This window comes from Ixodes scapularis, unplaced genomic scaffold (assembly GCF_016920785.2).
Source record: "Ixodes scapularis isolate PalLabHiFi unplaced genomic scaffold, ASM1692078v2 PGA_scaffold1__304_contigs__length_218370807, whole genome shotgun sequence".
NCBI lineage: Eukaryota > Metazoa > Arthropoda > Arachnida > Ixodida > Ixodidae > Ixodes > Ixodes scapularis.
Genome location: NW_024609846.1, coordinates 19,579,662 through 19,651,750, shown reverse-complemented (window position 1 = coordinate 19,651,750; position 72,089 = coordinate 19,579,662). Strand labels below are relative to the sequence as shown.

The 72,089-nt window shown below is 44.9% G+C and overlaps 2 pseudogenes; both read right to left on the bottom strand.

Annotated features, from left to right (window-relative positions):
• Nucleotides 1-15,532: 15,532 nt before the first annotated feature.
• On the bottom strand, nucleotides 15,533-16,119 carry LOC120836677 (annotated as a pseudogene).
• Nucleotides 16,120-17,256: 1,137 nt separating this feature from the next.
• On the bottom strand, nucleotides 17,257-56,437 carry LOC115323485 (annotated as a pseudogene).
• Nucleotides 56,438-72,089: the final 15,652 nt, after the last annotated feature.

Sequence of the window (72,089 nt, the reverse complement as noted above, 5' to 3'; positions counted from 1 at the left end):
CTGAAAAACAAAAACAAAAAAGCGGAATGTGGTTAGGTTCTGAATAGAATGCAATAACAAACTAAACCTCCTGATATCTGCAAACTATGAGTTACACGTAAGTGCACTGCAGGTGCCAGTGTGATTTAAGAAAGCTGTAGACCCCAAATGAAATTACTTGAAAGGGGCATGGGCACAGAAATTAGGCAAGTTAGAGTGTTTGTTACATGACAAAACCTATTGGGCATACACGAAACATTTCAGAATATTTAACACTCCAATAATTACGAAATTATTTCTTTAATGTTCATCATTTTTATCTGGTGACCAGGATACCTTGACACAACTCCTACTGTGGCGACGGCAGCTCGTCGATAAACCACGTGACTCTGAGTGAGACGTTGATCAATCTCTCTTTCGTTGTTCTCTACTCTCGTTCGCCACGCCACGCCGGTCCGTTACTCAGGCTCTGTACCTGTTTCTTCTTCTTCCGTCTCCCTCCATAAGTGACGTTGAATTCGAAGGAGCAAGCTGTGCCAGATATTAAAACTTCCCAAAATTTGGGAGGGAAAAGTGGGACAAAGGAGCTTAGTTGAGGCGAGGGACGCCTGGGCGCCTTCTGACCCATTCCTGGAAGTGCATACAAGAGATCTACGAGTGGCACCGCCTCACCGCTTGGGGCTGACTAGGGACTCTAAAGGGACAAGGCAGATGTCGTCGCCGACGCTTGCAAACATGGCTGGCTCGCTGAGTAGGTGGACCCGAGGGTCCCGCAACTAATTAGAATTTTTGTGTGAAACTAATGCACCCTTTGATAAACAAATTTGGCAGTTTTATAGTAACATGTAATGGGCTTCGGTGACATAATTAGATTTCATTTTTTACATTCCTAAAAGTCTAGAACCATTTGAATGCTAAAATAATATCAACAGCTGTTGTTTTGTTTTACACGTACACATAAACAATTGTTTATGTGTACGTGAAATTAATGCTTAATCTATTTAGAATGCTGTTATTGCCGCTACAAATTCTTGTTCGCCCCCTATAATGCATTCCACCAGAATGCCCTTAAGGTAATGAGCATGAACTTGAGCTGAAGTGACTCCCATGAAACATAGTGTGGATTTTTATGGTGCTCCAACAACCAAAAGAGCCACAAATGATCCTACTCGTCAATATAATTAGGATAAGAATCCATGGTGACTAAAATTGTAGACTGGCTTGTTGATACGTCACAAAGGAAACATAAAAAACAGGTACGTATAAAGTGACTCGGCAAACAAAAGGATCTCTCAGTCGAGGTGGCTACCACGAATTAAAGATAAGACAAAACATAGAAGACAACTTAAATCATATACAATACAATACAATACAAAAACCATCTTTATTTACTTGGTTTGAAAATAATACAATATAAAGCCCACATAAGCCAATGATAGCTTGTGTGTGGGACGCGACAGGAGCCTCTGCATTTTTATTGCACACATAACTAAAAATAACAAAACATACCAATATTAGTACCTATTACTGCAGTTCCACCTCCTTCTACAGCTTATATTAGTTCGCCTACTTTGATGAGTACATGTGTAAACCCATCGAATCATATTGAATTAGCATTTACATACCGTAAAGAAAAACAGAATTCACGACTTACGAGACAATTCTAATAATAGAACACAATAACAACCTTTTATATCCTGCGTTTCGGGGATACTCATCGGTTATACCTATTACCGTTTAAGAATCTTTTTTTCCCTGTTCAATTATCCACTTTTTTGCTATCTTTTTTTATTCTAGGGGATTTTATTTCTAGTAGCTCATTGGGTAATGTATTATAAAGCTTAGGTATGTAGTATTTCCTTGTGGCCCCTCCATATCTTGTTCTTACAAATGGTTCAACAAATTTTTTTATTAGGTCTTAATGTCCTTTCTTTTTTTAATTTCGCGCCTATATTTACTGGTGAAAAATGCTTTATAATAATATCATACTTCATTTGATCTCTGAAACGTAATATTCCTAATTCTTTATGCATATAATCTGAGAAATTAGTTTCTTTGCTTCGGTACCCAATATTCCTAACTATCCTTTTTTGAATCGATTTTATCTTTAGTTGTAAATATTTGGCACAGTGCCCGTAAACTGTTATTCCATACTGAAGTACGGATTTACCTAGTGAATTGTATATCATTTTAAGTATGGATCGCGGTACTAGTTCTTGGATGTGGTACATATGGGCCATTAATTCCCTTAATTTTTTGCAAACCTGGTCTATGTGAATATCCCATTTAACATATTTGTCTATGTGCATACTCAGGTATTTTACATTATCAGCGTATTTTAGCGGGATGCACGAGCAGTTGTCGCAGTTCTCATCATGCGTTTTTATTGGAAATTCATTTATGATTTTTTTCTTGGATCTCTAAAGCATATTACTTGAGTTTTAGGAACATTTACAATTATTTGGTCTTTACGGTACCATTGAATAATTTTATGTCTATCATCTTGTATAGTCATTGCCGCTATTTCGTAATTTCTATGTGCGTATACAATTACCGTGTCATCTGCAAATTGAAGGAGCTTACTTTTTAAGCTAACCTGCGCTATCTCGTTAATATATATATTAAAGAGTAGTGGACCGAGGACTGTACCTTGTGGTACTCCTTGTTTTACCTTAATTTCTTTGCTATATTTTGAGCCTAAACGTACTACCTGAAATCGATCAGCAAGATAATTCCGAAATAAATCATATGTTTTCCCTCGAATTCCAATACTATATAGTTTATCCATTAAGATATCATGATTGATTGTTTCGAAAGCCCTCGTAAAATCTATGAATAAGGCTAGAACATAATTACTGGCGTCGATGTTTTCATTTACATAGTCAAAAAAGTCTTCTAGAAGGTCACTGGTTCGTATATGTTCCCTGAATCCATATTGTGTGTTAGTAGGTTATATTTAGCGCTATAGCACCTAAGAACTTTATTAATATATTTTTCCATTATCTAGTTTATCACAGAAAGGATACAAACTGGTCTATAATTTAGGAATTTATTTTTCTCACCTTTCTTGTATATAGGCCGAACAACGGATGCTTTAAGCTTTGTTGGGATGATGCCGCTAGAAAATATACGATTGTACAACTGTAATAGGACAGGTTTCATTATAGTGATATGGTATTTAATATCTCTAGCACTAATTTGATCAAACCCTGTTGCCTTATTAGTCTTTTTTTGCTTTACAATTTCAATTAGATCATTGTCATCCATATCGGGGGAAAATATTGAATCCTTATTTCTTATTTGATTTGGTGGTCTTTCCGTTGTCGTACAACATAAAGTTTCAATTGACTGCACATATTCTGTATTAAAACTATTTGCTAGTATCCCTAAGTCATGTTCAGGACCGAAATTGGTTTGAATAGTGTCTTCAATCTTTTTTTTCTTTTTTCGTTGTAACAGTTGGTTTACCAAGGACCAGCATTTTGCTGTATCTTTTGTCTCAGAGAATTTGTTCCAGTAATAATTTCTTTTTGTTAATCTTATTAATGCTGTAACTTTATTCCTAATTATTCTGTTATTTTCTTTGTACTTCTTATTATTAGGAAATTTTTTCAGTAGTTGCCAAGCTTTCTTTTTTTCTTTGATCAGGTCATCAATTTCTTTAGTTATCCATTGGTTCTGTTGTTTACGTTTTTTCGTACTGCATCTTTGAGTTGACTTTGTATAAATATCATTGAATATTTTAGCAATATTATCGTATACTTTTTCTGGGTTTTGTTCTTCGGCGAGAACGTTCCAGTCGATTTCTTGGATACGTTTATCGACTATTTTATTATTTATAAATGAGCCTTCAACAATTTTATTACTGTTTTGAATAAGATCTGGAATAGTTACTGCCACAAAATAATGGTCAGCCACTTTTTCAGAAATTACTTGTCCTTCGGGTTTCCCTTCCTTCGACCGCACGTGCATATGATCTATACATGACTGTGTTAGTTTCTCGCCTAATATCTCTTTTTTTGTGAATTCATATATCATTGATTCCAGTCCCGCTTGTGCCATATCATCTAGGTAATTATTTACCATTAAACTAGGTTTTGTGATGTCAAGATTAATATCCCCTACAACTATTAAGTCTGTGTCTTTGTTGTTGTTTAGCCATTTATTGATATCATCTAAAAATGTGTTTACATTACCCTGAGGTGCTCGATATAATCCTAATATAGAAGTTTTTTTTTTGTGGTATTCTATTTCAATGTGTAGTGCCTCCGTTGAGCAAAAGTTTACTTTTTCGTATTTGGTTATTTTCCATTTTTGATTTATCATGATCATGACACCTCCTCCTCTCTTCCCGTCTCTATTGTGCGAAAATGTTTCAAAGTTATCTAGAGAGAACAAGGCTTCTTCATCAGATGAAATATTTGTTTCTGATAATACAATTACGTCTAAATTGTCCAGATAAGGGTCTACCATACTGCTTATTTCATTAAAATGTTTTTTAAGACTGCGTACATTGGTGTGTAGAAGAACAAAGCAAAACTCGTTAACAGTAGCGTTTATTCTATCCCACCATTTTTCAAAAGAAAGACAGATTTGTTTCCTTTCCATGTCTAATATGGTGAATGTACTTCCCTATTTAATTTTTGCAAGCTCACTTTCATTCTCGATTGTTAGAGTCGGGTCGCCTTCTCGTTTTCGCACATACGAGCATCCTTCTTTATGCCAGATAAACTTGTACCCGAGGTGTTTTGCTTTTGTTCTGACATCAAAGAACAACTTTCGGTTTGAAGCGGTCAAGTTTTCTTCTATACTCGGCGACCACTTTGCTTGGCAATGCAGTGGAAGGTACGTCCCGCGTCCCCTCTCCCATTTTGAGTGTACGCAGGCTCTCCTCCTCTCCCCATTTCCGGGGAGAGGAGGAGAGCCTGCGTACACTGAAAATGGGAGAGGGGACGCGGGACGTACCTTCCACTGGATTGCCAAGAAAAGTTGTCGCCGAGTATAGATAGGCGTTATCTACCTCTGCTCCACTCCTCAGTTTCTGTTTATTTTTAAGCCGCGCATCTCAATCGTTTCGGTTGATAAAGCGTACTATCACCATGGGTGTTTTCTTTGTTTTAGTGGGGATGCGGTGAACTGCTTCTACGTTATCTGTGGTTAGTCTGGGCACTTCTATCTGGTCGGCGATTTTGTTCAGCATTTCTAGTAGGTTTTCGTTCAGAGATTCGGCCAGTCCATGTACTTCGAGGTTATTTCTACGTCAGTATTGTTCCAGCTTGTTTATCTCTTTTTTCAGTTGATTCGTTTCGTCATTCTTTTTTTCGTTTTCAAGTTCACTGACTCTCTTTCTTAGATCTTTGATCTCACTGTCATGGTCTTTTACTTTCTTAAGTAGCTCATCATAGCTGTCCGACATTGATTGCACAGACTTCTCTATGTCCATCACAGTTTGTTTCATTGTAACTAACTCATCGACTTGCTGTTTGAGTGGTGCGAGCACGCTCAACACGCTAATTATCTGAGTCAGCTGTTGCTGCACATCCAGCTTTTCGTGACTGGGCTGTCCGCCTTCAGGTGTGCTCTGGAGTCTTAATCTTGCCCCCTTACAAGTTTGACACTTCCATAATTCTTTAAATCCCAGTCTCTTCCCTCGGAGGGCGATTTCGGTTACTCCTGAGCAAGGTCCTAGGTGGTACTTGGAGTGACATTCGTTACAATCTAATACACTGTCTTCTTTTCTTATGGAAGTTTTACAGTGCAAGCATAAGTCTTCGGTATCGTCGTCTTTCGGCATTTCTGTGACTCCTCAATCGGTAATCAGTAATAGGCAATCAACAGTCGGCAGTCGGCGACGGGAGTTGAGTGTTTAATTCAGGTAATGAAGAAGTTCCTACCTGCAGAGTCAGGTTGTTATTGTCTGCAGATAACTCCGTCGCCGACTGCCCCTGCCGATGCCGTGTCTGCCTCTTTTGTAAACGGGTCCTTGGTGCCGCCTCTGTCGTTGGCGTGGGTGCTGTCGCTGTCACTTGCTGTGACCAGTTGCTTCCCTCCTCGTTCTGCAGCAGACGATGGCTTGTCCGAGGGAGGCTTGTCCTTGTAGGCGTACTTTCCTCGGCCGTGGCACCACCTACCCCACATGGATATCAGTTTGTGTATTGACCAGAGAAGGGGAGCAAAAAAAAAAACGTTGGAAGAGGAGACACCTCAACGTGCATTGTATGGTGGGAACAATATGTGATCCACATTTGCATAGCCTATGCAGGTCAAGCAAAGCTCTATATCAAAGACAGCCCTCGGTGTCAAGTAAACATTTGGCAGTACAGTTACCAGATGCGGTTGCACGACAGAGTTCAATACGATCAGATAACAGCATGCTATCAGGATAAAATCGCAAGAATATGTGGAAGCTGGTGAAATTTTGGCTCGTGACAACCACAACTGCTTCCTCATCCGGTCCATCCCTTTGTTAAAAAAGTATCTTGATCACCTTCAACCAATAAACAAAAGCAAGCATCCTCAGCATTCAGATAAGGTAGGTGGCACAGGGTGATTACTGGTTGTGTAGTATGTACCATAGAAATAAACCAGAGATGCAAATGGTGAACTGTGAACTTAGAAATAATGTGTCACTTCAGTCTTTTTTTTTTGTTGGTTTTTTTGGGAATCAAATTATTTACAATCTTTCTTATCTGAGCCGCCTCTATAGAATTGAAAATGGAGGGAACCAGATTTGTGAACATATGAAGAAAAACAGTTTTCCTTGTACCGAACCAGACTCCAAGTATAACTCTTAGCTAATACAGTAGCCTACAATTGAAATAAAGTAGTGTTGTATCCTGCATGCCAAAATATGCACAAAGGCCTGCCCAGTGTGATGCAGATGGACGCTGCGGGAAGCTCTTTGAGTGGAACATTGAAGATGCTTGTTGCATTCTAAAAGTAGACAATGAACCCCCCCCCCCCCCCCTCCAGTTCAACTTCAAACCATATCATTATCTGAGCATGTTTGAAAGGCACGACAGCACAAGTGGCTAATGTTTCCATGCATTAACAGACGAAATGTAATCATCAGTGGTGAAGCTTACAAAAGAACTGCTTGTAGCAGCTTTTGCAGCAAAACGTGGCTTTTGTAGCACATATTTCATTTAAATTATTTCACACTGCAAACTTAAGGACATGACGTCCCGAAACCAGGACCACACGCAACGAAAACAGCACAACAAAGCACCGGGGCAGGATACCACTAGCAGACAATAGTTGCTTGAACGACGGCAAGTTAAAGTATTCAAATAACAAACCTGCAGCAAAAAGATGTCCGAGCGTTCCTTCATGGCTGTGGTAGCGGGCCTCAAATGACTGTCGTGAGATAGCGGCTTCTGTAGAGGCATCGTAGCTGAAGACCAGTGCTGGCAGGCTCCTAATGCTCCTAACTTGAAATCCACCTAGATGGGTCCCAGGAGCCACTATTTTCCCGTGGTTGGCTCGAGAACAATCAATTTCGTGGCGTCCTGTGGTTCGTCCAGCATATGGGCCCGTCATTGCTGGCGATGCTCAGAAGTATAATCTGGAGCAAAAAGATGCGTGAGTGCTTCATCACGGCTGTGGTAGCGTGTCCCCCACATTTTAGCTTGTGGAGCAGGCGATTCCGGTTTATCACATCGTAAAAGGCGATGCAAGTACTATAGAAATTCCCGCAGTTCCTCACAGTGCCATAAAAACTATTATAACTGCAATTATGACACACAATTATTCGCAGCAAAAAGATTGCTGTTGGAAAAGGGGATAGAAAGCAAAAACACAGAACTTTGGCAATGACCTCATTGCGTTTAAGTCTTGATGCAATTACTAAATCAGTCCCATCTTCGACAACTGCAAAGCAACAAAACTATTTAAACATAGCGAATAAACCACACATGTCACAACAAGCATTTTTCCAAAAAATGAAAATAATGGGAGGAAGATTCATACGAGTGATCCTCAAGTAATCGGTGCCACCGGAACAATGATTGACACCGATCTTCCTCCCACGCGAGGCATCAATAATCGTTCCAGCCAAGGAGAAGCTACTATAAAAGGAAAACTAAGGATTGGACACTCTTCTCGTAAAGTGGCCACTTTTTGCTTGAGCATATATTTTAATAGTCGCTTTTACGTAGGAAAATATAAGCGAGTAACTCGGGGTTCCTCAATTTCATGAAAGAAAAAAATTGTTTACATCTATCGAAGCTCACCGTGGGACGGAAGTGGTTTGTGTACCTCAGTCCTATTTATTATCGAGCGGTAATCCATCATATCTGCTGAAAGTATTTAATGAATCATAGCGGCCAAAGCAGGTGGCATGTCGTCATCTGCTTCCAGCCAGCATCTAATTAAGAGCCTCAAGTAAGAGTGTGTTCAACTGCTAGATCAAGGCCTGTGTTTATGGCCGCCATTAAATTGCAAAATTTTGCTGTTGATTACGGGGCTACGGGTAGTTTTTCAACGTAAATCCGGTTATAAGCAGATGCTTCAAGATTTTACGCGAAGAATAAAATAACACTTTTCTATAGACACCATTTTTGTTCCAATAGGTTAAGCATTTTTTACAAGCAGAAAACTCTATAATCCGCCATCTTTAACGCCGCCATTAAATTGCAAACACACTCCATGGTTTAAGTTGAACGCACTCTTACTTGAGGCTTTCTAGCATCTAATGACGTCGGTGGTGCCATCCCGTGGTATGTTATGCAAGCACGGCCGTCGTTCGCGCTTAGCCTAGCTCGGAGTCGGGCACGAGTGAAGCCATCGCAAGTTCGATGCTTGTCCCAGAAGTCGAGTGTTTGCTGGGTTTTATAGTGAATTTAGTTAATGTTTTGGTTCATGCTTTCTTGCATTTTTGCGTGGGTTTTAATAATACCTTTTAGTAATCAATCTTGAGAATGAGGCACTTGAACTTGGGGAGTGTACACTTAATCAACTAAATCTCGAAATTCTCAGACATGAAATAGCTTCCAAGAAGACTTCTCGGGCCTGCATGAACTGTTATTGTGCGACAAGCAGGCTCTCTTGCTATAACAAAAGCAAATCAAGCGCCTTGGACACTGTTTGGACCACCGCTAGTAAGAGTGGCAAAGCCTGTCAAGCGCTCACTTCCGGGACAAGCCGCTTACTTCCGGTGGCTACGTACCTGTCCGCTCAATAAGCCATCCAGCCCTAGTGGAGATTAGTGGCCCACCTCAAAACAAACTGCCATAGACAATAACTTTTTTTATACATAAACTCACTGATCTCTATGACAATTGTTCGATCGCGCATCCCCGCTCCGCGAGTCCGGCCACCAGACGGCTATCTGCAGGTCGAACAATCGCGTTTTTGTAGAGTTGCGGAGGCCGCAGCCTGCTGCAGACACGTTTTCTACTCGTTCGCCGTCATTCGCCAAAAAACGTTTTTTTTTAAACACTGCGTAAGCCGGATACTTGCCGATGAGAACATGTGTGAATTTTCACGGAAACGCAGTGCCGCAAGAAAAAGGCACAACTCGTCGGAAGCAAGTTTCGACGGTCTTGCTGCATGATCAAAGCTTCCTTGGCATGCCAAAGCGCTGAGTCTCTGTGCCTTCGCACGCTTGGATACCGATCAAGAATTGGTTCCGCGAAAAAAGTATTTGCATCTTATATTGGCTAAAGAGTTCTGGAGTATCCAGATGTTCAAGAGTGTTGCTATCAATAAAGGGGGGAAGCAATCTGTACAGTTGCTCTTATGCACTATTAACCACGGCTGTGTTCCGAATCTACTGTAATAGATCACATAGCAGCACAAATAGAGAAACGCTGTAGAGCAAGGAGGGTTTTCGAAGGCAAAAGTACAAGACGGCGAGAATGAAGATCTTTTAAGCGCGGTTCATATGGTCGCGTGCAGTCTGTTGAACAATCACAATTAGGCGAGCCGTGCTCAAACGTCAAGTGAAATTAAGTAGGTTAATAATGAGACACCGCTGATCACTGATGAGGAGCTGTTGTGCGCGGTATTCTCTGAACTGCCTAATAACAAAAAAAAAGTAGTACCTTCCCCCCCCCCCCCTCTTCCGTCGCCACTTAGTTACAAATACAGTCGTCAGAGGAAAGTAAACCGCTGATCCAGAAGGTACATACGGCTACAGGCACATTGCACGCGCAAAACACATTCACACTGTGTCGATTCTTGACCGGCATCCAAGCGTACGAAGGCATAGAGACGCAGCGCTTCGGGGTGCCAAGGAAGCTTTGAACATGCCGCGAGACCGGCGAAACTTGCTTTCGACGAGTTGTGCCCTTTTTTCGTAGCACTGCGCTTCCGTAAAAATTGTCACGTGTTCTCAACGGCAAGTTTCACGTCTTAAATAGAGTTTTAAAGAACTTCTTCGGTGAATGACGACGAACGAGTAGAAACCGTGTCTTCAGCACGCTTCCGCCAGCTTCCGCAACGCTCCAAAAGCGCGCTTTCTAAACATGCAAGATTGCCGTCCGGTGGCGGCACTCGGGCTGCAGCGATCAAGCCGGGGTACGCGATCCAGCAATTGTCCTGCACATCAGTGTATAAACTACAGAAAACACGACATGCTCTTAAATTCAGTACGCGACAGCGCTCATTATGATTATTCAACGAGCGCGGCTCAGTCTTTCATGTCATAATCAGATTTCTCCGGTTCTTACCGCGCCCGAAAGCAAAAAAGGTACGAACAGGAGGAGTTCGGGAGAGCCCACTCAGCCCAGAGCAAACCAAACACCCATGGCGATGAGCCCTGCGCCTGCACACGTCCATCGAGTAGAGTCTGATGCGTGGATAGGTTTCCCTCGCGCAAATGAGTCGGGAAGCTAAAGCAAAAATAATGGCGCGTTTTCTGACTCACCCCGCGCTATTGCGTTAAGTTATGCGTCTTTGATTCCTTTGCACTTCGGTCATCTCGCAAGGCGCTTGCGAAAATGAGCTAGCTTACCTTCTTAGTCCGGTTGAATGGTGACAGATGATCGCCGCGACAACGAAGAGAGCTGCCGCCCTCCCCGCCCGTGGCGGTTCACGCGCGAACGAGCGGACATAACGGCGCACAGCAAGTAAACATCACGTGACAGACAGTCGCTCCTCCAGCTCCTCTTGCTCGGATGTCTTCGTCTGCGAGCTGAGTTCGCCGGCTTTCGGGTGGGTCTCCCTCCGCCGTTCAAAGAGGTTTTCGCATTCGCACGAATGGCACGTAATATGAAACATCTGTCAACGAGAAAACTATACCTAGAGCAAACGTGGCGTGTGTTATGTGCTTTTACTTGAAAGAAAAGGGAACACAGACCTGAACTAAGAAATATGTGAAGACGTTGAAGATGTACATTTACCGACTCGTGCCGTCATGTCGCCTCTGCGGCGTTTTGCCCGTGCGCGCCTCTCACGGCGCTTTCCAGTTTTGAAAAAAGCTGTTAACTTACGTTTTTTTTTTTTTTTTTTACAGTGTGTGTACAGAGAGAGAGGACGAACGCTTCGACTACGATGTCGTCTGAACCTTATAACGGCTGAGGCGCGCGATTGCGAAAATACGCTTCCTGCAGACAGATGTTGGGACCTTTGCTCCAGCTTCAACGGTAACATGAGCGGACCGCTGATATGGCACAAATTTCGCAATTGGCAGGGAAAAGCCAAGAGAAGCACGGCGGCGCAGCCCACAGCTCTACGCACGCGAAACTCGGAGAAGCAGCTGGCGCTCTTGGCTGGAGGAGCTGTGTTCTTTCCGCAGCCTGCGGCTTCACCGAATCCCAGCATATACTCCCGAGATTCCACGACACCGACTCAAATGATCGGAGATTTTCAGGCATTGGATCTCCAAGCAACGGAGCAGGTCGACATGGAACAACCATTTTAAATGGCCGAACTTCACGCAGCTTTAGCAAGGGCGAACGCCCGCAGCGCACCCAGTGGCGGATCCAAGGGGGGGGGGGGGGGGGCGGTGGGGGCGATCGCCCCCCCCCCCCCCCCCCAAACGCCTCGCCAGGCAACCCCCCCGGGGTTCTTCGTCAGCTCGAAGAAAAAACGTAAGGAATCTACGCGAGGGACAACAGATTAAAACAATGGTGGGTGGACGCGCCTGCTGGGCGCTTCCGAAGTGGGGCTTATCTCCGTCAAGGTCACGGTGCGTCTTCGGACGGCGCCAGGAGTTTCGAAGTGGAGAGACAGTGGGGAGGCGCACCAAATATCAGGGTCCTCGACTGCAGGCACACTTCCAAACAAGGCCAGCACGTCGAGCACGGGGGGAAAACGCCTTCAACATATCTATTCCCCTTTCTCTCTCTCTCTCTCTGTCTCCCTCTCTCTCTTTGGAGGTTGTCTGAGAAAAATTTGTGCCCTGAAAGCTCCCGAACGCAGACGCCAAGCAGCCTTCCTCAAGGGTACGGGTTTTCCTTCCTCTCTAGCGGCCGCCTTTTCATCACTTTTCGTTTGGTGGTTTCTTCGTGGTTCTGGGCTTGTCTTTTGGCATGTCTTTTTTGGCTTGCTTTCAGATGCTGTCGCCCACGGGCTCACTGAAGGTATCTTATTGGCGCGTGTGCTCATTGCCAAGGGATGTGCGGAGGGGACGTACAGGGAGGAGACGTTCCAGGGGGGGGGGGGGGGGGGATGCAGCTTGTACAACCAGGTTACCAATTGCTTTTCTACTCAACTGAGAGAGGAAGCAAATGCTCTGGGTACAGTGTAGTCTGGGTCTGAACTTCTGAAGACGTTCCGGACTTCCCCACGACCTTGGCTTAAACATAAGCCCGCTTTCGTCCTCGCCTCCATCCCTCACTGAGGATCAGCGCCGCAGCGCGGAATACAGAAAGAAGCCGACGAGCGCCAGAAGGGGGAGATGTTTCCTCTAATGGGCTTCATACTGCCTGCGGTACGACTTCTCGTGGCGGGAAGCCAATAAAAGAAAGATAAACGGTACGAGCACACTAAAGGCTGGAGGCTGCTTACACGGGGTCCTCAAGCCGACGCCGTAGGCATTTATTTGTATACAATGCCGTTTCAATTTAGGGTGGCGGGACATATTTTAGGAAAGGCGACCGCTACCCCTTGTCTCCCTTTGGCGCCGTCTTTACTTTTCGAGTTAAACGCGGCTTCTGTGGATTGACGGCAGAGCTTTCGCGCGGCTTTGCAGGAGCGAGTACGTGTGTGTCAAACGGAACAGAAGCGCGGCTTGCTGCTTTGCAACTGCGGCTTTGAATTCCCTATCTAGGGACTTGGGGAAAACGAGCCCTTTCGAAGATGCGACTATACATAAATTAAATAAACAGTGCCTGTGCCCGTTCGAGTGAACACCGACTTCCAAACATCCATGCTGCAGTCGTGATCGGCCTTTAGCCCATTTGAGATTCGCCGACCGGAAAACCGCTCTGCCCCATCATATCTCTGCACCTGTCCTCTCGACCCTGACGAATGAGCTAACTGCCCAGAAACAAGTAAGTGTTCCTTTCATACAGAAAATATCCAGACGAAGTGCAATTGAATATAATTTAGAAGGATCCACTGCTGGTTTAAGGTATTGTCTAAGTTTAAAAGTATAGTTGCCGAACTGCAACATGCTTTCAAAAATATTCAACAATTATTCGCTTTCGTTCTCTCGAGTTGCATCCAGAACACGTGAAAACACGAGTTTGGGTTGGCAATGCCGCATGTGTTGCGCTCTGGATATTCCAAATATACGGCGAACAACCGACAAACTTGCCTGGCAGTGTTCGTTTCGCTCGCTGCGTCAACAGTGTTTTGACGCTGCGAGCAGCGTCGAAGCCGCCGGGCCATTTTTGTCGCTTGTTTGCAACGTACTCGCTCCATTGAAGCAACCGGCGACAATGAAAAGTATGTTTTAAAACCACGTTCTGCATTTTGGCACTGGATATAAAGTTCTAGCTACTATGCCAAGCTTAATCTCAAAGAACAGCCGAGTTTTAGATTAAAACGTTTTTCGCATTGTCATTAGCTGCATGAGCTTCCTCCGTAGAGTTGGCAAAGGTTGGCTCTCCGTACATGCTCTGCGGGTGTAACGAGAATATATAAATATTCAAGCAGAAGGAGCCCAAAACTTGTAGCCCCGCCGGGGATATCTGAGCCATCAAGTTACACTGTCTGCAATTGTCGCAGCCGCTATAGCACCAAACATTCATCCCCAGTAGTTAAACTTCTTTTTCTATTTCTACCGCGCTGCCACGCGAATGGAGTAATCCCGTTTCCTACTACAAAATTCCTTGCGTTATGGTGTTCAGATAGGAAAGTGCCACCACAATTTTCTAGATACCTCTAGCGTGGTAACCCGAAAGGTTTTAATTCAAAGAGTTCATCCCCGACAGGTAAACCGATACAAAAGCTCTCAAGATCTATATTATGTTATCAGAGTTTAGTAAAAACGATAACTCCACAAAAAATATAAACACTCCCCCCCCCCCCCCCCGCCGTTTTACACCGAGGAACCGCCCCCCCTAAAATGGAGGTCTGGATCCGCCCCTGAGCGCACATGGCCCAGACCTGGTAACATATTCAGAGCTGCGCAACCTCCATGAACTCCACCTCCAGCTTCTCCTTGACGCGATCAACGAGATTTGAACGACGGTCAACTTCCCGAGCTCCTGGCGCGAATCCCTGGTGATACCGATCCCAAAGCCGGGCAAGCCAGCGAATGGGTTCAATAACCTCGGGCCGATTTCTCTTACCAGCAACCTGCGTAAACTCACTGAACGTATGGACCTCGAGCGACTCTTGCGGCACCTTGAGACGAAATCCCACTACACCCACATCAACGGAGATTCCGCCACGGGATCAGCACGCAAGAGATTCTCCTTATGTTGCGCCACCAAGTCCTTGACGCCTACTCGAAACTGCAACGACAACGATGGTGGCGGTGGACGTTCACAAGGCCTTCAACACCGTCACACCGTCCCTCACGAGGAGGTCACCCAGAGATCAGAGCTTGCCGGAGTGTGCGGCCACCTTCCTAAATTCGTTAAGAGTTTCCTGAACGACCGGACGTACAAGATCAAAGCCAGTGACTTCATCGGACCCTCTCAACCGAACAGGACCGAGGTATTCCAGGGCGCGGTCCTCCCGCCCACCGTCTTCAACCTGGCCAGGGCAAGACTTCTTCACCTCCTTGAAGCGGTTCCGTCGCTGCGCTTCGCCGTATACGCCGACGATGTCACCATCTGCGTAACGACGGGATCGGCAGGCGAACAGGAGCACACGATTCAGCTTGGCCTCGACGTCATACAGGACTTCCTTCGGAATGTGCGCATGAGCGCGTGGTTCTCAACGGGCCCCACAGAAAGACCGAACCGGCCCGCAACCAAATCGCCCTCAGCATGGCCGGCCAGTGGATACTGCTGGAACCCTCCATTCGGATCCTGGGAGCCTACATAGATCAAGATGGGAAAGGTACCACGTTGGTGACAAAAGTCGCCTTGACGTGCAGATCCTTTCTCCGTCTCATCCGTACAATCACACAACTCCAATGGGGCACACGGAAGAGAGAATCGCGCCAGCTCTTCACGTCGCTGCTTGAATCCGGTATCCTCTACGGCTATACCTATCACGTCCTCACGCCCAGGCAGGCGGAACAACTCGAGAAACTCAATCGCGAGGCCATCCGCATCGTCAACGGACTGCCTAAGCACACGCCCCTCTGGAAGCTGTACGCACACGGCGGCATGAACTTCCTGTCGGAACTCGCCGAACGGGCGCTCCTCGCCCAGAGAGACCGCCTCAGCAGCTTGACAGCTGGGCTTTCCATATTGGAAGAGCTCCGCGTGCCTCCTAGTTTGGACGTCCGCCCGACAGACGCGCACTCCCTTCTTCCGTGGGCCGCCCCGGTCACGCTTACAAAAGGAGAACCCCTTCCCCTAAACATGGGACCTGGACCGAGCAACTCGGAGCGACGCAAACGCTATGCCAAAGCGCACACACGTAGCGTCGAGCAGAAATCACCGCCTAGGCACGCCATCATCTACACTGACATGGCGGAAACCTTGCTGTCGACTACGGCGACGACGGCGACGGAGAGGACAGAACTCCCAAGCACGTTCAGGCGATCGCGTGGGTCGACACCACCCATGGCATTCCGAACGCGGCTGCAGTTTCGACCACTGAAGACGTCGACACTACGCAAGCGGAACTCATGGCACTCCTCCGAGCATCCCAGTGGGTTCTTCAAACTTTTGCACAAACAGATATTACACACAGCCTCCTACTGTTCACCGACTCGAACCCCGCGCACGAGACTTGCAGAAGAGCGTGCGGGAGCCCCTGAAGGTACACGGGAATAGTTGGCGAGTTTGCTTGCCGCGTTCCTAGAACTTCGAAACAAGCTCAACATCCAAGCTGCTATTTCCTGGCTGCCTGCCCATGCGAGCATCGACGGCAACGAGTGGGCCCACAGCGAGGCGCGAGCAGCAGTTCGCCAGATGGCATCCGCGCCGAACGCATTCCGCAACTCAGCCGGCGAGGCAGCCGGCGGGCCGACCTGTCTGCCGTCACGGAAAGTGCTAAACAGCGAAGGCGGAGAACCCTGCGGCACCTACGTGAGGAACGCGAGCCCAGGCGAGCAGTTGCGTCCTGTTCCTCCGATGCCGAATGACCTACCGAGGAGCACTCAGACCCTCGTCCGTCGCCTCGTGACCAACACTGTCCTCTCCCCGGCGCTGTGCCATAAGTTCTTCAGCGACGACCCCCACGAGGGGGCGTGTCGCCGGTGCCGCAGGACCGCGACGGCTGCCCTTGTTGTCCGGCAGCGCAAGCGCAACGCTCGCTTTCGGAAAACGAACCTGGAGGAACTCTCAGACGAGATCCGTCCGGCGACGGATGCCGATTGGATTCTGCCCACCAGTCGTGACAAGGCGATCGTCTCCTGGCTGTCGACAAAGCTGGCGGAGTCTGTCTAGGACGACGAAGGCCCCGGCGGACGACTTTGCAGCAACCAAAGGCGCTAGGACCAACACCCACCCAGACCGCCGTGACGGCAATGGCGGATATTAAGGCTCGCATACACACATGTGTATGTATACCATACACATGTGTGTATGGTATACATATACATATACATATTTTATATATAACAGGGCAATGTATAACGTTCCAACAATATCAACAAAAACCCTTGAGTAAACTTTGACGTTTAGTCTGTTAATTGTCACTAGTGCCAATTCGTTTCCAAGCGCTTGCTTAAAAAGTTCATTATTAGAAGTGAATTCAAGATACACGACAAGAGTATGTAATAACCTGTTAACGTTTTAATTAATTAGTTTCGTCGTCTACTACTCAATCATCTAATCGCACGTTGTAAGATTTATATAATGTAGTTACACATTCCTTTCGAGCATCGTCCTTAATACATAAGTTATGTTTCGTTGATTCTGAATCCTGCATGACGGGTAAAATAAACCTTTCAACAAAGTGTGACACCCTAACATGTAGTATTGGAAAATAAGTGTTGTAGCAATTGGCTATATTATGAATAGCAGCAAGAATCCATTGTCCTTCTTTTTCGTACATCAAAGGTCCTCCGCTGTCTCCCTGAAAAAAAAAATATTTTTGAACTATTTTCGGAAAACTTGTATAAATAAAGCGGAGATATCATCGGAACAAACTCCTTCAGCTGATTCAGGGCAGCAAATTGGTGTCTCACGCCATACTAACTGCCTACACTTTTTCGTAACAATTTGTTTTTTGCAATATATGTAAACGTTTTTGGCCCCTACGTTCTGGTGAGAAAAAAAAAAAAAAACACCAAAAACTGTTGCTGAAGTAGAAACGGTTGCCACCCTAGGTCAACATTTTCGCTCGGGGACACCAATTTGCAATCTGCACGCGAAGAAGATTGTACATCAATTGTATATTTTTTAAGATGAATGATGATATCGAGATAGCATGCCTTCTGGGGTATACGGCAATACCACTATAAAACTTTCCGAACGTACTCTCTACCATTTTATAAAAGTCAAGAAGAAGTATATTAAACTATTTTCAAGACGCGAATAAACGAAACCTGTTTATGTCGCGTCACGCACACAGGCGAACGAGGAGCCCGATGAGGTTTAACTTATCGCGATGGGTTAAAACAATCGTACAGGAGAGAAATCATTAAACTTCTCCGCAAATCTGGTTTATAGTGGCCTCAATTGACAACATCGTATGTGCGATTTGGTGTCCATTAAAGGTGAGCCTGATCATGAAGGGCTATTTCTGGAAAAATTCAAAGTGCCCGCCTTAAAATGTATGTGCTAAACGCTGCATTTAGGGGCCCGTTGAGCACGCTGCATAGAGCCATTGGGAATAAGAGACGCTTCAGTCTCTCTTCTGGTATGGCTTTCTTACACAATAACGATGGTCATCATGTTGCGACCATTGCTCTGGATGCATTAGCTCAGATAGGGTGGGAGGTTTCCTCTATCCAGATTACATTCCGGACATGTCACCATGTGACTTTCACTTTCTCGAACCCTAAGGAGAGGCTAAAAGGACGGCAATTCTATTCCAAAGCGCAAGTCATTGCTGTTTTTACCAATGGTTCAAAAAGACAACAGAATCCTTTTTTGCCAGTACTATCCGACAACCTCTCCAAGCAGGGGGAAGCACGTGAGTATGCCTGCAGTGGCTTCTCTGACTGAACTCTGGTGAATCCCTGTTTTCTCCCACAGGTGTTTACATTTTACTTGAACACATTTTTTTTTAAAAAGGTGAGAGTTACACGGCTGTTGTCTTGAGCTTTAACTTGTCAAGCTGTGTGGACATAGGATGAAATAAACGGCACAATAAGGCGGCTAATTAACCAGTATCGGTCGAAATTATATGACGCGGTTTTACAAAGCATGTAACGATTGCAATCTTTACTGGAATACCTCTTAGTGTCATTACGAATTTATTGCATTAAAAAAAACTGGTGTTTGAGAAATTTATAAATCTGTTTGAGCTTGATTTTAAACTTGAGCTTTTATAGAACGCCGAAGCCCTACTCGCATTGCCGCCTACAAGAATTGCGCTGTCTTTTCAGTCATGTCACTCTTACGGCACTGTATCGACGGCGCATTCATCGTGGATGTGCTGCTGAACTAGTAATGACGTGACTGAAATGAACACGCACATTCTCATAAGCGGCATTGTGGACGTTTGTGGCGTTATTTTTTCGCGCACATTCAACACTGGATCTCCATTCCCCCCCCCCCCCCCCCCCCGCCCCCAACAGAAAAATTAAAAAAAAGGAAGCGAAAGGGAAGATTAATCGACGCCTGACAAGCCATCATCTTTTCGCAACTTCTTTTAAATGTGTGTGGCCTCCTGTTTTACCTGCTGCAGATACTGCGATTGTAACATCCATAAAACAAACAATTAAAAGTGAAATATTAGATTTTGGTGAATTAGCTAACTTGCCGTGACGGTTTTTCCCTTATCTGATGCCCGCCAAGCCTGATAATAAATGGGGAAGACAACACTCGTTCGTCTCTCGTTCTATTTTAAAGAAAAGTATATTTGTATCGAAATGAAATAACATGTATAATGCACTATCTACTTCTGCCCCATCAGCTGATGTACAGAAAATGTTCGTTCGCTTTCATAAAGGCACACGGAAGGGTCTCTATTGATAACGCTTTATATTTGAAGCTTTTAAAAACAAATACATTCTTTTTTTTTTGTTGTTTTGACGTTCACAAATGTACGTTTTGGCCAGCTCTAGTGGTTCCTACAACGGATCGTGAATATTTCACTGAAACGTTCACGAAAGCTGAGTTCAGAGGCACAGCATTGCTTACATTTATCATTTTCGTTCGCATCGATCATGTTGTAAATTTCTGCTCGGTCTCTTCTTGCCAAAATGCATAGGACACAATCGACAGCTAAGGGCGCTCACCCCCGCTTTTTAGGACTCGTATCACTATTCTACCGGGTTCAATTGAGAAATGCGGCACCCGGTTTTGGGGTTGTGCAAATAAACTACGCATCGCCGAAAGTTGAAACTTCATGACGATGCAACGCTAGTGCTGACGAGAGAACGCGAAAGTTTGTGATCACATTACCTTCATAAAAAGAAACAAGAAAAAAATTAAATTTGTTTCTGAGCCGACGCCCACCTAAGCCAAATATTTGTATATTCAAAGAAATGGCACTGTGGGCGTTTGTTGAATTTATTTAAGAATTGTGAACAAGTAAAACAATAATAAGGCGGTAAATTGGGCTAGTTGGTTGACGTTATACATGATGGGGAAAACAGCTCAGAGAACACAGACTACGAAGAGGAACATACACAACATTCAGCATTGTCCTTTCGTGAATGTTCGTCTTCTTAGTCTGTGTTTTCTGGGCTGTCTTCTCCATCAAATAAAGCCATGTTCGCTGATTCTTTGTTTGTTTTTTTGCTAACACGTTTATATATTTAATTCGAAAACTAATGCTACAGGCATTTAAGATGTTAATTTTTGCTTTAATAATTACTAAGCTTAGGTGGACGTCAACCCCTATTTGTTGTTCATTTCCTGCAAGTATTTAATGGCAGTAACGTCCTGCTTTTAACATTATGCATTATCGCACAACTAGCGTTATGTTCTCACTGTGTTTTGTTTTTCCTTGTTCTTTTTCATGTGACGTTTTTATTTTATGGTTTATTACTAGTCTTCAATAAGGACTGCAACCGTTTTGGTCAGCAGCTGTAACGCAAGATGAGCTCTGTGTAATTCTTTAGATTTCTTTACACTTCAAACATTTTCGAAGTCTCATGCCAGGAATGTCACAATGTTAACTTGCCAATTGGGAAAACATGTACTTAATAAGAGTACGAGAACTGCCATAGCGCTTTCAGCTTGTTTGAGGAGGTATCAGTCCAATACAGTTTTCCAGAGTTTTACCTCAAGTTCCTATGCCTCTTTTTTAATCCGAAGTTACCATTAACAATCTTTCTTTCAGCGGGAAACTGAACCAATATGTCGCATTTCCGAGTTGAGTCCGGTTCTTAATTTTTTTACATTCAAAAATGCAGGTAAAGGATTTTTTTTACAGTTGTTCGTGTAAAAAAGCCATACATCAATTTAGTTTCAAGTGCATGCGCGTGTCTCATGGTACGAGGAGTCATTTATTTTTCGTGCAGTTGCCGACCAAATAAATTTTATTCTCAAGAAATGATACAATAATTCATACTTACATAACATGTTCCCCCATTAGAGCATAGGACGTAATTTGGAACAGTTGTGGCAAGTTGTGGAAGTCGTTCTTCGCACCGTTTGTTAGTAATTAAGGACATATTTGTTTCCACCAATGTTTCTGTTCGAAATAATCTCAAACGGCCCTTCAGTTTCGATGATGACGCATCGTTCGTTTCTTCTGATGAGCTCTCGTAATCCAGGGAATCTCTGACGTCTTCATCTGCTTCGTTTAACGATTTATCCGTCTCATCGGAATAAAATTTATACTCTGAAGAAAATTGTAAAACTTAAGATTATTATTAGGAATGTGCACCGCACCGATAACGAATTTTTCACCGTTCTTTGGGTCGTCTATATTCGATTTATATTTGTTTAATATTTATAACGCAGAGGTTCATATAACTGAACATATGTACACAAAATAAAAATATAAAACTACACATTTGTAAAAAAAATTGGGATTGGTATATAGGTTTAGCCATACAAAACAAAATATATTGTTTACAAAAGAGTTACAGGTTCGTAAAAAAAGGTATGCAATACAAACGGGCTTTTTAAAAAAAATGGTAAAAAGAATACGTTTAGGCTTTTAGTTTTCTGAATAATATGTTGGGTCAAAAACAAAATTAAACTTGCCTTGATGATTCTGAGAAAACCCGGTGAACTCAGAATGTGTCTAACGAGAGTCGTGCGTGAGTCATGAATTTCTCTGCTGGTTGCGGGGAACTTTGGCTGGTTTCGGGTGCACTACACACTCAACATACAGCTGTGATCTTCGAATTGATCAGAATTATTATGACAAGTTTAAACTTCTTTAAGAGTCGAGGTCTTTATATGCAGGGTTTAATGATAAGTTTTTCTTGGCTTCTGTTTTTAATGGTCCGGTGTAGGGCCTTGCATCTTTAATACTCTTAAGTTATAACTTAAGTATCCGCTTGTGGCAACTCAAATGAATCCCAAGGGAGAAGGTTTATAGCGCCGTTTACTCTATCAATTCCTATTTTCTGAAATTTTGACACAATCGCAAGCTCTGCTATTTCTTGATACGTTACGTTTCATAATTGTATAATTAACCCAGGCTGCGGTGAAGGCAGAAAACACGGCAGGAAGAAGAAAAGGTGCCTCAAACAAAGCTGAAATTTTATTGCCATAGAGAAGGGAAAAGGGAAAAAACCCGCCATGGCACAATCTCAAGGTCAAAACACACGGTACGAATACGATCTGTATCAGGCAGATTGAGCTCAAAAGATGGTGAAGCCCACAGTTCACAGTCCGAACAAACACATACAAAAGAGGTCACCTCATAACCACGCAGGCGACGGCAAAACCAATCATTTCCTTCACACCAGCCGCCATTCAAAAACTGCCAAATCTGGTCTTGTTCGCAATGTGATAAGTAACGCCGTCCAAAAATCCTGCGCTCCCGCTATAGTGGAGTCTATTCATAATCTCTTCAGCCGTCTCAAAGAAGTAAAATGCCCTCAAAAGCTTCTGTCCAACCAGATTTGCTACATAGTTTACTTCAAACAAAAAAAGGCTAAAAAAAGTTTCGTTCAGGAAAAGCAGGCTGTCTTCCCGTTTTTTCTTTGAGTACCTCGCAACCTCAAATCCCGATGAATTTGGGCCCGTACGGCATTTAGCCTAGACTATACCTTAAAAAGATTGACTGCGCTCACTTCGGCCCAATATTGCTGCCTCAAAAAAAAGACAAAAAAAAGTTTCGCGCGTGTTTCAAAGATTGTCTAAAAAATCGCATCCGAATTTCGTTTGTGCTATATTAGTCAGACCAAGCGCAGCGGCAATGACCGTTTGACTGAAGATAGACGGTGTATTAGCAATAAGGATCCGTATTTGGAGGTTTCAAAGCACGCCCAAGAAAATAACGATTCTGTACCGTTGTGAAATTTGACGTCTTCTGTGATTTTAACAGACGAAAATGAACAAGAACATGTCTTAAAACAGTCAATTGTGAAAGGAAACCATGGAAACGCAGTAGATAAGTCGTCCCTGTGTTTGGAAGCCGTGTAGAAAATATCTATTGACCACTAACTTGTGTGTAAGGGGAGGGGGGGGGGGGAGGGAGAATCTTTGTAATAAAATTGTGTCGTTTTACTGTGCGTGTTTTTTTTTTGTTTTTTTTTCCAAATTTTACGTTTTTGTGGAATTGCGTATTTTTTTTAAATACACAACTCTGCAGTAGCCTCTTTTGTATGTGTTGTTCGGACTGTGAAGTATCGTTTCGAGAATCTAGCTTCACCATCTTTTTGACCTCAAACTGACAGATATACTTGGTGCTTGTACTGTGTGTTTCACCCCTGAGAGTATATAATTTGCCAATTTTTCTCCTTTTCCTCGGTTTCCCCTTTGTCCTTTTTAGTTCAAACCATTCTTAGAGGGGCAGTGCAATGATTTTAATGTTGCAATAATTGGCAGTTTGCATTTTTGTATTGCTTATGCAAGCCCAAGTGACTGAAAACGCGTCACCTTTCCACCAAAAAATGCTATTCTGCAGCGTAATTTCAAAGCAAGAAACTAATTTTTCCTATCTGCAGCCGCCTGTCGGGTTTACGAGACCTAAAATGACTACCGTCTCTGGGGGATACGCAGAAGCCAACAAAACCTGTCCCCTCCGCTGCTACACTCGCCGTCAGCCCTGTGGTGAACCGTCTTCTGTGTCGATCGCTCGCCGCGACCTTCGACTCTGCTGATCATTTAAAAGTCGACAATCGCGGAGGAAGCGGCTGGTCTCTGAAGAGAGGACCGAAGGGGAAACTACGTGAACCCCCAGAGTACGTCACTCGAAAGTGGACGTGGAGAGTAGAGAGACACCTCGACCTTCGACTTGTGTCATCTTCTTTTTTTTTTTTTTTTTATTAGAACTAGCGCTCGCAAGAAAATAGGTTTTCTGCTTTTCGTTCCATAGGTGACGCAGAATAATTACCGCAGTTAATTGGCCAAAGTCTGAAAATTGTCGCCCAGCCCCTTTAAATGGATTCTGCAATAAAATTTGAGCTGTGTTCGAGACTTCCTTCCATCTTCCTGTAGCTTTGTGTCATCACCGCGGTCTCAGGTAATTCTACAATTATGACCTTGCAGCAGCTACCTTGCGCCCTCACCTGTCATCTTTCACTTGTGATGCCGTAATTACACATAAGGAGGTAGAGGCTTTAAAGAGGAACCAGCTACTGGCGCCGACTGTCAACCAGGGACTAAGTGTGGCGGACTAAGTATCACTTGCCGCCAACGGTGGCCTGTGGACTCCGTTTCACTTTAAGTCTCACCACAGCCACCGACAGTGCCAATCAATCAGTACCAAAAGTGCATTGTCAAAGCGCTAATTGCCTTTACAAGTATGGTATCACAGACTAAACCAATCACATACAAATAAAGCTCCGTGAGCTTGCGTTTTTATCTTGCGCATAACAAATTTATTGGGCATCAAAGACTTCCGAATGTCCGAAAATAACTGAACAACAACAGCCATCGCAATGTTTCCTGAGAATATTTCAGATGACAGTCATAAAATATCAAAAGGGAGTATTTAATATTTTTGACGCGTACAGTTTTTATTCCGTGGCTCTACAGGCTCTTTGCATCGAATTCTGTAAGCCAGATCCACAAAATTATTGATTTCTGCTTTTGTTGACAAAATATCTCAATATACTCAGTTGCGGGAATTGCCTTGTATGTTAGAACGAAAAACAAGAGTTGAATGGCATTAGGGTTACGGTTATTTCAAGTCTGAGCATAAAAACAACCAATTAAATTACAGACCCCTTCCTGTGCTGAAAGTGTTTTCAAAATTGCCACAGAAATTTATACACGCCAGATGTTACATCTTTGGTGAAAAGAACTTCGTCCTAAAAAGTTGCCAATTGGTTTTAGGAAAATGACCTTGAAGTAAATCTTGCTAATAAAAGAAAAATATATAATTTAAACAATGTCGAAAAGAAATTAATTACCTTATAGTATTCATTGATTTTCAAAGTCTTTCGAGTAGCTAAACCATTCAAATCTGCTTCTAAGATTAAATGCATGAGGAATGCAAGGAGTAGCCTCAATGATGATCGAGAGTATTTTTCTTAAAGACTCGGCATCAGTGTGTCGTGATAGATAGTCAGCAATCTTGCTTAAGGAACCTCACGTCAGTGGTGCCGTGGGTAAGTTTCCTTAGACTCCTTCTGTTAAACTTCTACATAAATAGCTCCGTCCATATTGACGACAGTCTAGGTTTTATCATTTATACAGACGACACCAGTTTATTCGTTTCGGGTGAATTTGGCCACCAGGTTTTATGTGCGGCCAATAGCTTTATGAATAATATAAGTTACTAGAAAATCTCAAACTGTCTATTAATTAATACAAATAAGACAAATGAAATGCTTTTTCTATCCATAAATTGTGTGTTCATTTACTCAACGGCTTTTTCTCTTAGGACGAAATATATATTTTGTGCAAATGTGAAGTTTTTCGGTGTAATATTTAATGAGTACATGAGCAGGGACGCCAAAGTGCAAACTATAGATCGCAGACTTTCGAAAGGTGTCGTCATTGTTTATAAATGGCGACATATATATTGTCAGGTTTCAACGTCTCTTAAACACTTGCTCTAAGACACCCGCTCATTCCAACCGCCAGCACCAACTGCCCCCGAGCTACCACTTCTTTCTCCTCAACCCGGTGGCTCGGCTGTGCGTGGCAACGATCGACGAGTCTCGTCGGCCAAGCCGATACCTTACAATCCTCCCCCCTTAGATTAAATGTTCAGCCGGTCTTCACAAAACTTCAGCAGCTGGTCAGCATGTGCCAGTCCTGCTGGTCGTCCAGTATTGCGGTCCTTCAAGCGATAGTCGTTCAGCCCCACTTTCCCCACCACCACGAATGGCCCCGAGCGTCTCGGTGCCAATTTTGCCGCCACGCCCTTGCTGGCATCGCTTAGAGTGTGCAGATCACGGAGAACTAGATCACCGATCCTAAAGTTACACTGTCGTCGATTTCTGTCGTAGTAGCGGCGCTGCTGCTCTTGGGCTCTTCTCTGGTTCTCTAGCCCAAACTCGTGTGCGTCTTGCAGCCTAGATGTCACCTCTGCCACGAAGCCTGGAGCTCGGCTGTCTGGTGTAGGAAGTTGACCGGGGTTTTGTTCCCATGGTTTGCGGAGCTGGCGCCCATAGCTAAGAAAAGCTGGCGTGTACCCTGTGGTCACACTTTCGCAAGTTCTCATTGCGAATGAAACTTCAGGGATACGTTGGTCCCACTCACGATGGTCATGGCAGTATGCCACGAGGCACTGCTTCACTGTTGCGTTATGCCGCTCTACCATCTGCCCTGCAGGGCGGTACAGTACCGTGTGGCGGTCTTTGATGCCGAGGTGCTTCATGACGTTCTTCCACAGCCGAGAAACGAAGACTCTTCCATTGTCACTGGATATGCTTTTTGGGAAGCCATGTCGACAAAACACGTCAATCATTTTTTCCAGGATGGCTTTACTGGTCGGAGCTCGAAGATGAAATAGTTCAATAAACTTTGTGAACTTGTCGATGACCACGAGAAGATATCTGTGGTGGCGTTTTGATATAGGTAATGGCCCAATTATATCTACGCTCAGGTGTGCCATAGGTTCCTCTGCCCAGGTACTGTCCATTAGTCCCCCCGGCTTTTGACGACGAGACTTCAAAGTCTGACAGGACGGGCAAGATCGCACATAGCGGGAAACGTCAGACCTCATACCGATCCAAAAATACCTCTCCGCGACCCGCTTCAGAGTCTTGAAGTACCCCAAGTGTCCGCTTAAAGGGTTATCGTGTGACAACTGCAGTACCGTTTGGCGTATTTGTTTTGGAATCCAGATGAGCTTTCTTTCCCCTGAAACCTTAAGTAGCTGTCCGTCATGATCGATTTCACTATCATCAGAAACATGTTGTATTCGACGTGCTTCTGTTTCGTCGGTAGGCAGAGTTCGGTCTTGGAGGTAGCGAATTACCTCGGAGATTTCAGGATCTTTCTGTTGTTCATCAGCGAGCTGGGATGCATTGAGGAGCAGTGATATGTCCGTCTCCTCCACTGTGGCATTTTCCTCGAACCGAAGTCGGTGTTCTGGCTCCACCGTCTCTATGGGGAACCACTCATCGGTTTCGGTGTCCAGTGCTTCCGACGGCGGTCCCGTGACGGTATCAGATGGGATGTTTGCTGCTCCTTGACGGTGTCTGATGAGGCAATCGAAACCTTGCAAGCGTAGCACCCATCGACGTACCCTGCTTGAGGTCTGTTCGGTGGTGAACATCCACTTGAGAGAAGCGTGGTCGGTGTGTACCTCAAACTTGGTATGTTCCAAATACGGCCTGAACTTGTCAATGGCCCAGACTACGGCCAAACACTCCCATTCTTGCACGGTGTAGTTCCTTTCAGCTGCGTTCAGAGATCGACTAATAAATGACACTGGCCGCAGTTGTCCCTCCGTGTCCTGCAAGAGGACTGCTGCGATGCCGGTGCCGCTCGCATCGGTCTCCACCACAAACGGTCGGTTGAGATCAGGGAGTGCAACCACCACCTCATTTGCCAGCATGGTTTTGAGCTGGTGAAATGCCATTTCTTGCTGGTTGCTCCAACGCCAGGGTACATTCTTCTGTAGAAGAATGGTCAAAGGACGGGCCACTTCAGAGAACTTTGGCAGGAAAGACCGGTAATACCCGGCCAATCCAAGAAATGCTTGAATATCCTTGACACTTTGGGGGGTTGGGTTGGGAGGATCGGTGATCTGTTCCCGATGGAGCGCTGAACCATCCGTTTGCTGCATCATCGTACGGAGAAAGTCTGGCGGCACGAAAAGCGGTCGATGAGACATCTTATTATCCCGGACGAGCCCCCACTTGTCAGGTTTCAACGTCTCTTAAACACTTGCTCTAAGACACCCGCAAATCATGGCCGCTCATTCCAACCGCCAGCACCAACTGCCCCCGAGCTACCACTTCTTTCTCCTCAACCCGGTGGCTCGGCTGTGCGTGGCAACGATCGACGAGTCTCGTCGGCCAACCCGATACCTTACAATATAACCCCTATCGGTCCTAGTCCTTCTTTAAAACTCCCTGTTTTACTCTTGCTATAATTACTGCTTTATTGTTTAGTGTAGCACAACAACTACGAATATGCATCACAGCATGTGCTCTAGAAGAGTATCATCCGAATTATGTGCAATGCGGAGTTCAACGCTCCCACATTACAACACTTCAAAAACCTTCAAATAGTCCCAATTACAGAGTATTACAACTATAAACTTCTTCTAACATATCAAGCGTCTGTAACGCAGAATAAACGTTTTTTTTTTATCAATCACCAATATTAAGCGGAGGGTGCGTGCAAATGCAAGCCGTTGCGTTGACACAGGGTCAACGCCTCGCTAAAGAGGAGACTATGGAATCCAGATGCTGCAGTTGTCGTTGTCTAATGCCATGAATATGCCCGCATAGATCTGGCACGGACTTCATAATTTTGAGCAGAAGAGATATTCGTTTTCTGATTCTTTAATGTGGTGGCCCGCGCTAGCGTGACTCAAAATTTTCTCTTTAATTTAGGTTTACTTTTCGTTTTGAGCGCGAGCACCGCGCCGCGTGCTCACGCTCTGGGGTAGCGCGTAATTGAAGAGTTCGATTCCCGATGCCGTAATGGTCTCAAGTTCCTAATCCTACTTTTATCTGTGCCTTTTATGTTTGGAACTTTGACCTTCAAGAAACGCTTGTAATGCATCTCAGGTCTTTTTTGGTTTAATGTTGTGTTCTGCTTCTATGTGAACTTTGCTGTACGGATCACGAGTCGGTAAAATAGTTTATCTTCTTGCTGGTGGGGATGACAAACTCTGTCGAGTGACAGCAGTCTGTTTTTCTCTCTCCCCCCTCTCTCGTGGAGAGAAAAAAGAAAGTTGTGAGTTGAAAGTTCAAATTAGATTTGTGATACTTCCTTGAAAATGTTTCATTCCACGGAATGTCCCAGAATGTTGGCCGCAGGATTAGCTTAGCCTATGATAGCAAATTCACAAAGGAAACGATCGCCGTGATTTTGCACTGTTTATACTGCTTGATGGGCTCCACTGGATTGGTAGTGTCGGCTATCTAGTTTAAGTATAATTAGCTTGGAATCTCTGGCTGGCTGCTGACGACCATCTGAGGAGTATGGTAAGCATAATGAACTAAGCATGACTCCACCAACTCTCACGATCTCAGTTTCCTGGATTAAGCATGACTCGCCTCCGACGGTTGCTTGCGAAATAAATTTGCTTTACTCCGCATGCGACACCGCCGACGATCGTCCGTAGACTCAGTATGCTGGACTACGTATAACATTCCGGCTATTTTAGGTTACGGACTAAGTATGACGGATCAGATATGAATCGCCACTAACGGTCTCCTGCGGCTATCATGCTGGACCAAGTTAACTCGCCTCCGACGGCTGCTTACACCCTAAGTTCGCTAAACTAATTCTGAATGCCCCACAAAAGGTTGCCTGTAGACTAAGTATGCTGGACAAAGTATGACTTTCCGCCGCCAGTCACCTGTGGAATAGGGATTATGGACTTAGTATTGCTCGCTGCCAACGGTCGCCGGTGAACGAAGTACTCTGGACTAGGTATGACCCACCTCCGGCTGTCGCCCGCGGTCTAAGTACAACGGTCGCTTGCGGGATTAGATTGCTGGGTTAAGTATGACCTGCAGCCGAAGGTCGTCTGTGGACGAAGTATGTTGTAATTAATGTGGCTCGGGCGCGACGGCCTGGCATGCTGGATGAAGTATAATTCGCCGGCGGCTATATACTGCGGCATAAGTATGCTGGAGAAGGTGTGACTGTGCGGACGGTTGAATGCGGACTGTGTATGTTTGACTGGGTAAAACTCGCCTCGCATATCGCCTGAAGGCAAAGTATGAATAGCCAAGTATGCTTAGCTTAGCATCCCTTCTCGCAGACAATCGCGTGCTACCGCTGACAAGGGTTAGGGGCAAGTCATAACAGTTCACTTGCTTATGCTTTTTCTCATCTCCTACTTGCGGCACCGAAGAAAAGACGCCGGATTAAAGGTCGCATGGCTTGATGTTAGCTCCATGGTAAATTTCGTTTGAAAGGATTGAAAGAGTTACAGAATTTCATGAAATCTAGCCCATAAAAACATTCTGTGTTACAAAATTGATGCAGCTTTTGTATTATATCAAACGCGATTAAATCTGGCAGCTTTCCAGGAACATTATTAGTGAAAACACTTAAGAAATAAGTTGTACGGCAATGATATCGTGGTTTTAATATCCTGTACATGCACTAATCACGACGTCAAGAGAGGACGTTTAGGACGAAGTCCTAGTGGACGACGTTAAGAACGACGTCTAAGACAACTTGTATGACTGCCTCAAGGGCGACCTCAACGATAACCGCTAGGATAACATCGAGGACATCAGGTCACGTCAGCTTAGGCGACCGGCGCTTCCGAGAACAGGCAACCGAAGTTAGCATGACCGGATCTTAGCCGATCAGAGCTCAAGCTTCAGCCACCATCGCCTGAGCCACGAGCACTTCAGCGTCACGCGTTACGAGGCGTCAAGAGGTATTTGGCATATAAGGCTACGGATGTCCGGCTGCCACCTACTTCGGATACAATAAAATCATTGAAAACTGCGTCTACGGAACGAGGTTCTAAACACAACATTGATACCAGTGGACCTTTTTAAAATTAATCTGCGCATGCGTACACCCCCTCCCCTGGCCTTGCTTCCAACTGTCGCAATTTTCGCGGGACAAAGCTCCGTTCGACCAACATGTCCAGCGGTAATTTTCGCGCATATTTTTTTTTGTTTAAATATACGCTAGTATGAGGCACAAACGCGAGCGAAGATCAATACAACATCACGATGCCAATGTAATTTGATGGAGAGAGGCAAGTTGGGCTGCCCTTCATTTGGAGTTTGAAGACTACTCCGCAGACGGCGCTCGTTACCGCAAAAAAGGTTCATGGTCACACTTAATTGTGCATCACTAATTGCCAAAACAACTAAGTTGTTTTGGCAATCTGCATTCATTTGATTGCTCTAGCTGCAAAAAAAAATAATTTAGTTACGTACCAAACATGCGGTGAACACCTTTGAAACAGCGAGTTGTGCTGTGATAAACACCCTGTACTCGGAGAAACACACTCGCATCAATGTTAACTTTCTTGATGCTGATTTTCGCAGTGACTATATCATCATTCACGTAAATTTCATACAACAAGGTTAAATTTTGGTCAATTATCAGTTTAAAAACTTTGTCGGCGGCGCCTGTGTTAAGAGTAAGGTTAGTCAATGACATTCATAGCCTTTACCATGATATGCACGACTGTGCTGCCGTGTCTCTTGAAATATCGTGTGAGAGGCATTTAATATTATTGGTTTGGAATATACATAATATAAAATATTCACTTGATATTAAATGCATCCATGTAAGAAGTAATATAGTGTCTGTGCCAATAAGGACATTCTTTGATTGCTAGTTCCTGTTTTTTTAAAGTGGATCTATCCACATCCCCGATCCATACACGCTAACACGTAAAAAACATCGGCTTTGTATCCGATATTTCAAAGACTAGCGCGTGCCTGCACGCTATTCCAAAGAAATAGTTTAAGGGAAAATGTGAAAGCACCACCAGTTGGTTGCATTTTTTTAGCATTGAAGTATCCGCGACATCTCGATGACAGCAATCTGTCGCGTACTGAGGAAACTGTTTGTTGAGAGGCTTGACTATTATATTTTCTTAAATATTTGTCTTTCTTTCTGATTTGTTTACGATAATTGACATTTTGAACAGAATTAGGCGAGAATACCATTTACCATTAGCTGTGCGCCAGGCCACACCATAGATGCTGGAATTTGAAGGCGGTTCTTCGCGGTGTTCAGGAAGGCAGATTGGCCGAATATACTTTGTAATATTGACCGGTTCTTTTAACTTCAGTAGTGCGAGGTCTTTCTGTAAAATATTTAGGTTAGTTATAACAAACACAAATTCAATTTTTTTTAACAAGAATACATACCATAAAAAAGGTACAGTTGTCCTGAAGGGGTACACAGACGTAATCCACTTCCATTCAAATGACCTGATCTTCCAGATCCTTTTGGATGACTGTTGTGTCACTTCTTTCTAGATGGACGTTTTTGCCTGTGTTTCGTTGACAATGTACGGCATATTTGGTTTTTTTCGTAGTTCCCAGGCGAACTGAAAGATAACCTGTAGTGTTCTTGTTCCTTGAAGCATTAGGGAAATTGAAGAAGAATGGTAAATATATGTATTTGATGCTGGAATGATGAAGTGAATGTCAAGAACAAAATCCGTCCACCATCTCAAATGATGTATAAAAAAACGGTTAGTGAGTTCACGAAGGCCTATCTTTCAGTCCTGATAACTACAGAATAGAAGAAACATGTACTATAGTAATTTACCGAGCGTTTCTTCTAAGACCGAAGAAAAAACTGCGGCACTACGTTGATAACAACTAAACTCCTCACACGTAGAAAATATATTTTTTGGGGTCAGTTGCTCTCGGAGGAATCATTAATCAATAGAGATTAATACAGCGAATTCTAACAAAATGGCTATCAATATCGCTAATAAACGTCGCGGTCAGATCACATTTTTAAACTGCTATTGTTTTTAGTATTCAGAGTTTTGCTTAAAGCAAGCAGTGAAAACCACACTGAGGCAGTTTTTGCACGTGAGTTGATCGACAAGGGAGACATATATATCCAACTAATCGTCACGATATGTAAAAAATAATAATTTAAATACAATTTCTGAATGAAATTAATAATTAGTGAAAATAGACATATGGTTTCAATTATAAACTTGCTGAGCGTCATCGAGAACCATTTCTTCATGAAATTTCAGGAGGTCCGTAGAAAGCGCTGATGTGAATTAGCTGCGCGACGTTGTCGTTATATATACCCTTGTTTCCGCGCTACTATTCGCGACTCCAAGTGAACAAACCACGGCTAGCGTTCCATATTCGAGCCCGCCCAGTGACGGTCTCGCGCTAATTAAAGTTTATGCAATGGGATTGTTTGTCGCGTGGTGGGGAAAGCACGAAGCTGTTCCGTCATGGCCTGAAAGCAGTGCTTTGAGTCGGCGATAGTATTGCACCTCTTACACGAACTGTAACCTTAACGCACCACCGATTTTCTCAGCTGCTTTAAATCTTGCTCACATTTAATGACTTGATGTTTTTGATGACGCTCAGCAAGCTTCTCATAAGAACTATGTTTCTTTGCAGTAGTTCCAAATTTATTTGACATATTTTAGTTAATTGCTCTACTTTTCGTGATACTTAGCCCCGAACATTGTGTTCCCTTGGTCGCCTAACACACCTACATCGAACAAGTTACTCTAAATTTGAGCTTTTCATCTCGTAACTATTATGTAAAAATTTCTTCTACCCCAACCCACCCCAAAAACGCTTTCGCGTCTAGCATTTGCGTCTGAAAAAGGCCTCTAGCTTTGACGCTCATTTTTGCGTGTTACATTTTTACCTTATCACCGTCGCCGAAAATGCATTCTACTAAATGTGCAAATATAGTATGATTTGTTAACGTTATCAACTGGGGCATTGATTTTCACGCATATGTTCAAGTCGCTATTATTCAAATGTGCCTTCTTCTAGGTGCGTGCTTAGGGAGCTCAAGCGTTTCATGTTATGCAAAACAAAATTCTAAGCACTAAATTGAATTGTGTTTTATATAAAAAAAGAAAAAAAACACTTTCGCAAAAAACATTGGATTCAGATCAGCAAAGCGTTCAACACGCCTCTCGCTCTCCTTCAAATTGACTTGTGCCGTGCTTTCCACCGAGTGGACCATAAATTCTTGTTCGAGATCCTAAAACGCTTCAACGCGCGAAACGTTCTTTTTGATTGGGTATGCTTATGCTACAATAACATATCTACCAAAATATTAGTAAACGAAAAAAACAAAAAAAAAACATGTGTAGCAATGGTCAGTCAGAAAGGGGTGCCCGTTGTACCCACTGCTATTTGCGCTCTACTTACAGCAACTGTGCAAGGCTATCCAAATGGATGAAGGAATCAAAGGGCTTCAACTGCTAACTAAACACCTGTCTAGGGACACAATCAGCAGTGTATGTCCAGCTTTTTTTACAGAAACGGTTCCGAATCACCCGGAGGAAAAGATGTCCTTATGCGATTGCGAAGCCTCCCTGTCTCATCAAAAACCAAAATCTTCTTTACCAGGTTTCACACAGAAACCCTGTCAGTAAACACTTGATTAGAAAACAAGGGCGTGTTCCTTCCGATCGAAACCAACTGCAGTTTCTGTGGTGACCAAGAGTCTCTTCCCCGTGTATTTCTGGACTGGAACGGTGCCGTCTGTTTCTTGGCCGATTTTCGCTATATTTTCTAATGTAACGTTGAGGGAAGCTGGGAATCTCTCAACTTTTAGTACTTTGCTGAGGAACTGAGAGCGGAGTTTGAGTCGTTGGTTGCGATTCCTCTCCACGCGCTACGGCCGGACACTGCATGAGACGGCAGCGCGTGTGCGGAAAACCGCGTGGCAGCTGTTTCAGGAGAGAGCAGAGTGAACACTGAGCGCAGTTAGCACAGCACCATATGATGTCAACAACGTCTGGATCAATATAAAGCAGCAATTAAAAAAAATCGTCTTGGCCCGCCACGAAAAGCTTCCTGGCACAAGATATGTTAGAATACGGGTGGATGAAGTGTTCTGATGTTTTTTTCTTTGTATGCTCAAAAGATTTCGTGATTTCCTTTATTTGTGCGCATGCCTAAGTAGTGTGTGCAACCAATGACATGACCGTGTGACTGGTATGTAATAAAAACAAACTTCTTTCACAGAAAGTTTTTAAAAAAAGAGAAAAACGCATAGTTGATATTGTGCTTGGCTCACAACCGACGGGTCTATGTTTGATCCCGCTCCACCTGAAATTATTCAATCTTTTTCTTTTTTCTTTTTTTTCTTGAGGCGATTGAATTTCTAAGCGACCGTTCCCGATTTTCCGATCCCACCGAAACCGGATTTTCTGCGACACGAGCTTTTAAACATATCGCTTTAAAGCCGAAGCGGGTCGCGAAATGCGCCACCGCTCATCTGCTAGCAGGTATTTTGAACAGGTAGAAGAACGAAATCAGCAATTTTACTACAAGTTGCGACACCTTGGGTTTTCGCACAGGTATGGCAGCCGTCAAAGCGGTAGAATCGTAATTCACTCACGTGCGGTAGTAACCCACTTATACATTTTTGATTAAAAAGATTGATCGCCGATCGGACTTACATCTGCGTCAATACTGTAGCTTTTTTTTAATATGACCCTGGCCCGGGGTGATAAATTTGAACATTTTTGTGAATGTCTCCAATAAGATTTTTTTTTTTTTTGCATGATTGTTTTTGTGTTTGTTTATGCGCAGTTACTTCGTGTATCTACCGCGTGTAAACTATTTAAAGGCCCTTTACACTGCCCGCAAAATAGGCTTCTCAATATTTCACGCTGCAATTTAATACAGAGGTACAAGCAGGAGGAGGATGTTAACAGTAAAATGAAATAAAAGAGGTTTACAATATCCCCTGTAAAGCCGAATAAGAGCTCAGCTCTCGAGGCGGAGGAGGAGATGGTACGGAGAGGGGGTTATGCCCCTCATCCATACCCTTATCTCCTCCTCGCCTGCTCCCCTCCCATTTAGCGGGACATTTTCGCGCTGAATGCCCCGCTAATTTACCGCGGAAACATTTCCCCGCTAAACTTAGCGCGCAATTTTTGATCCCTAAATTTAGCGGGAAATTGTTTCCGCTAAATTCAGCGGGTAGTTTTTTTGTTAAATTTAGTGGGGAAAGGTTTCCGGTAAATTTAGCGGGAAACGTTTTCTGCTAAATTTAGAGGGGGAATTTACCCATAATGCAACGCGCGTTGTCGCCACGACTGACGTCACTCGTGACCCTCGTGAAGTCCTACGTGACGTTACGTGTGACGCCATTATGGGAAACGTCCCATAATGCAACGCGCGCTTCGCCGACGGCGACGCCGACGCCGACGGTGACGGCGCTCAAGCCGGGAGCGGTCGAATAAAAACTGCGCTCTAAAACTAAAGGAATGCACTGACCTCGTTCAAAGGAAGAACAAAAAAAAAGATAGATACCTGTTCTGGGCAATTTACGCCGAAACATCGAAGACGATGCAGGTCTAGGGATAAGTGGTGCAAAAAGATAGCTTACGCCACGTCGAGGGAGCGTCGGCCGATTCCGGTTCTTTTGCGGGCCGGTCTACTATCACAAATCCAATCGTCCGGCCGTCCATAGGGAGGCTGAAGTGAGGGTGGGTGCAACTGCTAGATCGGCGATCACGGGACATGGACGCCATTTAATTGCTAAAGTTTGCTGGGAGTCTATGGGGCAAAGGGTCGTTTTCTTTCCTAACTCGGGTCATGAAAGCCCATTAAGGTGCTTGAATAATTTACACAAGGTATAAATGATTACTTTTCCATAGCCACCAGTTTTGTTGCGATAGGTTAAGTATTTTTTTAACGCGAAAAATGGTAAATTCCGCCATCTTGGACGTTGCTGCTTGTCTGGCAACTTTGCTTTCTCCGCTCGACGTTTGCAATTCTCGGAGCGAGACGGAAGCGAGAGAGGCTGCGCCAAGGCGCTCGTTGCTTGCAATGGGAGGCGAGAGGAGGAAAGGCGCATGGAGCAACAGAGTTGCAACAGAGCGGGCGCCTGTTCTCGTGCAGGCAACACTGGCGCATATCCTTTCTCGAATCCTCTCTCTCAGGCGCCGCCATTAAATTGCAAGCGCTCTCCAGGTTTCGAGTTGCGCCCACCCTCACTACAGCCTCCCTAGCCGTCCATGAAGCAGCGTGCGCCATCTGTCGGCAGCACCTATTCCTACGCGTGCATCGGCTCCGAAGTAGCGGCGTAGATTTCACAAAAAAGGTACCTGTTTTGTTTTCTTCTTTTCAACCTGATAAGTTTTTGTTTTTTTTCCAACTGTAACCGTTTATCTCTTTTGTGCCCCCCTGTAATCAATTGGAGCGCGATATGTTGAGGAACCGATTTTTTCGGGCCACCTAAAGTGTCTCAAAACGTTAGTTAACATACTATAGCAACCCTGCCTCAAGAAAAATCACGTCAATTTTACTTCTTTGTATTTTTGGAAAAATGTAATTACTTTAAATTTAAGCCATTGTTTTGGGCTACTTTAGTTTTTGACGCATCCGGTCCTGGTCTTCTTCTTGTTGCCTTTCTTTCATATATCTAACATTTCCAACACGCTCTAATTGCCCAACTGTACTCGTTTCTACCTCAAGAACCGTAGTAAAAAAGTCCGACTCTTCGCGGAGCATTACTAATGTCCCCATTTATGTGGAGAAGTAACATATATGCAGGTGCATTTTAGATGATATATCTGTTATCTCGTTTCAAACGCCAAAAGCATCGTTTTTTTCTCAACCAGCAAATTATTGTAAGAATTACTCCGCGCGGCATATTATCAATGCGCAAACATTACCTTTTTCTTTGGGTGGAAACAAGTATAGGGTCTAATTCTTAGAGTTCCTTGGAAATTAATTACCTCAGTTGTAGGTCAACTACGTCATTTAATAATATCAAAAATAGAGTACGGCTAGCCGTCAATGCTAATTTATTTCCCAAAATATTCGATCAAATTAGTGCACAATACGGACTACGGTTATCTGACTCATTCTACCTCTTGCGTCTTTTGCCGCTTACTCGATTTCTCATATATGCATCGGGCAACCGAATTAAATTCGGAAGCAAGCAAAGAGCGATCATGGTTCTCAAGGTTTAAGTTTAAAAAAAATGGTGATTGCACATTCGCATTTTTTTGTCGGCGGCCAAGGTGAACAATCGTAGTGGCACTACTGAAGCAGGCGACAAGGTACGCAAACAATAATCAACCCTGCCGTCCGCTCAGCTCGGGATTCATGCTTCTGGCGACCTTTCTTGAATCGCTTCCCACGAAACGAATAACAGTTTTCGGCAGACATATTTCTGCTTAATAAGACGCTGTGGCATAAGGCTGTGCGCGACAATACCCAGTACACCCCTGCCCTTTTGCCTTCGGTATACATTACGAAGCGCGAGGCCAGCACGAAGAACGCCAGACTCCCGCATCGTCTGCTCCGCGTGCCCTTAATTAACTTGTTTCGGCGCGCGTCGCCAGGGGGAGAAGTGGCGCTGCGTATGCGCGGCGAAACTACAGGGTATCACAAAAAAAAAACAATGTACACATTCTTTTTTACCGAAAAAATAAATTAGGCATCGCCGAACACTCATTCTCCGCCATAAGGCAGCGCCAGAGGTCACAACCAGATGCAAAAATTTCAGCCCGATCCGATACCTTATTCAAAAGTTATAAGTGATTTTCTGAAACTTTCAATGGGAAAATGGAGCCCATTTTCTCCCGTTATCGGTTTCTAGTGCCCATGGAGCCCCATGTATTCGAAAACTCCGTCAGCCGCCATTTTTCCATTGGAATTTAAAAAAAAAAATCACTTATAAATTTTGAATACGATATCAGATCGCGCTGAAACTTTGGCGTCAGGTTGTGGCCTCTAGCGCTACCTTTGGGCGGAGAATGAGCGTTCGGCGATGCCTAGTTTATTTTTTGCGGTAAAAAAGGAATCTGTGAATTTTTTTTCTGACACCCTGTAGAGGCGGAGAGCCCTTTCGAAACTGACGTAATGAAAACAGTACGGCGTTTCCTTTCAAACACCCGACCTCCGCCGTGCTTTGGCTAGGCACGCGTGGTCGAGGTGCACGTGACGCCTAAGCGCATCGAGGCTAGGAAGCTGGAGGTGGGACAACTGAAGCTCCTCCCTGCCGTTCTTAGCTTGTCAATGACCATCGAGTCAGACGTATAAAGGAGATGACGATATCAGGTGGCAATGCTGCCGTCTGCGTTTCTTATTTACCATTTCACACCCGCTCGGTCAGTTTGTGTTAATGGGGTTTTCAGGTAACTTTCGTTCATCCTTGGAAACGGGTGCTTTGTTGCCCAAGAGTCTCAAGTTATGTTTAATGCCATTTTGGTTATAATTTTGTACGTTTAATAAGCATAATAACAGAGCCAACCCTGAAGGGGATGGGGCTTCTCTAGACGCCTTTTACCTTATCCTTCTATACTTATATCAAAATTAAATAGTTATTTTTATTTTAACATTTGATTCATTTGAAAGTGGAAGGGAGAAAAGCTCTCGAGCATTAGTGTTGCATTTCGTTTTCAGGAAGATTTTATTAAACATACTAATTTGTTCCACAATACCATCTTGAGTCGTGCTCCTTATGACTAAAGACCTTTGAGAGACTAGGCGCAATGAGGTTGCATTGGAGCAACGTTAAAAACAATATATATATATATATATATATATATTATCGGTTTTAGAAGATGATATTTCATTCAAACTTTGCTGGTTTGTTCTCCGAGTTTTAAGCTACATTAGGCTTAAATTAACTTTTAGACGAACCAATTTTTGTTTTTGTTTCGGAAACGGACGATTTTCAATATTTTCATTTCGGGTAATAGACCACATTAAAAAAAAAAATCACACTTAAAATGTTTTTTACATTTGTTCGTTTGTGCGTGAATTCTTGGCTATTTGTAGACGCTTTGCAGCAGCTGTTCATTGGCGCCGCCATAACCTACCTTCAATTCAAGAACGCAGCTCATAGGCGCCCAGCGGCCTAGATGTCCCACTAAATTTAGCGGGAAATTGACATGGTGTTGAGGTCACGTGGTGTCAACTTTCCCGCCATATCTAGCGGAGAAACTGAATTTGTTCGTCGGTGATGTGACACGAAGTCATGCGACGTCATTCCCCCCCCCCCCCCCACAAATTTAAGGGGAAGCTGAATTGGTGTTGATGTCACGTGCCGTCTATTGTCCTAATAAATTTAGCGGGGAACTGTGGGAGAAGGGGAGGGTACGGAGGAGGGAAAAGGAGGGTCCGCAGAGGGAGGAGGGGAGGGTAAGGAGGTGAAGGAGGAAAGAGGAGAAGATGAGGAGAAGGGGAGAGGAGGAGGATGAGAAAAGGAGGAGGAGAAATGAAGGGGAGGAGGTGCAGCAGAGGAGGACGGAAGGGGGAGTTATGAAGGAGAAAAGGGTAGGAGAAGGAGAGGGCGTGGACGAAAAGGTGGGGCGTACCCTACCCTCCTCCTTTTCAAGAGCTGCGCTTTAATTTCCCCTTACAGAAATTTGTAAACGTTTTTCACTGTTTCTTTCGCCTTTCTCCGTTTACTTCACTTTAATATTGCCACAGCAGGTGAGGTAATTGTCATTTTAGATTCTAATGTGTCCTTCTGCCTAAAATTCTCCCTTGCGGAGGCTCGTGAACGAAGGTTTTATCGGCTCGACATCTCGTTAAGACAAGGAAAGGTCAGCAATGGATGCTGTAATCTGGCGCGTGTATGAAGCGTCTGTTATATTCTTGAGGATAAACCTTTAGGCCCACCTTATGATTTCTACTTTTTATAAATGAGTTTTTTGCTATATGTGCAGTATTTTTCATTTATTTAGAAACAACACTAATAACTATTGTATGAAAATACTTCTTTTAAAGTACGCTTTGCTTCCCTTACTACCAACACACATCAGTTTCGTTTTGATATATTGGCGTGTTGTTTAATATAACAGGTGAATATAAACATTTTGGGCCATTTTTAACGAATCTGCTTCCTTAAAAACACTTGGAAATGCGTGACAAAACACGCTGGATAATTCAGTAGAATATATAGGCCTTCTGAAGCGGTATTTGTTTCGCACCCTCGTTTCAAAGCTTTATGTAAACAAGTAGGGCTTTTACTTCGTTTAGGCCTGTTTTTTGTAAAATTCATGGTGTTATCAAATGAAATGTTGCAAAATATCTTGGAAGAGTTATGTTTACATCGCCGATATTAAAGAGGCTTCTGAGTTTTAGGATAAACCAAAAAATTACGCAAAACACCCGTCGTTAAATATAAGGTCAATTCGGATTGTTTCCGGTAAACACAAAACCTCAATATGCCTGTGCCCCCACCCAAAATAAAAACGTATTTTACAATTATGCTTAATCAGCACTTATGGTCAATGGTTCAGGGAAAAGGCCACCACAGTTTCTAATCTCGGATCATTGTAAGAAGGAGTCCTTTGGATTACATCGTCAAGGTTCATTCAGGATAACATGTCATTGTACTTTTAGGTCGCGTCAAAAGCCACTGTTTTGGTTCTTAGTTTGGGGCATTATATTGCCGCGCGCGCAGCTGGCCACGTTTGCTGCGCGCGCGTGTCCTAAAGGTTATCGCGCTTGCTTTCCACGCTGAAAGCCAGGGTCGATTTCTGGCCGCGGAGGCGCATTTTTGTTGACACTGGAATGTGATGTTCTGGTGAATTCGAGAACCGTCTTGGGCTGATTCGAGGTTAGAATGTTCCACGCGCCGAACCTTGTACGCCGAACGATCCAGAAAGCCACGAGGGTACATAAGGGATTCAGCAAGGCGAGCGGAGTCAGTCTCGCCCCAGCGTTCGACTCTCCTTCCACGCCGACTTCGACGCCCGCGACGCTCTATTATTATCATTTGTACTCTTTTATTTTTTTCACAAGTTCGCCACATTAAACGTTTATTTCTCCCTGTTTATTTTTTGTTTTAGTCACCACCCGGGACAATATCTTTGTTTTACAGGAAGGAGAGGTGGGGGGGGGGGGGGGGTGCTTTTGTAACATTGATTGCTGTCCACCATAGAGATTGCCCAAAATGGGCAAAAAGGGCAGCTGAAACTTCTCTTTTACAAACTTTACCACTTCACCTCGGTCGGCCACAAGTAGGTATATGGAATAGGGTGAGATGAATACAAGCTTCTCAGCAACGACTTCCGGGACTTTATTGCCTTTAAGGCATCGACGCTTATCGAAGCAAAACTTGTGTGCAACCCCTTTCTTTGTACGAATTAGTAAGAGCGACGGCATGGCAACAAAATGCACCTGAGAATATATTATGTTGCAAATGTCTTCCGATATGTAGATGATTTTCTGGTTTTGTTAGATGCTGATGCCTTGTCCTTCCTTTCGGCCACGACTCGACTTTTAGGCATTTTTAGTGATTGCCTCTGACTCATGCGTTGCCTGAGGCAGGATGTATCCGATTCTGGGATTTCATTTTCAATATTTGTCCAGGTCATGTTTGTGGAGGCTATGAACTGCGTGCTGGAAAGCCGCTGTTTTTCTTCGAGTCCGCTCCCTCAAGCATTGTTAAATGGGTGATTGCGAGGACTTGCTATACTTATGCGCTGCAGAGGTCTTGTTATCACAAAATCCAACATAGCTGTGACAAGAAAAGTGAACACCTCGTAGATCCTGGATTCTCCTCCCACATGTTAACAGCCGTCGCCGAGTCTCTGCTCAAGGATATCAATGGCAGACCTGTGACAAGTGAAGAACAGGTCAACAAATTGAAGGGAAAGAAGAAAGTTCGTTCTCATTCCCTATATTCACGGCTTGGCCCACAACCTGAAACGCATTGCGGGCAGTTGTGACGTCGACGTTTTATTTGCCGGACGAGTTGTCCAGGGTGTGCGGAACTGTTAACCCCTCTTCGAAAGAGGCCACGGCTTGCAACATCAGGCATCGGGGATCGCTTTGTCGCGTGTTCTGAGGGAGTGGTTAATTCTCTCCCTCTGACTTGTGGCAAGCGTTATGTTGGCCAGACGAGCCCTTGTTTCAATGACAGGTCAAAGGGATACTTCAACGAAATTTGAAATATTCCCGTCAGGCTCAAAATAGGTTGAATATGATCCACGATACTCGTAAATGTCAATCGCACGTTTGTATTTTGAGCCTGGTGGGCTGTATTGTTTGTTATAAACGGCCCACTCTGGGCAAGCACTCGGAGAAGGCCCAGCGGAGACCACGTGACATCCAACGCAATCGTGACGTAGGTCGTCTCAGGATGAGCAAAGCTAAGGCGAGGCTGACGTCGAGAGGATGGCCTAGTCGTTCCAGCCACCGAAGCGGCTGCTTTTGTAAGAATTTTGAGTGACGGGTTAATCTTCTGTAATCTTGTAGGGGGACAATAGCGACTTCTGCAACACACAAAAGGCATTTCCGGGAAGAGGGGAGTTCCTTCTGCCCCTCTTCTCTCGTCTTGGCCGGAGGCGAGACAACCTCCGTCACTAGCTGTCAAGGTTCCTAGACGGGCATTACAAACGAGGCGTTAGCGACATTTACCAGGTGCTCTTTGCTATTTGTTTAATTCGTTTTAAAAATCCCTTTCGTGACTTTTTTAACAAGATATTGGTATGTTCGATGTGATGCTGCTCCTTTGAACACATATAGACCAAAAAATGAGCGCCGAAATTTCGTTGTAGTATCCCTTTAAGAGAGCACGCTTACAGTGTCTCCACAACCGCGCTGTGTCATGTGGGCGTTCATTGTCGCGACTGTAGTTGCCTACCCGACTTCGAACGGTGTGAGGTTGTTCAGCGCCACACGGACCAGCTTACTCGTAAAACTCTGGAGGCTGTTGAGATAGCGAGGTTGGACGCTGCATGTGTAAGCAGTCCATCTGTGGCCATATCTAGCAAAGAGATTAGTTTTTTAGTCCTCTGGCTTGCTTGTTTTTTTTACACGTGCTCTGTATGGCTTTGAAATAGCGCCTTCTTATTTTTTTTTTTATTTTCTGTTCGTGACGTATTCGGTGGGCAGAATTCTTCTTTTAGTTTCTTCTCATTTGTTCGTGAAAATGCATATATATATTGCGATTTTGCGATCAATAAACTCATTTTTAACTCAGCGCTGCGTCCATGTCACTTTTTCGTCTAATCCTCGTCTTTTCGCGTTGTTTTTAACTCTTAAATATTATTTCATACTATATTAGTATGAAATAATATTTTCATACTACATTAGTATGAAATAATATAAATACGTAACTATATATTAGTTACGTATTTATTCATTTTTAATGGGAATCACCGCGAAATTAAATTCCCAGTTTTAGAGAAATGGAAATAAAACAAAATAAACTTCGGTAAACTCCGAATTTTTGGCTAAAAATTAGCGGCGGAAAATACCCTCCGAAGTTCATAAAAAATAAACTTCGAAAATACAGAAAATCCTACAATAGCACATACAAGTGTATTTTCTTACTTTAAGCCGATCCGTGAGGTTCAAATTTAGGCCTGGATTGTCTGGCGTGGAGTTACACTATAGGCCAACAAGCCCCTTGCAAACAAGCCCCGACCAAGTGTGGGCACAGCCGCAGTTCCCGGACGAGGTGTTGGCACCACGCCAGCGCAGAAACCAGATTCGCGTGAAGTTGAGCTCTGCGCATGCGCCCTGCCATTACCTGCGGCATGACGCCAAGGTCGCGAGTTAGGGTACACAAATTAAAGTGCAACTTAGATATGCACCAACTCTTTTAGAAAAACCATCCGTTGATTGGAGGGGGGGGGGGCGATTTATATTTTATCTTTTCTCTGAAAACGACCGTTTAAAGGGGGTGCTACTTCTATAAATTTTGCGACTTATACACGGAAACATTTACTAGGCCAAGCATCGCGAAAACGAAAACAAGACATTAATACTTTGCATAATTTTTACCACTTTCAATTTAAAAAAAGAAAGTGAACGACCACTTATACCATTATATATTGCCGCGCGCAGGCTCACGGACTTCTAGAACTTCCTCGTTTATTCTTGCTCCAGACATAACTTCTATCGTTTATCCCTGCTTATGTTGTTCTAGAAAGTGCGTGTTCATTCTCGCCCCGAGCGCGCTAAGGTCGAAACTTCTCCGCCGAATCTTCGAGATAGTGACTCACTCTAGATAAGACGCCGCTCGCGACCTTGTCGAGTCAGTTTCGCCCCAGCGCTCGACTCTGCTGTCTCGCCGACTTCGACGCTCGCGACGCTTTGTTATTATTTTCTATTCCATTTTTATTTTGGCACAAGTTTGCCACATTAAACGTTTATTTCTTCCTGTTTATTTATTGTTATTCTGGTCACCACACGTGACATTCTGGTGGAGGTGCGGGGTAACCGCATGCCCGTGCAGCGCTCCCCTCCGAGTTCCCGCAGTGCAAGTCCGAACACAAGCCCCCAAGAGCCCAGGGAAGACCAGACCGAGATCCGATTAAGTCGGCGGAACCTTGGCCTACCCCCGGAATCAGGACCCTTGCCACCCAGGACCAGGCAAACCAGGAGGACGACGATGGCCAACCAGTCGGAGACCCCGGCCGCTCCAGCCGTCGTTTATCTGCCCGTCGCACCACGGACGGCTGCTCCATTCCACGGCGAGCAATACGAAGACGTAGAAGACTAGATTGACCAGTATGAACGCGTTGCCCGCCACTATTGCTGGACTGACCAGCAGCGCCTGCACAACGTCTATTTTTCGCTTGAGGGTACCGCCAAGCACTGGTACGAGAATCATGAGTCCTCTTTGACGTCGTGGGACGTTTTCAAGACCGATCTCCAGGCTACGTTCAGCAACAACCACCGCCGAGGGAGAGCCGAGGACCTACTACGAACCAGAACCCAGGGCCCCAACGAGAGCGTCACCGGCTTCGTAGAGGACGTTCTGCGCCTGAGTGCCCGCGCCGACCCTCGGGCTACCGAAGAGAAGAAACTACAAATTCTCATGCGCGGGGTGAGAGACGACATTTTCGGAGGCCTCGTCCGCAACCCGCCGGCAACCGTCGACGCCTTCGTCACCGAGGAAACAAACATCGAGCGCGCTTTCCAAGCGCGCGCTTCCCACTACCAGCGGCATTCAAGCGTCACTGCAACCGCTCTGCTTAGCAGCGAAAACGCTCCTAGTGCGGACATCCGCGGAATCATCCGGGAGGTCGTCCGGGAGGAAATCCGCCGGTTGCTGCCAGCTGCAAGCCGACCAGCGACGCTCTCCATCGCCGAGGTTGTGCGGGAAGAAGTTCAGAGAGCCATCCAACCAGAGGCTCCCGTCGCCGTGGCAGCCACCGAGGAGCCCACGCTGACTTACGCCGCAGTGGCCCGACGGCCACCGCCTCCTCCTCGAGCCTATGTTGCGCCGCCCCGACGTCACTCTCCTGGGCCGCAGCACGACCGTCGCCGCGACGACCAGCTCCAGTACGCCAGTCAGGAGCCCCGTGTACCCCGGAAGACCGATGTGTGGCGAACGATCGACCGACGCCCTCTGTGCTTCCACTGCGGGGAAGCAGACCACACCTACCGCCGATGCCCATACCGTCGACTCGGGCTGCGCGGGTTCCACCCGAACGACCCGCGACCCTGTTATGGTGAACGGCCTCGGGAAATCGACGAGTACCTGCGACGACCTCAGTCCCCCGAGCCTGCGTCCAGCCGAGAGTTCCGGTCGCCTTCGCCACGACGTCCAGCTTCGCCGATGCACCGACCCCGACGTGAAAGCCTGTCGCCCCTCGCTCCACGCCGGGGAAACTAGGTGCGGCAACCCCTGGAGGTAGAGTTGCCGAAGACGACCGACGCCAAGATCCTCCACGAACGCCTGAGGGCCCCCACTCGAACGCTACCAGAGACCGAAACGACACCCCTGCAGCGGTGTCCAATAACCTAAACGTCGTCATTGACGGCCACGATGCATCAGCACTCGTCGACACCGGAGCAGACCACTCGGTCTTGAGTGGGAGACTCTCCCGCCGCCTTCGAAAAGTAACCACGCCGTGGGATGGACCACAAATACGAACCGCCGGAGGGCACCTCATCACACCAGTCGGGAGATGCACTGCTCGCGTCGAGATCCACGGTGAGACGTGCCCTGTGAAGTTCGTCGTTCTGCAAGACTGTTCGAGGGACGTTATCCTCGGAATGGACTTTCTCTGCGAGTATGGCGCCGTCATCGACCTCGGGGCAAACCAGCTGACGCTGCGAAAGCCTGTTTTACCGCCGGTGGAGACCAACACGACTTCAACCGCGATCCGAGTTATCGCCGCCCATGTGAACTTACCGCCGCGGTCGAGTGTTTTCGTCACCGTCATAACCGACGCAGCCATGCACGGTGAAGCTCTTCTGGAAGGCAGCGTCCAACTGCTCCTTGAGAAAGGAATTGGCGTCGCACGAGGCGTAAAAATCTCCAAGAAGGGCGTACAACTGTCCTTGTGACAAACTTCCGAGAGGAGCCGCAGCACCTAACGAAGGGTACCACTGTGGGACACATTGAGGAGTTTCAAGCGCCAGCCGTGGTCACCGCAGTCTCCGAAGAAACCTCGTCGTCACAGCAGAACAGCACGCCGCCGCCGCCTATCGACATCAACCCCGAGCTCCCAGCTCCAAAGCGCCGGCAACTGGTTGATCTCCTCGCCGAATACAGTGACTGTTTTGCCACGTCGTCGAAAGTTCGCCAAACACCAATGGCGAAACATCGCGTTATTACCGACGACGACACGCTCCCTGTCCATCAGTCGCCGCATCGAGTCTCCTTAAAGGAAAGGAAGGTGATTCAGGATCAAGTCCAAGAAATGCTCGACGACGACATCATTCAACCCTCAAGAAGTCCATGGGCGTCCCCAGTCGTCCTTGTAAAGAAGAAGGACGGAACCCTGCGGTTCTGCGTGGACTATCATCGACTGTACGCTGTGACTAAGAAGGACGTCTCTCCGCTCCCCCGCATCGACGATACGTTAGACCGACTGCGCCACTCCCGATATTTTTCGTCGATGAATCTGAAGAGTGGCTACTCGCAGATTGAAGTCGACGAGCGCGACCGGGAGAAAACTGCCTTCGTCACTCCCGACGGACTGTACGAATTCAAACTGATGCCGTTCGGGCTTTGTACAGCGCTAGCCACCTTCCAGCGTGTCATGGACACCGTGCTGGCAGGTCTGAAATGGCAGAGCTGCCTCGTCTACCTCGACGACGTCGTGGTATTTTCACGAGATTTCGACGAGCACCTGAAACGACTTCGAGCCGTGCTTCAAGCCATCAAGACCGCCGGCCTGTCACTCAAGCCGACAAAGTGTCGATTCGCCTATGATGAACTTAAGTTCCTTGGCCACGTCGTGAGCAACAAAGGTGTTCTCCCGGACCCCGAGAAGACCCGCGCCGTAGCTGCATTTACGCCGCCGTCTGACAAGAAGGCCGTGAGAAGATTCCTCGGTCTTTGTGCCTACTACAGACGATTTGTTCGGGACTTCGCCAAGCTGTCCGCACCGCTGACGCACCTCACGAAGGACGCCGAAATGTTCGAATGGACAGACGAACACCAGCGGTCATCCGATTAGCTGAAACGAAGACTCCAGACGCCCCGATTCTTGGCCATTTTGACCTGTTCGCTGATAGAGATCCACACGGACGCCAGTAACACCGGACTTGGCGCGGTGCTAGTTCAAAGGCAGGACGGCGCAGAGCGAGTCATCGCATACGCGAGTCGGATGCTGTCTAAGGCGGAGAGGAACTACTCTACAACTGAAAAGGAGTGCCTTGCTGTCGGCTGGGCAATAACAAAGTTTCGCCCATATCTGTATGGAAGTCCTTTTCGCGTGGTCACGGACCACCACTCGCTCTGCTGGCTCGCGAATCTGAAAGACACCTCCGGACGCCTCGCCCGGTGGAGCCTACGGCCGCAGGAGTTCGACATGACCGTTGTGTACAAGTCCGGCTGGAAGCACAATGACGCCGACTGCTTGTCAAGAGCTCCTGTCGAGGCCGGACCTGCCTGTATCGAAGACGACGACGATGAGTGTTTCCTCGGCGCTTTGGACGTCAGCGACATGGCAGCACTCCAACGAGACAACCCTGAACTGCGAGCGCTCATCGAGCACTTAGAGGGACAAGCGAGTTCGGTTCCCCGTACTTTCCTAAGAATCCTGCATACATTCTCCATGCGGCAAGGGGCGCTGTACAAGGAGAACTTCGTCAACAACAACACAGCATGGCAGTTGGTTGTTCCTGCCAGCCTTCGAGATGAAATATTCGAAGGATGCCATGACGACCCAACGGCTGGACACCTTGGCCACAGCAGGACGCTCGCCAGGATTCGAGAAAAGTACTACTTGCCGAAACTACCGAAGACCGTTCACCTATACATTCGATCATGCCATGAGTGTCAGCAACGCAAGAAACCGCCGACGAAGCCGTCAGGACTTCTGCACCCGATTTCTCCCCGTCTATGACGTTCCAGCAGATCGGAATGGATTTACTTGGCCCTTTCCCGCCGTCAACGTCGGGAAACCGCTGGATTATCGTCGCCACCGATTATCTCACACGGTACACCGAGACGAAAGCCCTTCCAGCAGGCACGGCTGTTGAAGTCGCCAAGTTTTTCATCGAGTCCATCGTCGGCCGGCACGGCGCTCCAGAAGTTTTGATTACAGATCGCGAATCGTCGTTCATGGCGCAGCTGACCCAAGAAATCCTCCGACTCAGTCACACCAGCCACCGTCGTACAACTGCGTACCACCCGCAGACCAACGGGCTGACGGAAAAACTGAACAAGACAATCGCCGACATGATCTCTATGTACGTCGACGTTGAGCACAAGACGTGGGACGAGGTGCTGCCCTAGGTCACGTTCGCCTACAATACGGCGGTTCAGGAGACCACTGGATTCACCCCTTTCCAGCTGGTACATGGTCGGAAGGTGACGACTATGCTGGACGCAATGCTGCCCCATGAGCCATCTGACAATCAGAGTGACGACGCCCAGGTGGTTGCTCAACGCGCCGAAGAAGTCCGCCGGCTCGCCCGACTCATGGTTCAAGACCAGCAACGCGTCGACGCGGGCCGCTACAACCTTCGTCGCAGGGACGTCCACTTCCAGCCCGGAGACAGGGTGTGGGTGTGGACGCCCATCCGTCGCCGCGGTCTCAGCGAGAAGCTTCTGAAACGCTATTTCGGACCCTACAAGGTCATCCGACAGCTCGGCGATCTGAACTACGAAGTCCTTCCCGACGGAACGCGCCCATCTGCAAGACGTCAGCCGCGACCCGAGGTGGTGCTCGTCGTCCGGCTGAAGCCGTATTACGAACGATAGAACTTTCTACTCTTGTCGACGAGTGAACTGTGAACTCTGAACTGTGAACTGTGGCTCCCGATTCTGCTGTCGTTTCGTTTTGTTTTTGTTTTTTTGTTTTTCGTTTTGTGCTGCATCGGGACGATGCGCTTTTAAAGGGGGGATAATGCCGCGCGCAGGGTCACGGACTTCTAGAACTTTCTCGTTTATTCTTGCTCCGGACATAACTTCTATCGTTTATCCCTGCTTATGTTGTTCTAGAAAGTGCGTGTTCATTCTCGCCCCGAGCGCGCTAAGGTCGAAACTTCTCCGCCGAATCTTCGAGATAGTGACTCACTCTAGATAAGACGCCGCTCGCGACCTTCTCGAGTCAGTTTCGCCCCAGCGCTCGACTCTGCTGCCTCGCCGACTTCGACGCTCGCGACGCTTTGTTATTATTTTCTATTCCATTTTTGTTTTGGCACAAGTTCGCCACATTAAACGTTTAATTCTTCCTTTTTATTTATTGTTATTCTGGTGACCACCCTTGACAATATTGGCTTGAAAGTGCAGTTACGAAAAATAATTATTTTTTAAAGTTTTTGCAGACATTAAAATTGAGAAGTGTTCTGTAAAGTATTACGTAATCGCAGCCCCAAAACTTGTCTGCCTCGTCTGTGCACGGTCAAAGTCGCAGTTACCGGGTACAGGGGAACGATTGGCATCAGACGCTGTCAGAGCAGTCGGCAGGGCAAGGCTGCAGTATAGTGATTCGGACGGTTTGCAGTTGTAGCTGGGCTGGTAGGGTGTTCTGGTAGTTCCCGAGAACACGCGCACTTATGTTCCCGGTAACGGTTATTGAGATAGTATCCTTCGTGAACAGTTGGATTTTTATACAAAAACACGTAAACCAATGTCAAATCCCGGAACTCAACGGGGGCTCTCGAAACGTAATCCTTGTTTTGGAGAAAAAGAAGATGGAGTAAATGTATACATACTTATAGCAATGAGCAGCAGTTAAAACAAACTGGCGGCTTATCAAAACGCCACCACAAGTGAATTCGTCTTCTGCAGTATACAGCCCCACCATCCACGGCCAGTGGTCAGGAGTCGCCTCGGTACCATTAACAATTCGCTCAGAAACGGTATCCTGCACTCCTCGTCGTCCACATATCTTCTTTAAATAATCTTTCTCTTTGTCTTTGTATCTTGAGCATACCCCTGCTGTAAATGGCAAGTAGGAGATAACCGTGTTTGATTGAGGATATCTTGGCGGTTTTAATTATTATTAATACCTACTTAAAAGATAGTTTGGGAAAGTGTGTTGGGCTGAGGTAAATCAGTTCACTGACACTGCTGTCATAGAAATTCAACTGTGCATGAATAATCAAATGATTCCACGTCAACTAAACAAAATAATTCCGAACAATATCACGAGACTTATTGAGAAGGTTGACATCGCTTTCTTGAGATCTATAATCACATTTTGATTAAATACTTTCAGTTACATTTATTTATATTATAAAATTTACGTATTTTGGTGCTGCTTGCAGAGATATACCAAATAAACAAAGATAAAAGCAATACATCATGAATCAGTATATTTTCTTCAGAAAAATCTTAAGCAAGTTAAAGTTTTCTAAAATAATCGAAGAACACATCACAGTAGAGAAAGATTTCTGTCGCGGTGTCAGCATTAATGAACATCTCATAGGGGATTATTTTAAAAAAGCCCCTGAAAAATATAAGAAAAAGAAAATTAACAGTTTGGATGGGACACGCGTGTCAAAAAAATTATTTACGCGAAAAAAGAAAAAAAAGAACAAAACATTTTACAGCAATATTGACGGCAATAGGCCGTCAATATTGCTGTCAATATTGCCGTAGTTGTGTCGGCAGTCACCTCCTTTCAGCTTGTTTTTTTTTTCTCTCGGCATTTCGGGCGCGTGGAGGAGAGGTGGATCGGCTTCGCCTTCACGACCGAAATGGTCATTCCGGAGTTAGCCGTAACGAAATGAACTTCGCGCGCAGAAATCCAAATATGGCTCGAAAATATTTTTTTTCATAAAGTTGATTTGTCGACACGCGTATCCCAACCAGACTGTTAAACATTTTCTTTTTTTTTTCAGATGCCCGTAAGGAAGTGTAGATTTGAACAAATGGAAGTTGGTAACACTGTGTTATCAAGTGGATATCCTATTCCTGAGACCTTTCTAAGTACGCTATTTTCTTTGTGGAAACTTTAGTTTGTAATACGTGTCCATCTACTCAATATTTTTTTTTCATTTAAGCCTTTTGTTTTTAGGAGCCCCCCCATAACAAATGCCACAATAAATAAATGTGGTACAAATGAGCACACCGGTTCAGAGCTGTGATTGTGTTCAAATTAACGTAAGAGCTTTGTGTGAGTCACTTATGCCCGAGTCCCACTAGAGCGACAAACATAAACAAAAGAGAGCGACAAGCCTCAAACACAGGTAGCATGCTCACGATGGTACTTTTGGGAGGCGTTTCGTCGTTCGGTGCTCGCGAAGTAAGCACGAGTGATTGCAAGCCTGCCAAAGACACCGTCGCCTGCATGGTGCTCGTATTTGAGCATAGACACCTGGATTCTACAAAGCCAGCGAAATCGCGAAAGAGAGTGGATTGAGGCCTGTGGCTGTTTGTTACCGTAGTGGAACTCGGGCGTCACAAAACCCAGTTGGACAGGATACAAACTCGCAACGCATTTTGAGCAGCACTCAAATTACGTTCAATATGCATGGTCTTGAATAGAACACAAAAAAAATTTCGAAATGTAAACTAACTATTTTCGCCAATCTTTGAAAAGCTGAGAAGCAAGCGATGAAGTTATATAGATATATATATATTTAAATATTAACGAAAATTAAGTCCCCTCGCTTAGATCTTTCTCAGCAAAATCTAATTCTGCGGCGATTCCAATAGGGGGCCTTCAACACCTACACAAATGACTTCCCCTGGGAAACATAGCTGCCATACTGAGTTTAGTTCACTTCACACGGATCTCGATTATAAAAAAAAAGAATTGGAGAATGTAGGCGAAGAAGTCCTAGAATAATTACGGCGTAGAGGGGATTCAACTTGATTTATGCATGGCACCTGCTGTTTTATTGTCCGTCGGCAGGCCCGCTTCATAAACCGTTCGGATATGAGTACACAGAGGTGTGGCTTCCATAACCCGAGAAACGCGCAAATTATTCTCAGGGTCGTCGCATACTTTAATTGTCTACGTGCTCAGTCGACCTGCGTGTTATTGCCAGAAAAAAATGCTTGATTTATCGTAATACTGCGAATAAAGTCATAAACGCAGAATGTGTTTACGCGCAATTCTTTGGTGTTTGTCATGGACATTGCAGTTTCTAATTTCTTTGGTTAATTCATGTTATTTTATTCTAGTTGTCGTTTTTATGTGGTTGTGGGCACCTCTTTTATTTTCGTTTATTTGAAATTTCAATGAAGTGGTCGAATGTGGACGAAATATCGCCGAAATACGGTGCTCGCGTTGAAACAGTTACTTCACACCACCGTAGTAGAGACAGTCACCTACCTAGCTTTGCGTCTATAGGCCACATGCAAAATTCTTGCCAACTATCATCATCATGCTATTTGTATCCTGTTTCCTTTCACATCTTCCAGTTGTGGAGAAGGCGCATCTCCATTTAACTAGGTTTTCATGATATTAGGAGAATTTATTTGTGCACCGAGTGAGTTCCTGTTTAGTTTCGGTTTAAGAAGAAAAGAAAAACAGTAGTGATATTTTGTAAAAAGAATAGGCTACTTCCCAAATTTCCTGCATGCAACACTGCGTGTGTGGCATTATGGGGCATCTTTGGACATGGTAGGGTGTACCACACCCTAGCCATGGAAAGGAATGACGTGGTTTCGGTTTCGATCGCCGCGTCTTCTCAGCACTGCAGGAAAATTAATTCAAAGCTCGCTTTTTGCACCCATTCACTCTCGCGACAGCCTTCGTTTAAACACAAACCTACCGCAGCCGTATCAACATGCCTAGATTTAGCGAGGAGTAGGAGTACGGCGGGCCGCGTCCCATCCCTATTGAAAATTCTGCGAGAACTTCCAGTGACATCCGGTAAAAACTGGTCAAGTTTCACCCGTTTTCTTCTGAAGCCAGCTCATTTTACCAGTATTTAATAGAAGAATTGTCAGCAGCCGCTATCGGTCACAGAGATTTCGCTGGAAATTTACCGGCAGCCATTTTTGTGAATCAGACGACCCGGCTTTGCTGGAAGTTTCACCGGCTGTCATTCGTTTCCCCATGCACCCTCTCTCCCTTGCATTGGGTGCGTGGAAAAAAACTTGAGGGGGACTTTTTGCTGTCTCTTTCGAAGAAAACCGGTGCCTTTGTCTGTCAAGGAGCAACAGCAACGAACGGACGCTCAGTGTCGGCTTCCCGTACCATGCGCGCGACCTGGATCGTCCAGAGCAGCTGGGCATGCGGATAAACAAAATCTTCCAGTGACCTTTATTTGCGCCTCTTTGTCCCTCTGACTTCAGAAGCATCCAGCGAGGGAGAAAGACGCCCGAGATGCCAATGTGTCAGCATCAGGGACAACACCGTGACTGTGCTTATGATTTTTCAACGGCGGCGGATGTTGGTTGCGCTTGAGTGGTTTTCGCTAAACGTGCTTCTGACAGTGAGTGTGTGTGTCGGTATGGTTCACCTGCTCGGTTTCATTAGTTGAACTACCGTACATCTAGGAGTTTACCCAGCTGCATTGTGAGTACACTGAAATATATTTTTTTGCGACAAGTAACCCGGTTTTTTCTATTTGTTTTGATTTCTTTTGTCTACAGCTTTTCAAATTATTTCACTGGTGTCGACCCTGTGACATGAAGGCATGGAACTTTCAGGTCTATATGAACTAACCGTTTTAATTATTACCGAATCGTCCAGCAGCTGGTAAATTTGTACCACCCACAATTCACAAGCTTCTTCCTGTGAATTGTGGTCTTAACTACCAAAATGATACCGATTAATTGAGTCAGAATTTTAATCAATACCTGGTCCCATTTAAAACATAAATCAGGTTTGCTCAAGGTCTTTGAATTTAAGATCACTTAATGATTCAAGATATAACACTGCATCCCATTCCAGGATTCAGCGGCTAACTGTATTGATGAGGGAAACATTACAAATTAATTCTTAATATCTGACATTCCTCACTAATTTTCTATATACGGAGCAATTCAGTCGTTTTTTTTCAACGCAGTATCTGTATACGACAAGGAACTTTGCATTAAAATTAACGTTAACGGTTACCCAATAACTTGATATCCGATTTTCAAAACTCAATATTTACGCTTAACTGACACTCAAACTGCAGATTCACTTACTGAGCAACGTGCAGAATATACCAATTAAAGCGAAGAAGGGGAAACTCATGTCAACATTACGTTTAGAATTATGTTTTTCTGTGTTTGTAGATGAATGTCGAAAGCATTTTTTTTTCATTTCATAACAGGATACGCATCGGTTCTATTGTGTATCCTGTTATTTCGCAGATAAGCATTTTCTAGGTCGCCTACTTCAAGTTTGAGCGTAAACAATTTATTGAACAACACGGACGTTTCTTGAGAACTGAAATGTCGAAGCGCATGTACATGTATGAAAGGTTCAACCCTTAGACCTTTTCGCTTTAATCTTAGCTTTGTGCTAAAACTACGCTTAATGTTTGTTTCTTTTTTTTTCTTTTCTTTTCAATAGGGCACATTTGCCGCAAACCTTGTCTTGCAGAACATCCGTTCCGTTAGAAGCCGCTTCCATCTTCACCGTCTAAATAAATCACCCAGGGTGAATGGGGCGCGTCCTGCGCTTACATTTTTGCGTGATTTGGTTCAGCCGGTGATTTCAAACGCACAAAAACGGCGAGAGCCATGACGATGCACATTTGGCGCTGCACACCTTGCTCCATCGGGTCGTAGCGTTGGCTGGGTTGGGGCTAAATCTAGAATCTAGCAAAATGTAATATTTTCAGTCTTGCGACGTAGGGATTAGCGGATAGCGATTGTACTTTGTATTTTGTAGATATTAGCTACTGGCTCATCGAAAGAGACCCTTGAATTATTGGCGGAACATTCTGAATCTTTCAGACTTTGGGGGAGGTTTAACTACTCCAACAATTATTCTAGGTACATTTTGCTCAAATTTTACGAACTAAGGCCCCCGAGTAATCAATTTTATACTTTCGCAATCCTAGATTCCGTTTATATTTTTGAGTAATTAGAGTGTTTTGGTTATTGAGCGTGAGAGGGAATGTTTACGTACCGAAAATCATGCTGACAATAAGCATGAAACCGTGTTGGCGTGAGCTCATATTTCCTACCTTTAAGACGATAACACGCCGCTTTCGTTTTTGAGCGTTTAAACCAGGTTATTTATTATACCTAAACTATCGATGAATGAGAGAAACCTCTGGCAACAGTTACGTACAGTTATACAGATACTAAAAAGCCTCTCGCGAGTGGGCCTCTGTTTTTTTATAAGAAGCTCTTGACATCTGGCTTACGTCCGACCTTGCGCTGACGTCAGGACTCGCCCATCCCGAGCAGATGGCAGGGAGCCAATCAACGCAAACTACCACTATCATCTGTGCCTGAGTCACCGCCACCCAGTGTCGTGTATGGAGAGAGTTTGGCCATTCGTTGGGAAGTGGAGGAGACAAATGAGGAAACACCATTGGCCGAAAGCCGGCTGGGCGTGTTCCAGGGCGTCTTCAGAAATTCGAATGTGACCAACCGGAAGCCGGAAATAATACCCTGGCGGTGGTCGCGAGAAAAAAACTGATAAGAGCATTGGAGTAATTCTCGGTGACTGAAAATAGGGCACACGTGATGTTTCAATCACGCTCATTCAAAATGATGGTGGAAGAGTGCGACTAGCGGAACGATCGACATAATCCTTACGCCAAGTGCCGAGGGCCGGAATCTGCCCTCCGAGAGGTCACTCTGTCCGAGCAAAACAGAATTGAGCGTCGCATTCGTTCCTTACATCTTTCTGCATGATCATGATCGAAACATCACGTGCACCCTATTTTCAGCCACGAACGGTTACTACACTTCACTCTTACGCGCTTATTAAAACCATTTACGAACATATACCTTTGGATCAGAACTGTTTCTCGCTACAACCGCTAGAGGATTCTTTTCGGCTTCGGGTTGGTCAAGAGAGCATGCCAAGCCCTCATCCGAGTCTGGTGCATGCCCTGGCTCTGCCCACGCCTCCTATTGACCTAACTCTCCCTGTACACCGCTCTGCCGCGACCCACTGATCTCTATGTCAATTTGCTAGATGGCGTTTAACCAGCGCCGCCTATGGACTTGAATCCGTCCACGGTCGGTCATCTTTTTGGTAGAGTTATATTCTGTCTAGACATTATAGTAGTTTGGCGGACAGCGTTGTGGCAGCAGGGTGCCATAGAAATAGCCGTGGGTTTACTACACTATACCCTGGTTGATATTTCGTGAGTTGTTCGACGAAGCAGATTATTGAAACACAGCGTCAACGGAAGCCATATCTTTGAGGACCCGGCGTAAGTTTTACGAAAGCGCAGCACCGGGGGAAAGCAGCGTAGATAGCATCGAAAGCAGACGCCTTACCGGGAATGGGTCCCTCCGCGGTTCGACATTGTTGACAGGCGGTGGTGGGATTTCGTTGGTGGTGAAGTCTTATGCTCCCGAACGCTTGGATACGGATCAAGAGACACCGTGCATGTTCTCGCTATCATTCGGGGAATCCTCGCGAGTGTATATATTCACCGGGGTCTCTCCACAAACTTGTGTACCGATGTGCCCGTGAGTGATTTATATATTTTTATATCATATATTCGCCTGTGACGTTCTAAACAATATTCATTTAAACGAAGTGAATTCTTCACATCCTATTGCTCACTGGGGGCCCCTTTGCCGAATTAGCACTTTTGCCATAAGGCATAAGAGGAGACGGAGATACTCAAAAGCGTGTGTGCGTCCTCTCCATCGCCCAAAGCCGCTTTCGTTGCGAGCTGTGCTGCTTTTCCCTGGTGCCGTGATTTCGTGAAGATTTCGCCAGGTCCTCAAAGATCAGGCTACGGTTCACGCCGGGTTTCAACAATATGTTTCGTTGAGCGATTTCAATCAAGCACGACATATCACACGCCGCTATTTTTATGGCAGCCTGCCACCACAACTGCCTCAATGCTGTCTGCCATAGATAGATGATTGTGGCTGTACCAGCTCTGCCCCTTCTAATGGGCGGTGGATTGCGCCACCATATTCTTTGTTTCGCCGCGTGTTCCTTCGTGACAGTATACATTATACATTGTCGACAACTTTCACTTCACGACGATCGGACGGAGTCCGGCTTATTTTAAGGATTGTTTTGAAGACAGATGTTTTTTTTTTTTGGCATTAAAGCAATAAAAAAACGGAAATGTTTGTGCGTCCTTCATGCTGGACCCAACAGCTACTTTCCGAGAAGACCGGGAGCATAGCCAGGAACACTTCTCGAACTTGCCTCTACGGAAATAATTGTCCAAGAACGCCGAACGACTCGCGTAGCGAGCTGCTTGACGCACGCTTTCTTTATTGGTTTGCAGCCAAGTCCGAGCAGGCTACGAGACCTGGTATTGCCTGGTTCTAGCACAGCGGAAGTTAATACAAAACGGGTAAGAATCCTTCAGAGACAAATAGATGAAAACTTTAAAGAAAGTCCAGCAAACTCCCAATGCACATTACAGGTGGCGAGTCGCGCTCACCAGGTTTCCACAGCCTAGAAGGTTGACAGAAATTTCTCGCTGATAGGGGTCGTCCGGGTCGCAGAATGGGGCATCCGCGAAGCTGTTTTCCTTTAAAGCACGCGGTTGCTCGATGAACTTGAACGCCGATCGAAGCCGCGCACGAGAATCCTTCACTTCTAAAACGTCACAAATATGATGGGCTATACTCGTAAACGTCTCTCTGTGGCCATGACGAGAAAGATATCAGGGGGCGTGGGAAGAACTGACGTTTGTGCGATTCGCCGACTAGTCTAGACTTTCTTGGTCTTGGTTTCAATTCGGGTTTTGGCGAAACTGACATCCATTTGCTACTGTTCCTCATTGCGTATGAGTTTGCGGTTGAGGTTGCTGAGTCGCGATCGCCGAGTATGAAAGCAGATTGGCGAGCCTTGCCCAACGCTTCATTTGTATTTGAATAAAAATCAACGCTTTGACTGAAGCGCTAGGACAGTAAAACAATGTAATTTACACCGTGTAAATGCCCTCGAATCTTCTTTGTATTGCGACCAACACAGATATGCGACAACAATTTAAGAAAGGCCACGAATTTCATGAGCGCTCCACTGTTTTAAGGTCATTAATGGGCAAACTCTTGTGTTGCTGAAAAATGAAAGCGCGGGAGCGGTATACCAAAATATGAGCACGCACACGCTACGGCGCGAATTCTATTTGGATCGCGATAAGTTACCTCTAGGCCCACAAGGGGGGCGTCGGCGCACCTCAGCTCGGAACGCGTACAGCGAAATCTCGCCCAGCAGAACCCAGGGATCCCAGGCTCAATACCCACTCCTGCTCATCTACGCTGGTGACACCACTGCCGGTATATGGATATAATGAACGGTCCCGGTTCCCTCTGAATCAGTTATGCGTGCACGTTGCACATCACTTTCTTGGTTTGTTGTGAGGACTTTAAGTTGCCAAACATTGTGAAAATCCTATGGGGTGAACAAAGGGCGAGCTTACAGAAGGTACCGACGATACGCAATACCGACGGTACCCTACGCGCACGAAAAAGACACCATGTTTTTTCTGCACAGAATTAGAAGACCTCCGGTGAATTTAAACCAAGAAAGCCCGAAAGGGCTACAAACAGATAATAATAATAATAATAATAATAATATTAATAATAATTTTATTGTACAAATATAAATACAATATATACAAATGCGGGTCCGTCAAAAGCCAATAGCGGCTTGTGGGACTGGACCCGGCAGCGGCGTAGAAAATACCAAAACTATTCACATGAAAACCAAACAAAAGCCATGAATTATTTGAAATGCAAAAAAGAAAAAAAAAAAGAAAAAAATAATAATAATAATAATATTAAAAATAATATTAATAATAATAATAATAATAATAATAGTTTTATTAGCACAAAATCATTCACATACATTAATTACTGCCTCACGAAAGCACTTGTGTGCTTGTGTGTGAGGACAGGCAGTCCACAAAAGAAAAACAAATCAAACAGAAAAAGAAAACAGAGAAATAGAGACAAGCGTAAAATAAACACATCTCAATTTGGACACCACATGTTACAAACTTAGTTTTATGTAAACATTGCACCTTACCGCGAAATAAAAGGACAGATTAAATAAAACATGTCACACGCTTTCCAAATACGGTCAAAGCTAAAAAAAAAAATACTGTCTATGCTGTTTGCCCTATAAAACCATATATTTTACATTGCACTTCGCAGAAAGTTGGGTACACCTAGGAGAACACAATGGGTTTGTTAACAGAGCAAAAAGCGACAACAAAAATGCATTTTCCCCTCTCCTCTCAATCCATGATATGTTTGCAATAGTACAAAAATATCTCGAACACAAAGAGAACACAAGGAGACCACTTATATGTAAACATTCAAACGTAAATGTCCACAAAAACATAAACACTCATTTTCACTTTTGCACGACGTTGAACCATTTCCTTAATTTTTTTTTTCACCTCTGTTAAGGACGAGAGATTGAATAAATTATTTGGAAGATCGTTGAAATATTTAGGAACGTAATGTTTCCGCATTTTTTTCCCATAATTGGTGTATATCCTTGGAATGTCAAACCGTTCTGTGTTCCTAATACTTTTTTGTTTGGTGGACTGTACTCTGAAATTACTCCAAGAAATGATATTTCGTGAGGACTTCGAACTTGCGTAGGTTATTGCTACGACGCGTCCGAACGGAGACATGCTGGGTTGTGAACAACGTTTATTGTCAGGGACGTGACAATATAGGCAGCCGATGCTTCGGGTGCAAAACAGAAAGGGAGGTGATAAGAATGATAAGTACATTTGAGGATGATACGAAGTTTCCAAGAGTCATGACACAGCTCTGATACAGCATTCCTTCCCCCTAGGGGCTATAGCGATCTACAGGCTTCCTTTCTCTGGTTGACCTTCGCAACTCTGGCGGCTGGGTGGTGCTGATGGTTGGTTCTGCAGGTGTTGTATCTTGTACTGCATCTTGTCGAGCGCCTTGCGTTGTCTTTGCCGCTGTCCCTGGTACTTTGAGTGCCACCGGCTCTCGAAAACGGATCTGGTCAATGTGACGTCGGACTTCTCCCGACGGTGTGTCCACTGAGACCATCCTTGCTCCGGTCGTTGTAGTTACCGTCCCTGGCAACCACATTTCTCCTTCTCCGAAGTTCCGGGCCCAAACTGGATCTCCGGGCCACAGCTTGCTACGGGGTTCCTGCAAAGGCACCAATGAAGCACCAGAATACGGCAGGCAGGCGTCTAGACGAGATCTGATCTGGTAGCCTAGCAGTCGTTGTGATGGCGAAGAACCGTCAGCCAAAGGAGTTCGGCGGTACGCGAATGATATTTTAGCCAAACGCGTAGCAAGGTTACCATGCGTGACCTTTTTTAGACCATCCTTAATCGTCCTGACTGCTCTTTCTGCTAGCCCGGTGGACTGAGGGTGTTATGGAGCAGTGCGTAGATGTTCTACGTTATTTCCCGCGAGGAATCGAGAGAACGATTCTGCCGTAAATTGAGTCCCGTTGTCTGTCACGATAGTCTTCGGTATCCCAAAATGGCTGAACATTTCGCGCACTGCTGCTATTGTAGAATCGGCAGTCGAATTCTTCATGGCCACCGCCTCTATCCACTTTGAGTGAGAGTCCACTGCAATTAATATCATGGGGTCCGACACCGGGCCCGCGAAATCCAGGTGTAATCGCGACCACTTTTCTCCCGTCTCCGGCCACTTCACCGGAACATATGATGGCGGCATCGGCCGTGCCTGGATACACGCACTGCAACTCCGGGAAAGATGTTCAATCTCACCATCGAGCCCTGGCCACCAAAGAAGTGTCCGCGCGACCGCCTTCATCGCCGATGCTCCTTGATGGGTCTCGTGCAGCATTTTTAGCATCGCTCCACGTGCTGTCTGTGGCACGACGACCCGGTGCCCCCAGTGGAGCAAACCCTGGGCTACGGTGAGTTCCAACTTCCTGTGAAAGAAGGGTTGCATTTGTGGGTCGTCATCCTCTAGGTGCTTTGCCCATCCGTGCAGCACATAGTCTTTCACCCTGGACAGTAGCGGGTCCTCGGAGGTTAGTGACCGCAATCGTTGTGCCGACAGAATAGTATCATCGAGTTGGTTAACTGAAAGCACATATTCTGGCAGCTCGTCTGTCTCTTTGTCAGGAACATTTATCGGTAAACGACTCAGTGCATCAGCGTTCTGGTTCTGGGGCCCCGGCTTGTATTCTATCTTGTACTGATATGCCCCTAGCAGTAAAGCCCAGCGCTGAATTCTGGCCGCCGCCATGACAGGTGAAGGTCTGTCCTCCCTCAGCAACCCTACCAAGGGCTTGTGGTCGGTAACGAGCGTGAAGTACCGCCCCAACAGATAATCTCTAAATTTGGTTACCCCAAACACTAGGGCTAATGCTTCACGCTCAAGTTGCAAATAATTTCTTTCCGCCTTTGATAGCGTCCGGGACCTGAATCCTATTGGCCTGTCCACGTGTCCAAAACTATGGGACAACACAGCCCCTACCCCATAAGGCAATGCGTCACACTCGAGACGTAAAACTTTGGACGGGTCAAAATGCGTAAGAACATCTGCCGTACATAACACCCGCTTGGCCTTTCTGAAAGCATGCTCCTCTGCTTGGTCCCATTTCCAGCGTTGATTCTTCGCTAGAAGGTTGTACAGTGGCGCCAAGAGGGTAGCCATGTTGGGCAGAAACTTGCTGTAGTAGGTCAAAAGTCCTATGAAAGAGCGGAGTTCACTTACGTTCTTCGGGCTCCTTGCTTCCATTATAGCCGCCAGGTTCTTTTCCGAAGGGTGTAGGCCGTCCTTGTTGATGCGGTGCCCGAGATAGCAGACTTCGTCCTGCCAGAAGTTACACTTCCCTCTGTGCAGCTTGACTCCGTTCTCCTTGAAACGCTGCAGCACCTGCTTGAGCACGCTCCTGTCTTCCTTTCTTCTCTCCGAGACAATGACGTCATCGAGATACGCTTGTACGCCGTGTATTCCTCGCAGCAGGCTCTCCATCTTGCGCTGGAAGATAGCGGGTGCGGAAGAAATACCGAATGGCAGCCGGTTGAAACAGAAGAGACTACTGTGCGTGTTGATGACGGTTAACTTCTTGGATTCGTCATCGAGTGGCACTTGATTGTACGCATCTCGAAGGTCCAACGTACTGTACCTGTCGCCCCCATTGAGTGCCGCGAACAGGTCGTCGATTACGGGGAGTGGATATTGCTCGGTGCAGCAGGCTGAGTTCACGGTCAACTTAAAATCGCCGCAAATTCTTATGATCCCATCCTCGTCGCCACTGCTACGACGCGTCCGAACGGAGACATGCTGGGTTGTGAACAACGTTTATTGTCAGGGACGTGATAATATAGGCAGCCGATGCTTCGGGTGCAAAACAGAAAGGGAGGTGATAAGAATGATAAGTACATTGGAGGATGATACAAAGTTTCCAAGAGTCATGACACAGCTCTGATACAGCAGTTATCAATGGCCAACAGGTCTAGGTTGGTCAGCTGCTCTTCACAGGTTGGATGCTCAAGGTGTGTGCCGTACGTAATATTTTTTATCATCCCTTTAATTAGGTTATCTATTTTTTGTACTTTGTAGTTTGAGCAGAATGCGTAAACTGTTATCCCATACCTTAGTTTAGATTCCCCTAGCATCTAGTAAATCATTCGTCTTAAGTTAATATATGCACAACTTCGTAATTTATAAAGGTACGATGAAATTATCCGGAAATGCCTAAGTAAGTAATCGACATATAGATTCCATGTTAAGTACTCATCAAAGTATATACCCAAGTACTTCCTTTCCGTAACGTAGGGTAGTGGTAAACAACAACACTGTCTGCATATCGTTGAATGCAAGTAAAGAGGCTCTGTAAGACTAACGCGTTTTTGACGAGTTCTAAAGCACATCAAATATGTTTTTTCTCTGTTCACAAAATACAATTTTTTGAAAACCAGCTCATTATTTGTTTTATATTCGCCTGCAGAGTTGAGACCGCAGTGAAGTAATTTTCATCTGCCAAGACTAAAGCCGTATCATCAGCGTACTGATAAATGTTGGACTTCAAGGGCAGCAAGGCGAGATCATTAGCATATACATTAAAAAGCATGGGGCCCAACACCGAGTCTTAGGGTACGCCGTAGTTGATGTACAAGGCATCACTTGTATCATCCCCAATTCTGACTTTTTGAGTTCTGTTGGAAAAGTAGCTTCGAAACAAGTTGAGAAACGGCCCTCGGAAACCAATTCTTTCCAGTTTATCTAGCAATATTATGTGGTCAATTGTATCGAAGGCTTTCGTCAAATCTAAGAACAGTGCGAGTACTATTTGGTTATTGTCTATGTTGTCGTTCATAAAGTGCGTTATATCTTCGAGCAACAGTGTCGTGCTTTTTTGTTGTCTAAAGCCGTACTGACTGTTGCCAGTTAGTAAATACTTGTCGCAAAAGGAGGTCATTATTTTTAAGACAAACTTTTCCATGATCTGCGAGATGACAGGTAGCAGCGCGATGGGCCTATAATTGGATAGTTATTTTTTATTCCCCTTCTTGTATATAGGCGTAACTACTGATACCTTCAGCTTATTAGGTATATTTCCTGTATCAAAAACGACGTTTAATATCGCAAGCAAAACATCTTTTAAGCTGCTAAAGTTAGTTTGTATATCTCTTACCCTTATGTTATGGTTCCCGGCTGGCTTTGCTACAGACATACTGTTAACTATATCCCTTAGTTCCGAGACTGACATTTCTGGCAGATACGCAGAATTCGGGGAATAGCCCAAAAGCTCTGGTTGGTCTGCAGTGTTGCTTGTTTGGTTCCGTAGATTTTGTACTTGCTTAACAAATGTATTATTGAACTCGTTGCTTAGCGCATTACCGATAGTTGCCCCCGAAATTTTTGTTTATACATTCATCTATGCTGTCCTTAGGGGGTTTTCCGATTATTTGATTAACTGTATTCCAGGTTTGCCGTAATTTTTCCCACACTGCTTGAGTTTCGTCACATGGAATCTTTTTTTAGCCAGTCCACTTTTAGCAGTTACCTTGTTTTGTAGTTGTCTGAATTTTTCCTTTAATGCTGCATCCTGGGGATTTCGTTTGCATCTATTCCATAATTTACTTTTTTTCAGAGCTTAATTCTAATATTTCTTGGTCTATCCATTTGTTACTCGTTTTTTTTGTGTCAATTTTATTGTTCTTTTCGAGTTCTCATATATATCATTGAACTTCTCGACCACCGTTTCATTTAGGGTGACGTGATCAAGATGCAACAGAGAGTTCCAGTCGAATCTTTTCACCTTATCATCTATTTTACTGTTGTCTAGAATCTGGTAATGTACAAGTTTATTGGTTTGATCGTAGGATCCTCACCCATAATCCTAAGCGCAATGAAATAATGGTCGGCCACTTTTTGTTTTATTACTCCTGCTATAAAATCTAAATTACACGAACGTACAATGACGTGATCAATGCACGATCTTGTCACTTTATTACCCAGATACTCCCCTCTTGTATAACCTTTAATTAAATTTTAAAGCCCATAGCTGCATAATATGTCGAGATATTCGGTTACTCCATATTTGTGTTGGCCCATGACATCGATGTTGAAGTCTCCTACTAGTACGATGTGCTCGTCATTATTAAATTTATTGAGTATTGTTACAAATTCGTCATACAATAAATTTAAATTGCAGTTAGGTGGTCTATATACAGCAAATATAGTAAATGACAACTCAGCCCTATGTATTGATACCACAATAACTTCTGCGTGATTTAATGACGCTTCAATACGGTCGGATAGCCAACTATTTTAGAGCGCAGCTCTTAGGGGCCCGTTCCCGGCTTGAGCGGCGTCGCCGTCGGCGTCGGCGTCGCCGTCGCCGTCGGCGTAACCAAGGTCATCCCAAGGTCACGTGACCCCCAAGGTCACGTGACCCCTCCCAAGGTCATCTCAAGGTCACGTGACCCCACGTGACCCCCTGAAGGTCACGTGACCCCTCGAGGTCACGTGACCCCTTCCAAGGTCATCTCAAGGTCACGTGACCCCAAGATGACCCCACGTGACCCTTTGAAGGTCACGTGACCCCCAAGTCACGTGACCCCTCTGAGGTCACGTGACCCCCGAGGTCACGTGGTCGCCTCCCCAAGGTCACGTGACCCCCGAGGTCACGTGACCCCCAAGGTCACGTGACCCCTTCCAAGGTCATCTCAAGGTCACGTGACCCCACGTGACCCCCAGGTCACGTGACCCCTCTGAGGTCACGTGACCCCTCTGAGGTCACGTAAAACCCCGAGGTCACGTGACCCCTCCAGGTCACGTGACCCCAAGGTCACGTGGGGGTCACCTTTGGGGTCACGTGGCCTTGAGGTCACCCCCAGGTCACGCCTCCCCGAGGTCACGTGACCCCCTCCCCGAAGTCACGTGACACCCCCCCCCGGAGCATATTAAAGAATGAGGGGAGGAGGAGGAGAAGGGGGAGGGGTCTACCCTCCCCTCAGTACCCTTCACTCCTCCTCCTCAAGAGCTGCGCTCCAATTCGGCGTTACAGGGATTTGTAAACGGCTTCCACTTTTTTTAATGTACACTAGAATCCCATCCCCCTTTCTGCTTTCTCTACGTACTGATATTGAATGAAAACCAGCTATGTGAAAAGGTAAAGGCTCGCTTCAGCTTCGATATTTATTTCAGTCAATATTATTATATCAACATCTTACAAGGGGTTCAATAGGTAGACATTTAGTTAATCCCAGTGTTTTTTAAGCTTCTTACATTAATTTGAATGATGTGTAGAATCTGCTCTTTGTTTCCTATACCCTCTTCAGCTATAACTTTTTGGGTGTATCTGTTCCAGTCTTTAAATGAGTTACATGTTGCCATTTTAATGAATTTTGTTCAAGTCACTTTCACTTTCGATACGTATTGCAGCCTTCCCCTCCCTTTGACCAAAATTTTGCCGTTCTTCATCCATACATAATTGTAGCCCTGTTCCTTTGCACAATCTTTTGCGGCCCAGAAAAGCCATCTCTGAAGCTTCGTCAGGTTCTCATTGATATAAATTCGCTCTGCTTTCAAGGCGGTACGTTTGCTGATCCACTGTTTCCTTTCTGAACTCTTATTGAACCGCACAATGATCGCAGGAATTTTGCCTTCCCTTGCTCTCAATCTGTGCCTGGACTCAATCTTATCAGGCTGGGGTACGGGAAGTTTCAGCTTTCTTGCTAGGTTATTCATGACCGCTGATAAGTCCTCCTCGTTGTTTTGAGCGATGCCATGAATTTCGATGTTCATTTGTCGTGAATATTGTTCCGCGTTCTCCACTGCCCATTCTAGTTCTTTAATTCTTTCGTCTCTTTCTTTCCCGAGTTTTTCGATTTCGTTCGTCCTTTTTTTCAACTCGTTCGTGACGCCTACCAATGAGTCCGCCTTTTTTAGCAAGTCATCATACTGGTTCGAAAGCATAGCAGCCGACTTTTCTATTGCTTCGATCGTTTTCTCTTGCCTATCCAGTTTCTGTGTCATCGTATTGTGCTTTGTTGACTGCACATTTATCTTTATTTTAATTTCATCCATTCAGCTCAAGAGCTCTGTCAGTTTTCTGTTTGTTTCTTATAGTTGTGTTAACACAGCTCTTTGCCTCTGATCTTCGGTTTCATAGGTTAACTCTGTTGCCTCATTATTGGCTTGTGATGATTGTCGCTGGTCATGTATTTTACAAGTTGTGCATCGCCAAGACAATAAATCAGCGGTCGTCATGCTTTTTTAGTTTGGTTTTGCTGACACCCGAACATTTTCCAGTGTGATAGAAATGTTTGCATTCCGCACATTCTAATGCTTGGGTATCTGGTGTCACTTCTTTTAAACACACTAAGCAATCGATTTGGTTTCCAGATAAGGGCATGATTCACAGCAGAAATAGGCAGTCCACCGGAAAGTCAGGTGCTAACAAAAGGTCAAGCAAAGGCTTGCACCCACCTGCGAGTCACAAACGGTGCTGCTAGGCCCGTTCCGAGCACTCCGCTGGATTGCAGTTCCTCCACTTCTGGTGCCCGCTTATATGCGCTGCATGGGCGCCGTCCGGTAGGTGTTCATCCGCGCTGTTCTTTGTTGCTTGTCATCAGCGGACCGTGCGCTACGAAGCTGCGGCTGCGATGACTGTGCAGTCGCCGTTGATCGCCTGTTCCAGTTGGTCGTTTGCATGCAAGTCAAAAACGGTGCTGTTAGGCCCGTTCCGAGCACTCCGCTGGACTACACGTTTGACTCATCCTGACTAATATTATGGTTACATTTTAAAACTAGGACTAAAATGACAATTTTATATATACTTTTTATGCGTTAAGTTACACCAACACATTATTTTCGTTGTACTATATTCAGCTGCATAGTAAAATGGCGTGATGGTGGTCTGTAGCTTTGGTTTCAATGCAACATAAAATTTTCCACGAGTATGTACAGAGAGGTTGTGACATGCGCGGAAAAGCAAAGGAGCGGGTAGTTTTATCCTCCGTCGCAAGTAATTAGAGCGGGAATGTTATGTGTATTAATATATTCAACCCTTGGACCATTCGAAGTCCATGTCAAGAAACTAATAAACGAAATCTGAACTTTGAAAAAAAAAAAAACCTTTTCCTCAGATAATAACTAAGGTAAACCGTGCTTTCAGAAAGGCGGGTATAAAAGTAAGAAGAGCAATCGAGGAGGCCAGTGATTTGTGTAGCGTGCATTCAGGTACGTGTTTGCGTGTGCTACGTTTGTGCATGTTAGCCCTGTAAATAAACATGTACGCAATCCGTTACAATTAACGAGTTTACTTTTAATTTATCACTTTTATAAGTAATTTTGCAAGGGATTATTTACATACTTTACAAGATAATTGTAAAATAATCGGATTAGTTATTTAGGTAAAGGAATGATTGTAATTCTTCACATTTTCGTGTTTTTTTTTTCATGAAAGAAAAAAGCGGGAATGTAAACACTAACAAATTTTTTTCAGTTTTGTCTTGTAATATGAGCATTACCTAAATCACGTTATCACTAGCACTTATAAAGCGCAGAGCATGGCAGTCTTCAGAAGGTCGAAACCTTTCTTCAGGTCGCTAACACCTAGATTCATTTTTTTTTTTTTTTTTGGGTGGGGAGGGGGCGATTTTTTTTTTTTTTTTTTTTTGCAAACTGCGATTTGATTGCCCGTACGAAAGGGGGAAACTGCAGTAGTATAAAAACTGCGCTCTCGATTCCAACAGTACTAGATAATCTCCCAATACAAAACGTTATCTTCTAGAAACAAAATCTGTGTAAGCTCACGTGAATTTGTAGAGAAGGTCTGTGCGCCTCTGTTATTTTTGTCACTTCACTATTTCTTTGCTTTCGAACACACAGAGAGGATGACATCCAACGATTCCGCGGCTCCCAAAAGCTCGAGACAATTAACAATGACCTCTTCGGGTATTAACTACAAGAGTTAGTATAAAGCCACAACAAGAGCGGAGGTGCCGTATTTCGCTGAAATACAGTTCATGACCGAAATTTACTTAAAACGAGAGTAACTGGCAGGCTGCTACGATATGTTTGAACGACTCATATCTTGGAAATACAAATGTTTAATTCATTTTGAAACTTTTTTTATCTTTTCTTTTAGAAGGTCAAGGTTGCCCACATTATTGGAACCCTTGCCGTGCGTCCGCTCTTTGTGTCCTAGAAAAAATGGTAATTTTTTTTTTGTTACGGCTTTTGTTTAATATTAGGGCACATCGTCGATAGAATACGCATTTTGACAAGTAATTTTGCGCGTCGTTTTTAGTCTCCTTAATCCCAGTGATAAGAAAAAAACATAATAACTAACGTCAGTTTTTTTTTTAATTTTTATAAGAATGTTAAATGGTAGATTTCGGACTTTGCTGTCATTGGTTGACGCAGTGAAGGGACGCTGCGGTGCCGTTTCCTAACCTGATATCTAGCTAAAGAACCCTGCAGTGTGGTACGGCCGACCCGTGCTACGTTCGTTTTGGACTTCGTATTGATATTTTATTTTTTGCTTACCCTAGGATGTAAAGGTAACGCAACTCTGCGAGACAAACAGATTCCTCTTTGAAGTGACGGTCACTTGCTCCTATGGAAGAGTAAGTGTAGGAGCAAATAGTCAAAATTTTGCGTCGGGTAATTGTATTTGTAGTTTCTCGCATTTTTTAGTGACTGGTACAAGCCTGCATGCGTGTGATGCGTTCAGCCGATTGATGAAGTGTGTTATAGTTGTGCAATATAAAGTGAAGGAGATCCGATGCTAACTGCGCGGGCAAGGCAAATATTTTTGTGTCCTTTGAATTGGGTAATACCTTGCAGGACCTAGCGTCTTGAACTAAGTGGCAACTATACATTCTACAGCAGTTCCTATTCGATTCTAAGCCAATGTTGTGGTTTCTATTTGTTCTCGTGGATGCGACTTTTTACATTTACTAGCTTCCTTGGTTAGTGACTCTTAAGTGCACACCTATTACTAGCTGCAGTTTGTAAGAGGTTAGTAAAATATGTGACAACCAGTTACGAATCTAAAGTCTTTAAGTCCTAAGACCTTATTTCTAAGAATATATTTTAATAACGCTGGCCAAAAGGATAATGCAGACATAATCCGCGTTTTTCGCTGACGCAGCGCATTAAGCAGCACGAATATTTAACCTTCAAGTTTGTACCCCGGGTAAAACCATTGACCAAGTAAATATTTCTGACGAGAACATCGCAGTTTCACGATCAACAAAAAGACAATAATTAATGCCGTGACGCGTTTTATACGCTTTACACATGCAAGGGAGGACGTCTTAATATACTGACATTGGTATAAATAGGTTTTATAAGGTTCAATGGCCGAACGTTAAGAGCAACTCTGACGCCGGGGTCACACTGCCCGTATATAATACAAAAGTAAGCCTGCGAGTGCCGCGTGACAAGTTTTTTTTTGAACGCATTTCCACGCGGCTTTCGAAGGACGAATTTCTCGATAACTCGCGTTAGAATATGAATGCAGACTGCGTTTGTTATCATGTATAAGAAGTGCGACTCCGGCTTAACGGTACAAACTATGCCGACAGTCGAATTTAATGGTTACCACGTCTCCTTCAATGTACGTTCACCACGCTCGCTGCAGATGTTTACGGACAGAGATGAGGCAAAGGAAACCCATGCACTTCACTCATTAGTAAACAATATTCTTAGTGGGAGCGCGGGAAGCGGTACTCCTAAAATTACAAAACGGACTTTTAGACCTCGACATGAACGAAAGAAGGAACCAACAATCTTAAGGATTAATGAAATGACCGTCACTAACATAAAAAACGAGCGTGTTGGTAAATACTTAAACAACCGGAAAGAATAAACACAAATTCGGGACGTTAGTTGTATCGTCTGTTTGCGTCCCGAATTTATGATTATTCTTTCCGGTTCTTTAAGTTCCGTCACTAGTTATCACATGAACCAAGCTTATGAATCCAGAATTTTGAAGCATAAACTAAAAGTCTGCTGAAATGAGTGTTTCTGCGCATTCAACCTGTTGAATGTTCATAGAGAAAAAACCTCGAGACCAGAAACAAAAAAGGGACAATCACCACACCGTCTCTAACATAGAGACGGTGCTGTGTTTGTTCCCTTTTTTTTCGTTCCTTGTCTCGACTTTATCCACCATGATGAGTCTGCTACTTCGAGCGAAACCTGACTTCAGGCTTAACA